Below are 72,089 nucleotides of genomic sequence, written 5' to 3'. Positions count from 1 at the left end.
TTATATCGAAAATAATCCGCGTATAAAAGAGCAAAAAAAACAATATCAATTTAAACAAAGATACCAACAATAAGTTACTTGACGAAGCTTATTTTGATTTTCTAGATGAGTTGGCTAAAATATAAGGATAACAATGTACTTAACCTTGCATTGGTGATTTACTTTTTGTAAATAAATAAAAAATTGAGACACAAGAAGTTGAGGTTATTTTTTAGTAAAGATTGAGACGTGTTAATAATAGAGAGCAATCAACTAAACAACTTGTTATAGATTTTAACTAAGATGTAAGTTTTTTAATTTTAAAATTTATTTTTTTTTGAATTTTTTAAAGTTTTTAATTTTTTAATTTTTTAATTTTTTAATCTCAATGTTTAATTTTCAATTTTAAAGTTAGTATTTACGATTTTTATGTTGTGGATATTATAAATTTTATAAAAGAATATAATATGTATTTCATTATTGAATTAACAGTCTGTTTTTATCGATAATGGCACGAATGGCGCTGTTAAAAATCATGATTTCCGATTCGATTGCACGAATAACTGTAACTTCGATTAAGAAAAATAATATTTAATAACACTACGACGGACAAATTCTCGCCTTTAAATGATAAATCTGCGTTTCAAAAATCTAGCGTCTTATTTGTACTGCGTTTTTATGACGTTATGATTTTTATTTTGTAAATACGAGTAGAATAAGTACTAAATACTTATGCAGACAGTAATAAGGCCTGAGCAAAAATCAAAACAATATTTCAAGTGAACAATCGATCCGTTAATTTTGAAATCGACACTGGAGCCGCCGTGTCGGTTATCGGAATTAAAAATACGCGGAAATTATTTCCATGTTTGACCGTTCATCCCTATCCTTTTTAAAAGAGAGAGGGAGCTTCACTTCGGCCGGCACAATGACGGACAGAGAGTATCCTTCCACCGGAGAAGATGCTCTTCCTGGAAGGAAGGCGGGGGTGTAAAATAGGCATGTGATTCCAGCAGCCTTTGCATCCTCTACTTAACGCCCGAGAAGGACATCAGCTGTGGTTTTAGTACGGTAGGCTTTGGCCCCCTAGTCGAATCACTCGTGGCTCGATCAAGGGGAACAAGCAATCCCACATAACCCTCGCTCTCTACCCGGAGAGCGAATGGTATCTCCAAGAGATTTCCACAGCGTCACAAAAAAAGATTTAAAACCATTCATAAAACAAATTTAAAATTATCATTGCAATCAAAAAATCAAATCAAATTGGAGTGCATAGTGGTAAACATAAAATTCCGCGTAAGGCAAATATTGTTAGATATATTGTTGAAGATCTAACCCCATGCCGGAGGAGTGCGAACCGCTTTTAGAACAAGAATAATTTTATCATTTACAGGATATTTCAGATATCGCAGAAATACATCAGCAATACGTTGCAATTTATACTATAGAAAACACAAGCAATTTAGGCGTGGACAAATTGCAAATTATGAAGATTTAGATCCAAATAGTTTGTGTACGTTTAATATTGAGAAAGTAAACGCGTCACTGGAAATGTACCGATTCCGTTCAGAGAAAGCGCAAGGAAGTCGTACTTGAAATAGAAAGACTGCTTTCGAAGGAGAATAAGAGAGAAAAGGAATGTGTACGTGCGTGCGTGTGTGAGAGAGAGGGAGGGGGGAGAGAGAGAGAAGTAAATATTTCTGAAAAATGTATAGTTGATCTGGACGCGAATATACCCCTCTTTCACAGGTGTTTACATTATTTTGTCGTAAGTAGTCGTCTTACAAAAATTGATTCACGGGAAATGCTGAACTGTTCGCTCGAATTTATTCGAAAGAAGTGAGAGCAATTCTCGCTGTTCAACAGCTTACATAGGGTTCGCCATAAATTCTCGAAATTTTGCTGAATTGAAATTGAATCAGTAGACCGTTTTGATATGCCGACGATAATAACGAATCATAACAATAAGAATAAACCTGCCTTCATCGGTCGCTCGCTCGGATAATAATAGACTATACAAGTATAATACAAATATATGACGAATGCGATTTTGATATATTATGAATAATATGAACTGATAAATAAACGCAAGACAAATTGATATAAGCTCGCAATAACATATAACAAATTTATTTTTAGATTAGATACTCAAACGCTTTTTAACTTAGTTCTAAAATCGTAGGATTACGAACGGAACTGAGATTAAAAGAAGGCGTATACTCCGTTTCACAAAGTATAAACCGTTTTGTTCAGACTGGTTTCAATGGTTGATGTAGAACTAGATCATTTGTGTAAAGAAGGCATTTTGGGAAAGTTAACGTTTCAAAGTGGGCGACCCTTATCATGCCGGTATTAAAAAAGGACATCAGAATTTGTGGGAATTTTAATGTTGTATTAAATCTAAATTTAATTATAGATGGACATCCGTTGCTCACCACAAATGAATAGTTTCAATAGAAGGATGTACCATCTTTTCCAAGATTAACCTTCAAAACGCGTATTTCCAACTTAAAGTTAGAGAAGAAGATTGCGGACTTTTGACGTTAAGCACACACTGAGGTTTGTTTAGATTTAAGAGACTCATGTACGGAGTTGCTAATGCGCCGGCCATGACAGAGAAATATTCAAATGATATTGCAAAATATACCGGAAATAGTAGTATTCTTAGACAACATTCGAATTGGCGGCAAGAAGACCACTGGCAGAAATAAAGTTTTAAAGCGCTTACAAAAACAATATTAAAATAAAATCAGAAAGAAATATTTTTATCGGCTCTCAATATTAAGAATATAAATATGTTTTTTAAAATTGACCAACAGAGCCAAAGCACGAAAAATTAATTATTCGGAACTGTATCGTTTGGTTTGAGATCACTAATTTCCATATATAAATTAATCTCGAAACTTACATATGGAGAAATAGGCGCAAAAAATATAGGTCCAAAAAGTCGCTGAAGCGGGAATCGAACCCGCGTCTTTCACTTTCCGGGCGACTGCTCTTACCAACTAAGCTATTCAGACCCTTTTGATCCTATATTTTTCATTTGCCTTTTAGTAGATGTTAGTAAATAACGCCGTGATTAGGCCAAGGCGTGAATAAAATCAGAAAGAAATATTTTTATCGGCTCTCAATATTAAGAATATAAATATGATGTTTTTTAAAATTGGCCAACAGAGCGAAAGCACGAAAAATTAATTATTCGGAACTGTATCTCTTGATTTGAGATTACTAAGTTCCATATATAAATTAATCTTGAAACTTACATATGGAGAAATAGGCGCGAAAAAGTGAAAGACGCGGGTTCGATTCCCGTTTCAGCGACTTTTCGGGCCTATATTTTTTGCGCTTATTTCTTCATATATAAGTTTCAAGATTAATTTATATATGGAACTTAGTGGTCTCAAACCAAGAGATACAGTTTCGAATAATTAATTTTTCGTGCTTTGGCTCTGTTGGTCGATTTTAAAGAACATTATATTTATAACATTAAAATAAATTTCAGTAAAAGTAAATTTACAAAAGAAAGAATACAGTATGACGGCTACACGATTAATAAAAATGATGTGCATAAATGTTCAGAGAAAATAGAAGCAATTCGTAAAATGAAAGACCACAAAAATTAACTGAGCTACGCTGTTTTCTGAGTTTGATTAATTATTATAGACGTTTATTAAAAATTTGAACCAAATTGTTTTTCCCTTGAATAAACTATTACAAAAAACAATGCGTTTATTTGATTTTATTGAAAATAGCGAAAAAGAATTCATAGAAGCTAAGCAGGCATTCTTACGTAAAGAATACCTACTTCACTTTGATCCTAAACTTCCTTTAGTTTTGGCTACTGACGCAAGTCCGTACAGAATAGGTGCAGTCCTCTCATACGTATTTCCAGATGCAACAGAAAAAATTTTACAGTTTGCATCGCAAACACTTTCAGCTACACAGAGTATAGTCAAATCAACAAAGAGGCCTACACTATCGTCTTCGGTATTAAAAAGTTCCATCAATTACAAGAATACTTTCATGTTATTAACGGATCACAGACTGTAAGACAAATTTTTTCACCGAAAAAAACTTACCGTTATTCAGTGCATTACAAATGCAGCACTATGCACTTGTCTTACGAAAATTTAATTTCATAATTATATATAGAAGATTTGTGGAATTTGCAAACGCGGACAGCCTATCGAGACTTAACTTGCCTAACAAAGTAGATACCTAAGATATAATAGATGTATATTTAACGGATATAGTAACGTATATTTACGTAATTTACGTAAAAATTGAAAAAAAAGGAAACTCAGAAGGATGTTATTTGCAAAAAACTGTACGATATATTAATAGAAAGCAGAGTAGGAAACGACAAACAAACCTTCTATTAGTATAAATAAGTATTGCATAGTAAACGGTGTATTGATGCGCGGACATTGGTAATAATACTCTAAAACTTGCGTACAAGCGTTACGAGAATAACATATAGGGCATTTCAAAACGACGAAAATGAAAAACCTAACAAGAAACTACTTTTGGTGGCCAGATTTGGACTAAGAAGTCAAAAATACGATGAAGAATTGTGCAAATTGCAACATATACAAGAATAATCTCAAACAAAGTTCATTACTTGAAAGAAGCCACGGAGACTTTTTAGTAAATACAAGTAGATTTTGCGAAACCGTTCTTCGGAAAAATGATTTTTATTTTAGTCGATGCAATTCCAAAATGGCTCATAATCTAGTTTGTAAATGACATGTTTACGACAAATACAACCCACACACGTACTGGATAAAATTTTCGCGATTTTTAAATATCCGAAAAAGTATCGGACAACGGAAGAACGTTCACTGAGCCAGAATTTAAAAGATTCCTAGAAAAATGTGGGATTAAATTAAAACTTACGACTCCGTAACTAACGGGCAAGCAGAAAGATATGTACAAACACTTAAACAATTATTGAAGCATATGAACAGTTGTAACGACCTAGTCGTTACTACCGCCTTGTGGGCCGGTCACACGCCACGTGAGGCTCTGGCGCCTAAGGCGCTCCTAAACGCTATACACGGGCTACCCACTCCGGAAGCGCCCCACTACTGCGCCGCCGCACTATTGGCGCTAGCCTCGCCGTGCACTTGGCGCATGGTAGAAGGCCCATCGACTAGAAAAGAGGGAGTAATGTAACGATCTAATTGTTACTACCGCCTTGCGGGCCAATCACACGCCCGCCATGTGAAGTTCTGGCACCTAAGGCGCCCCTAAACGTTATACACGGGTCACTCCTGGGGCGCTCCACTACTGCGCCGCCGCGCTATTGGCGCTACGCCTCCGTGCGTTCGGCGCATCACTGAGCGGGCGTAGAAAGCCCGTCGACCAGGTATATGAGTCGGCTGTGCGGATGAACCGGCACCAGTCCTGTTTCAACCTCTTGAACCAGGCCGCGGGTTTCTCACTGATAGGCCGAGTTTCTCGGTTTCTGGTTCTTTCCTTTTGTACCGGGCAACGGGTTTTTCGTTGTCAGGCCAAGTTTCCCGGTTTTCGGTCTCTCTCTGCAATACGCCGGACGACGGGCTTCTCGTCGTTAGACCGGGTTTCCCGATTTTCGGTGTTCCTGTGACACTCCGGGCAACGGGCTTCTCGTCGTTGGGCCGGTTTTCTCAGTTTTCGGAGTACCCTGTCTCCGTTACGCTGTATATGTCGGGTAGCTTGTAAGTTCCTTCCGGACACCGTCATAGGCTCTACGCCTCCGTTGTATTGTATCCGATCTTCGTTACGTTGTATATACCGGGTAAGTTGTCAGTCCCTTCCGGACATTGTCATGAACTATACGCTTCCGTTGTATTATATCCAGTCTCCGTATACCGAGAAGCTTATTAGTCCCTTCCAGACACCGTCATAAGCTATACGCCTCTGTTGTATTGTATCCAATCTCCGTTACATTGTACACCGGGTAGTTTGTACGTCCCTCCGGGAGAATATATATACTTCACTATTGCATTATATAGCCTCAGTCGATACCACCCTCTAAGTGACTTGTAAATCCCTTGTGGACGATCTACTTTTTATTTTCATTAAAAAAACTACTTTGTCAAGGAATAATCGAGTCTGAATCTCCCCTTCTTCCAAATTTTGGAACCGGCGCGCCAATCCGCGACGTCGGTAAAGGATTACACAGTACAGGGACTAACCTTAAGATTTTACTAGAAGAAATGTTAATGCAATACCGTACAATGCCACATACGGAAAATCACCTGCGGAACTATTTTTAGAAAGACAGATTCGAAATCGTTTACATATTGCAATTTCAGAAATAGAAAAAGAAAAAACTCTGTTTTTTTAATCACATTTTAAAGAGGGGGAAAGAGTAAGCTGCCGTAACTACGTAGGACCGTAAAATTATAGGTATAATCGGCGAGCTCAACTTTGAAATTAAGTTAGATAGTGGTCAAATCTGACGTAGACATTAATCAAATGTGTAAAATAGGGCACAACACACCCGTGGTAAAAGAGACAAGTTTTGAAGTTATGGCTCTGCTGACAAAATCATTGAGGTGCCACTACAAAAAAAAACAGCTTGGCAAATCAAACAGAGAGAAGCCCGCAAGCCCAATGTACAAGAATCCATCGTGGATCATAGGGTGCGAACTCCGAAACAAGCAGAAGGTACTTTCGTGCGTCGATCTGATCGTTTACGGTTACCGCCGGATTTACTTATTAGAAAAAATAAGGGATTCATCTATTAAATGTTAATGTTAGCAGTTTACAATTTTCCCCGGTCATACAAGCGTTTTTCTTTCTTTAACGGGAAAGGTGTTGAAAAGTGCAGAGGTTCGTATTTTTCGTGAGCAAAGCGGAAGAAATAGAGGGCCGAGCCGTTTTTCTTGCTTGTCTCTTTGGCATATAGCGCGTGCGCGCGGGCCTGCTCTGATCAAGGAACGCGACCGTGTGCTTACCGAACCTGGTCCAATTCTTTTGTTTTGTATCCGAATTTATTAGACTGAATAAATGGTCATCTGAGGGTCGATTGTGTATCTCAAAACCTAGTGAAAATGACAAAAGTGAGCATTCAGTTGATTGGCTAATTTTCACTATAGTGAAAACACGAAATATTTCACGTGAGATTATTCGACAAGAATTATTGTGTCGAATAATGTCAAAATGTGTCGTATATCCTACTGCATTATATGTTATGTAGAGTAGAGCGCGATTAAAATACGTATTAAAAGAGAGGACATTACATTATACACCAGAATTTGCTGGTATGTAAATAATTATAGTGCATAATTGAGATAAGAAAAGGTATTTTTTAAATCTATTCTTTACAGCTCTAATTGTAAATGCATGTTGTGTTTTACATAACATTGCTTATAAATGGAGAATTCCATTAAATGAAGTATATTTGGAGGAAGAAGGAGAAGTGCCGATACCATATAATGATATAAATATAATGCAAGCAGAAGAAGTACGAATTAAGAAATATTGTGCGATTGTATTTTGAATAGGATATATATATATATATTTATATATATATATATTTATATATATATTTATCACATAAATTGTATCACATAAAATTAGTACATTTCATAATCTTATAATAAATTAATAATTAAGATTATCACAGTACATTTCTTAACTTCCCAGCAAACACAGTATATAAATGTTATATACTTAAGCATGTTACATGTAACGTATATGTTAGTTGTAATTTCCCACTCATAGATGTAACATTTTTAATATTACATATATCACATTGTAGTTATATTGTCATTATATCCCAAGATAGCACTGACTTATCAATACATCAATGTGCTATTTGGTATATAATTACAATATAACTACAATGTAATATATGTTATATTAAAATGTTACATCTATGAGTGGGAAATTACAACTAACATGGATGTTACATGTAACGTGCACGTTATATTATCTGTTATATTCCGTTTTATTATAGATATGTAACAATTATATATCGGTGTTTGCTGGGTTTATAATAAAAGATTTTTAAACACTACTTTTTTATTAACGTATTGTTTTATATCAATTCTCATAACACGTCGCGTCAATTTTATTCAAGCATGTTCAAAAATGTATCCGGCCCCGACCGAAATCCGAATGTTTATTCATAAAATTTAACATAATTTCTTTTTGTTTCTCTGTAACATTCATTCTTATTCACACCGTTCAAACTGCAGAGGTTATAAAGATAAAGGTATCACTGAAACATATATGCATGCATATACGCTTTACGGAATGTTCACTATGGTTTGTGCTCCCGTGAATCTAGGGATATCGTATTTTCATCTTGCTCATAGCCAATCGCGTGTATTTCTTCACGTGAAATGAATGTGCGAAAAGTGAGAAAAATCGACACAAATAGACAATCGATCCCCTGAAATCATCAGCCTTAAAATTATTCATCTTGTTTTGCATCGAGTACACAACATCAATATTTTGAAAAAATTTTAAAGTTTATGTTGCGCCAAAATCAACTATGTATGATAAAGTTATGTTATGGAAACTAATTCTTGAGAAATAAAATAAAGACGCATGCGCTATCAACACTAATTTTATTTGCATGCTGTTTCATGACTTACTTTTTTTCTTTTTTTTGTTTTCTTTGTAAGTCTTTGGAATACATGATAACATTTTAACATGAGTATATGATCCTAAATATCAATAATATTTATAATCCAGAGTTTAAACCATTTTTTATCATTCTTTTTGTTTTGATGATATTCATTTCTGAATGTGAAAACCAATTTTCTTTAAAAGGTTTTTCACCTCTAAAACTGTTTTTTAGCACCATCAAAAATCGTTTCGTTATTAAGATCTATTACTCTATAATTATGCAAAGTTTTAGATTTTCTTAATTTTTGAATGTCTCTTGTAAGTAGATATCAGTCTTGCGCGCATGAAGATTTATAGCGACCGTTAGAGGGTTTTGCGATACATTAGAGGTATTATAAATTTAAGTTCGATTTTTAAGCAAAATAATGTTAAAAAAGATTGTATTATTTACTCTCCGCAGGTGATACATTGATCTTCGGATTGGGCTGGAGATAACTGCTGGATACATTTTTCAAGGTTGCTTAGTGTCTTATGTTAGTAAGAAAGACCCCACAGTGGCTTTATTGTCCACTGAAGCGGAATATGTAGCGATGAGTATAGCAGCAAACAAAGCATGTTGGTTTAGATATTATGGTAATAAAGGAGCTTGTGTTAAAATTATAAAAAAAACAATCAGTTTATTATTTAAGTAAACAAAAATTCAGAGTTTCACAAACGTTTAAAACATGTGAAAATAAAGTATCATTTTATCTGTAAAAAAGTATCTTTTAAAAAAAGCTAAAAAAGACGTTAAGTGTATTTTTATCTTTGTCGTAAAAAAAGTAAATGACATAAAAAAGTTACGCCAAGTGAAAGTAAAAACTTATATCAGTGAAAATTAGAATTGCAAATCCATATAGATTCGTACAATTATAGATCTCGCTTCCAAAACACCTGGTGATATAAGTTGAATCTCCTTTTGCGTCGGAAGCAAACCCATATAGATTCGTAATAATAAAAAAAGTAATATAAAACATAATACAAGAAAACAAAATTAAAATCTAACAAAAAAATTAAAAATTTATGTAAAAATAAAAAAATTAATGCCAATAAAAATGTAAAAATTTTAATTAAAAATACTTGGCGCTATTAAATTTAACACTATGCTAAAATGAATTTTTGCATAATGCTAAAATTTAGTAGCGCCAATTTTTTAAATTAAAATCTGGACCTTAAGCAAAACAGACCACAATAAGATCCCTAGAAATCAAGATCCTTAGAAAGGTGTTTGACCTGATAGAAAAAAACAGGATCTGGAAAAAGAGCTATAATATAGAGGTCTACGATCTTTATAAGAATGCAGACATAATTTGCAAGCTAAAGATAGGCAGGTTGAGATGGGCCGGGCACGTGGCTCGGATGGACAACGCTGACCCTACAAAGCGTGTCTTTATAACCAAACCTGAAGAAGAAAGAAAAACAGATCAAAGCTTATTGTTAGATGGCTGGATGGAGTCGAAAAGGACGCTAGAAGGATAGAAGTACAGATCTGAAGAACTATTGCGTGAGACAGAGACCAATGGGGACATAAACTCGACAACGCCAGGATCCGAAAAGGATTGTAGCGCGCATGATGATGATGATAATGATGATGAATAAAGTATAATGAAAATATTTGTATGTAAGTTTTTGTTTTTTTTGTTTGCTAAGATATAATGTTATGTTTCTAGACAAGGATAATTCTTTTTATGTGTTTAACATCTACTCTATATATACAGGTTATCCGAAAAATTGCCTGCCACACTTTGGGAGGTGATTCGGGACAAAAAAAGAAGAAAAAAGTGTTATATAAACACAGGTCTGGAAATAAGTTGTTTCCGAGTTATAACCACTTTTATATTATATTTAAAAAATCATAATTTGTAGTCCGCTTTGCATTCCTTTTTTTCATTTTTTCTTAAATTAAAATTTTCTATTGTTTAATTTTTATTTATTGTAACTCTGAAACTGAAACTTGTTTCCGGACCTATGTTTATATAACATTTTTTCTTTTTCGTCTCGAATCACCCTCCAAAATGTGGCAGGTTTTTCGAACATCTTGCATAAATAGATTAGCCACAACTGGTCAATTTTTTATGTCATGATTTTATGAAACGCTCCCCCCTCTCTCTCTTGCCCTCTCTTGTTTTCTCTCGTCCTTTCTCGCCCTCTCTGGAATTATTGAAGCGAGAAGGCGAGGAAGGAGGGCGAGAGGGCAAGAAAAGGCGACAAAGAGCGAGAGACGACAAAAGTGAAAGAGACGTTTCACAAAATCGTGATATAAAAACGTGACCGTTTTTGGCTAATCTGAAATAAACCTAGTAAACCAGTGAATCAAGTAAATCCAGTTAACTAAATGAATTCAGAGAATTCCCGGGGTACTGGCCGTCGCAGGTGACAAGGGGCGAAGTCCCCCTAGTTAGGAAATAATTTTTTTGTTTTTAAGAGAAATCAATCATTTAGAGGGGTGTGTTGGAAGTAAATGTCAAATTTATTTGTCATTTTTTGTATTGCGCGCTACAGGAAATAAGAGTTGTAAAAATAATTGACCAAACTAGCAAATAAATTAATAGTTTATTCAATTTCACGACTTTTTGATCATGTAATTGTGGTCTTTTTTAAGTGAAACACTAAAAATATTTTATTACAAAAATAATTATTAACATAGATACAACTCACGAATAAATACAAACCAAATTAACAACAGAATAATCTTCTTACAAATAAATTAAATTAAAGTAAAACATCATTATACAATAATTGTCAATAACATTTTTTGAAATTATAAAAGTCAATTAATTGAAAAATGCAAAACATTAAACATTATAACGCAGCAAAGGATCGTCAGATTTTAATGTATTTTAAAAAAGAATATTTACACGACCTTAATTATTTTGTTATATACCTCGTTTAGATTCTATGTATCCTTCGTAAGTTTATGTTGTTGTTAAGTGTTTTAATATATAATATATCGGCTATCTCTCTATCGCTAGAAAGAACATTTTTGTCACACTTTATAAGATTATTAAGTTTTTTTGGTAATCTATAACATTCATGCCGAATTTCTTTAAAAAGTGTAAAATATTATTATTAAAATTATTTACGTATGATTTCAAAATATAAAATGCTTTCCTTTGTAATTCAGTTGCATCTTCGTTCATATCTAGCGATAGTGCGACTAATGTCGTTTATAAGATCGATTGCTCCGCATCATATATAAAACAAACAAAGAGACATCTTAGTATACATCATAGTTCACATTTGGTTATAAGTAAACATCAATCTGAATTTGAACATGATTTTGATTGGAATAAATTTAATATTTTATATTTTACATACGGAAAAACATTTAAGGAGGAGAGAACCGAAATGTTTTATATTAAAAAATTTAACAACATAAACTCACAAAAGGATACAGAAAATCTAAACGAGGTATATAACAAAATAATTAAGGTAACGTAAATATTATTTTTTAACAAATGATAATCCTTAAGAGTCGCCAGTAATAAATAATAAAAATCTCTCCTCCAATTTTAAAGTCGACCAGACTGGCAATAATTTATTTTGAATAATTAGTTAAATTACAACGTTTCGGCTGTCATTGCAGCCCTTTTCAAGTAATCTATATAAACAGTTATATTCTTTTTTAAAATACATTATAATCTGACGATCCTTTGCTGGGTTATGATATGTTTAATGTTTTGCATTTTTCAATTAATTGACTTTTATAATTTCAAAAAATGTTATTAATAACTATTGTAAAATAAAGTTTTAACTTTAACTTAATTCATTTGTAAATATGATTATTCCGTTGTTAATTTGATTTGTGTATATTCGTGAGTTGTATCTATGTTGATAATTATTTTTGTAATAAAACATTTTTAGTGTTTCACTTAAAAAGGACCACAATCACATGGTTAAAACGTCGTGAAATTGAATAAACTATAAATTAGAGATAATAAAACAACATGAGCCTATTACGAGCTATGTGAATTGATGTCAAACATATATATTTCCGAACTTTACATCAAATCGTATAAATCTACTTTACAATAATACAATGAGACGTTTCGACGCTTACTTGCGTTTCTTCAATCATAATTAGTTAAAACATAGTGAAACATTGGTTAAGCCAGTACGATGTGATCCGTATTAAGTCAATTCTCCTCTAATATGTCCTAGGTCTCGCGATTTCTATTATTAAAATTTTTTATTACATATAATACTTCAAACAGTATAATCGAAATTCAAGTAACTTATAATATAACTCTCACCTTAACTTCCAAATTAAAAAACCATAGATTGACACTAGTCACAGAAAGATAGAACATCTTGATACTCATGTTGTAAATACAAAAGTGATACGAGTCGCGACCTGCCACTCTATATATATCTGCTGCTAATTGGTAAACATGTTTTGTAGAAATTATTTGAAAAGTTCGTTAGGAAGACTCCAATAAAGGAAAATAACTGCTATCTAATGTATCTAAATCTTCAATTTTATTTAAACCTCTGTTTTGTTGTTTTATGAAAATCATCTCTGATATTAATCGTTTATAATAATTGAATTTACGATAAAGAATTTTTATATTTTCCCAATCAATAGAGTGATTTTCACTGATAATATGTTCAGATATTACCAAAGGTTTTGTGTGTTGTGACGTGACGCTTTTGGACCGCCGTCACAAGGGCGAAAAGCCCGATCGGGTAGGACGCGGGGATCTGGAGCGCCCCTCATTTCGGGAAGGGTGCGATCCGTTTTCGTTATTTTGTTTGTTACCGTATTTTGTGCGAGAATTGCAATTGCACGCAGCATCGGCCTGTCAATGCGCGTGCAACGCGATTCATAGGTAGAGCGACAGCGACGGTCCGAGAGAGCGGCAGGAGAACTTTGTGAAGCAAGAGGAAGAGAGACGGAAGATGCCGGAATGCCGCAGTCGAGAGAAAAGGATGGAGCAAGAGTGGGAGAGAGAAAGCACGGGACCTCGCGCAGATAAGTATCGAGTGACCGCAATTCTATTTAATATCTCTCGCGCAATATTTATGCGGGTGAAAATATTCTAGATTACCCTCGAGGGCCCGGTCAGCCTACCGCCTGTTCCCCCAGAAGAAATGCCGCAGAAACAAACCCGGAGAAAAATTCCCTCGAGCAGCATTATGATACCGGCGAAAGAATTACTTCAGCTAGGGGGAGAGTCAAGGAAACCATAGGGCCCCCGCCATCGACCCTATCATCGATGGGATGCGCGAGAGATCGGCGCGGCACGTAAGGTACCAAGGAGCGCGAGGCCCGGCTCCCCACTGTTCGGTGTGCCACACGACAGAGGGTGCCTCCAGATCCGACTACACGACCAAGGGACAATTCTTCACCGCCGACTATTGTAAGCCGCCTCTCGAGTAGCCGTAGATACGTGTTGGTTGTGCCGTGGGTATTAAGACCATATAGAGTAATTACCGTGAGTACCGTGCTCTCATTATCGTATCGTTTTGTGTTGGAGAGAGCGGTCTCTCTCTCTCTCTCTCTCTCTCTCTGAGTATCGTACCGCGGGGCCAGCCGACTTCAAGTTTCGCGAGCCGAGCCCTCTCCGAAAGTGCCGCCGACAGTCAATCGTATCGAGAAGGAGAATCGTAAATTCTCATTTACCGCTGTATTCAGAGTCACGTTTTTTTGTTACATGTTCTATCATTAGATTTTCGGAATTTGCGGGCAGCCGTTCTCCGCGAGTGTGTTAAAGATTTCACTTTTTGACTCGGCGAGAGAATCGTGCGAGAGAATCGCAAAATTACCGTTATCTATTTGTTACTTTTTTTGTATACCGCGCCGTGTCTTGACGTATATTATTGTGACCTCTGTATATACCGCGTGTCCGCGACAATAAGTTAAAACAGCCTACCGTTTACCCATTTTCCGTTGTTAATTCCGTTCGTAAAATATTGTCGCAAAATTGTTAACAACATTTAATAATATTATAATGAATGAAACTTTAACAGATCTCTTCCGTCCTACCGATATTCGCCTATACATTTATATTATATTATATTCTACCATACCGTTAGCCAATGTTAATATTTGTCATCTAATTATATTGTCCAATCTATATTTATTACATGTAAAATTGTTAGTCCTAAGTGTCAAATATATATCTGTCAATTTATATTACCACGTGTATGTCTCTCGTACTACCTCTCTCTCAACCATAAACCAAAAATTCTATAGACCCGCGACTCTGTATCAAATTTTAAGAAGTTACCTTAAGTACCGTTTGCATTAGTATCGTGGCGCATTCACATGCGCCTGGCGCTCAACTTTACCGTGAGTTACCGAAAGTACCTAGGTACGAGTAATTAACTCTTTTGTTACCGATTTTTACCGTTTTAGGGTTTGAATTTAAAAAATATTTAAATTGAACGCTCCCCTGTCCAAACTTGGCGTTTCGGAGCAGGAAAAGACGTTGCAGTGTAAATATCTAATGTTATTTTTATGTTCCTTTATTCTTGTCTTCAATTGTCTTTTTGTTTGACCCACATAAGTCGCATTGCAATCGTTACAATTAATTTTATAGATAACATTATTGGTCTCCATCCTTGGTGCCGACTTATGTACCTTAATAAATTTATTTAGACGATTGAAACATTTGAAGCCTGTGGCATATTGTTTTTTTGAATGAGTGCAAGGCACTCGGTGGTTTCTGATTATATTGTAAAATTTACACACAATTTCAATTGGAACGACACAAAAATCCTAGATTATGAAAAGAATTATTATAAAAGGTTGATATCAGAAATAATATATATTAAAGAAGAAAACAACAGTATCAATCTAAAAAAGGACACCGAGCGTCTTGACGGTTCTTATTTTGATATTCTAAAAAAATTATCTACGTCATCTTAAAAATTGGGTATATATACAGCGCGCCGACATTGTGAGATACAGATATCGATTTGTTTTTTAAAAAAGTACACATTGTGATTATGTTATGTAAAAAGAAATAATTTTTTAAAAAAAGTGTTATGTTCGTGACAAAAAAGTAAGTTAATACTATTTATTAAAAATCTAAAATGTAATATTTGAGCGGATATATTAATTTGTTCACAGTGTCGTTACATAATATAACAGCATGACATACATAAATCTGACGCTCTAACTCAAGCCAACAAACATGAATTTTATACTACGTTTGTCATATGATAATCTCATAAATGTTGTATTTATAATAAGGTCGATATGACTAAATTAATTTTTTGACATATTAACATGATATTGAAAAAGACTGTCGTACAGTCGAAACGTTTATCTTATCTTTTGTATATTATGACGTAAATTAATAAAAAAATTTTTTAATTAATATCATATAAGCTCGTTAAGTTGGCCTTTTATTATATCACATAAAATACATATGTATACATATGTATACATATGTATACATATGTATATATATTTATATATACAGGGTGTCCATAAAGTCTGTCCCCACCTCTTATATTTTGAAAACGGTTAAAAATCATGAAAAATTGCAATATACGTATGAATATGAATGGTTCTGTTTAAAATTTTTAAGGGTCCCCTGGAACACCTTCGGAGAACAACCTTTGTAACATGCTTAAAAGAAATAATTCCTTGAAATAATCAAACAGGTACATTGTGCTTTTTTTTAATTTTGTGCCGTTTTTAAATTATAGAAATAGGGACAGATTTTATGGACACTCTGTATAGAGGATGTAGAAAAATTAAGTTATAAAACCATACATTTTTCTGATGAAAAAAAGGAACAATACATGAAAAGTTGTCGACCCATAGTTTTCATACTTAAAATGCTTATATTAGTCTTTTATTTTATCACACAAATTTACGGCACTTGGTTTTTTTACATCCTGTATATACATATATATGTATGTGCATGTACATGGTGAGCTAATTTAATAGTTTCATACAAAAAAAAATAATTTTTAGGATTTTCATACAAAATAATAAATAATTTTTAGGATTTCGTAAATAGGGTATAAACTAAGTACATGAGAAATTGTTTACAAGCGGCAATGTTTATTACAAGCCTAGAATACTCAAAATAAGCTATGAATTACTAGGCCAACTTAACAAGCTGATTAGTTTGGTGTTAACAATTTATTCTAAGTCATAAATATAATACAATCAAAATGGTAATTAGTAAACGTTTTGACTGTACGACAGTCTTTATTAATACAAATATTGCTTTGCTAACAAATCCATAAATCAAAAAATTTGGAAAGACGAAACTTATATCATACATGTAAAATATATAGACTTATAATATGAAAAACGCAGAGTAACCAACATTATAATTGTTGACGTGAATTATAACTGATCGTTCGAATTAATCATTAAAACACCTAAACATCAGATTTCTATATAGGTCTTTTTAAATAAACGTCTACTTTTGTAATCCATAATGTAATAATGATATGTAATGAGCTATGAAATAATTAATATGTTAATCTGGATATTTGATTTTTAAATAAATAGTGGTCAGTTACATCTATGTCGAGACGATAAAATTCTTTAAAATATTTCTTATTAAAAAACTATTATAAAACAATGTATACTTTTATAAATTTAAAATGTCAAACAGGCAAGAAGAGCCAAATCGCGGATGACGATGCGTTATCCCAACAAAACTAAATTTTTTTGGTTAGAATTAAAAACCTGTGCATAAGGCACCAAATTTTACTCGATCACGGCTAAGATTTAAAATTGAAATAATCTCTACAAGAGATTTAATTCCATACATCCCCTATCCCCCCCTAAGAAAATAAATGCGAGAGAAAAATATAGATCCGAAAGTCACTGAATCGGGAATCGAACCCGAGACCTTTCGCTTGCCGGGCGACTGCTCTTCCAACTGAGCTATTCAGATCCTTTCGATTCTATACTTTTCTCTGCTATATATATAATAATGTTGAAAAACAAACGCCTTTAAGCCAGCGTGTATAAATTTAGAATTTACCAAGGCTCTGTAATATAAATATAAATTTAAAGTGTCAAACAGACAATAAGAGCCAAATCGCGGATGACAGTGCGTTATCCCAACGAAACTAAATTTTTTCGTTAAAATTAAAAACCTGTGCACAAAGCACCAAATTTTACTTGGTCACGGCCAAGATTTAAAATTTTAATTCCATACATCCCCTGTTCCCCCCTAAGGAAATAAATGCAAGAGAAAAATATAGATCCGAAAGTCGCTGAATCGGGAATCGAACTTGAGACCTTTCGCTTGCCGGGCAACTGCTCTTCCAACTAAGCTATTCAGATTCTTTCGATTTTATACTTTTCTCTGCTATATATATATATATATATTGTTACGTCCCTGATCTTTCATCCCCTGAATATCATCCCTTGTGTCGTGGAGCTTCATCGTTAAGGGGGGTTGTTTATTGACAACCGCCCGGTGGTTGTTTTCAGGCTCCATGACAGTTTTGGTCTAGCTGTCATCTCGTACGGACGTGACTTGACCAGAGAGCAATCTTCTTTCTTTCGCGTGTACATTAGTCATTGTATTTCATCATTGTATAAAGGATCATTTCTTCATAAGAGAGTGTATTTATTTCGCGAGCCGCGAGTGAGTGAGAGTGTGTGCGAGAGACGTCTTTTGCGAGAAAGAACGTCCGGAGGACGTAACATTTTGGGGGCTCGTCCGGGATCGGATCGAAGGAATATCTCACCGCAGCGGAACGGAAACGTCGAGAATGATACATTCCCCGAGAATTACCCGTTCACAAGCTCCGTCTCGAACGACTGGCAGCGAGGAATCAGGAGAGCAAACGGGCTCGTTACCGGAAGTCGCAGGAGAACCGGCGGTAACAGAATCTACAGCTCTTCGGGTTCTCCTTCTTGAAATGCGAGAGATGCGACAGGAACAGACTCGTCGAGAGGACGAAATTGCGGCGATGCTGCGTCGTCGCGACGAAGAACTTCTAGCCTTGAAGGAGATTCATTCCCGGCCACAAAATCTACAGCTAAGTCCTTCTAATAATAGAACGTGTGGAAATTCGGGTACGCATTTTTTAAATGAGAGGGAGAACGATTTTCGCGCAATATTAGGGTACAAATTAAAACCTGATACTTATGACGGGACAGTATCACTTCGTGAATTTTTCTCGCAGTTTAACTTAATTGCTTAAGCAAATAGTTGGGATGATACGACAAAGACTGTTGCACTCGCTTCGAGTTTGAGGGGAAAAGCGCGTTCAGTATTAGAGACGGTAGAAGACGTGTCCAATTTAGAATTCAACGAATTAAAATCAAAACTTGAATTGCGTTTTGGAGAAGGACTCTTATCACAAAATTATTACGTTCAATTTACAAATCGGAAACAAAAGTTTGGGGAAGATTTGGCAACATTAGGTTCGGAACTTGAAAGATTGGTTCGCCTTGCGTATCCCGAGTGCCTACACGAAATCCGAGATAAAATCGCCTGCGCGCAATTCATTTCAGCGATATATGATAATTTTGTCAAACGAACTTTACAATTAGAAAATATAACCTCATTGAGTTTGGCAATTGAAAGGGCAAAAGCCATAAAAATAATTCAAGGGGAGGGTTACGAAAGAAAGATAGATTAGCTCCTTTTCTCGAGAGAAGTTTAGAAAAATAATTAAGTAGATTGGAGCCCGAAAATGTCGATTTTCATTTAAAAATTCGGGGGGATGTTTTAATTTTAAAAAAATAGAATAAGTTACTGCGCATTTTATTTTTCGTTACAGAGTCTTCAATTTGGAAAGAAATTTGTCTTTGACCTGAGAAGAGTTTACTGAATGGCGGAAAAATTGATCTCCCAGCTTAGTCTTCGAGGGAGAAAATCTTCATCCGTCTTTATTCTACTCTAAGAAGACTGTCTTGCCCGCGGTTTTTGATCCGTGGTTTTCCCGCGGGACTTTGGGCAAATGCCGAGACAAGGACTTGGGGAGTCCATGAGGGACGATGGGTCCACGGAAGATACCCCCCCCCCCCTTGTCTGAACCGGAGGACGAAGGGAGACTGGGACTTATCTTCAAAGAATTTTGAAAGTCGATTGGGACCAAATTGACGGAGTCGCTCGGTAACCTGCGGCAGCAGCCCAGGGTAGGGCAGGAAGACTCGTCGGTGCCCTGGAATCGACAATTGATACAGTTGTACTGTGGACTTGGATTGGCGAATATAGTCCAACGGATGTGCGACGGGATCCAGAATGGCGGATTGTTTGGTAACCTGTGGCAGGAGCCCAGGGTAGAACAAGAAAATTCGTCGGAGTCCTGAGGTCGGCATCGGAATGCAGAGTTATTGTACAGCGTTGGATAGCCCTCTGTTTTTGATTGTCGGGACGACAATCTTGAAGAAGGGGGGCAGTGTTACGTCCCTGATCTTTCATCCCCTGAATATCATCCCTTGTGTCGTGGAGCTTCATTGTTAAGGGGGGTTGTTTATTGACAACCGCCCGGTGGTTGTTTTCAGGCTCCATGACAGTTTTGGTCTAGCTGTCATCTCGTACGGACGTGACTTGACCAGAGAGCAATCTTCTTTCTTTCGCGTGTACATTAGTCATTGTATTTTATCATTGTATAAAGGATCATTTCTTCATAAGAGAGTGTATTTATTTCGCGAGCCGCGAGTGAGTGAGAGTGTGTGCGAGAGACGTCTTTTGCGAGAAAGAACGTCCGGAGGACGTAACAATATATATATATATATATATATATATATATATATATATATATATAATAATGTTGACAAACAAACGCCTTTAAACCAGCGTGTATAAATTAATGTATACTTTGTAAAAAGCAAACACAATATATGTCAATTACAATGTTAAGACGCTGTATATATACCGCTATGCTAAGATGACATAGACAATTTTTCTAAAATATCAAAATAAGAACCGTCAAGACGCTCGGTGTCTTTTTTGAAGTTGATACTGTTTTTTTCTTCTTTAATGTATATCATTTTAGATATCAACCTTTTGTAATAATTCCTTTCGTGATCCAAGATTTTTGTATTATTAATGTTGGTTACTCTGCGTTTTTTATATTATAAGTCTATATATTGTATGTGATATAATAAAAGGCCAACTTAACGAGCTTATATGATATTAATTGAAAAAATTGTTTTATTAATTTACTTCATAATATACAAAAGATAAGATAAACGTTTCGACTGCACGACAGTCTTTTTCAATATCATGCTAATATGTCAAAATTAATTTGGTCATTTCGACCTTATTATAAATACATTTATGAGACTATCGTATGACGAACGCAAAATTCATGCTTGTTGGCTTGAGTTAGAGCGTCAGATTTATGTATGTCATGCTGTTATATTATGTAACGACACTGTGAACAAATTAATATATCCGCTCAAATATTACATTTTAGTTTTTTAATAAATAGTATTAACTTACTTTTTTGTCACGAACATAACACTTTTTTTAAAAAATTATTTCTTTTTACTTAACATAATCACAATGTGTACTTTTTTAAAAAACAAATCGATATCTGTATCTCACAATGTCGGCGCGCTGTATATATACCCAATTTTTAAGATGACGTAGACAATTTTTTTAGAATATCAAAATAAGAACCGTCAAGACGCTCGGTATCCTTTTTTAGGTTGATACTATTGTTTTCTTCTTTAATATATATCATTTCTGATATCAACCTTTTATAATAATTCTTTTTATAATCTAGGATTTTTGTGTCGTTCCAATTGAAATTGTGTGTAAATTTTACAATATGATCAGAAACCACCGGGTGCCTTGCAGAATCTAATCTAATATTATTTTTATGTTCATTTACTCTTGTGCATAATTGTCTTTTCGTCTGTCCTACATATGTAACATCACAATTATTACACGATATCTTATATATGACCCCCGAATTATTTTGGAGCTTATCCCTGTCTTTTTGCGTTTTTATGACTCTGTTTAATTTCTTTAGACATCTATATCCTACTGTTATATTTGATTTCTTTAATTCTGATGCTACTAGTTCCGAGATTCTTTCAATGTATGGTATCGCTATAAATTTTTTATTTTTGTCGTTATTTATGATTTCGTTATTTATATCTTGAGTCATTTCTTTGTTTAATCTATTAACAATAAGGAACTTCAGTCTATTATTGATTTCTGAGAAAATGAGATCAAGAGGATAACTATTGCTCAATAAAATCTCTATGATTAATGTTAAATTTTTACTATGAAAAACGGGGATGTAATAATAATATTGACCGGTCTACTAAATTATATATTACACTTTTTTTGTGGCATATAGGATGATTTGAATGATATAAGAGTGTTCTACCCGAAAATGTTTTTTTCTGAAACCAATCTATATATATTATGTTATTTATAATTTTGAGTGAGATATCTAAAAAACTTATGCTAGGTTATCCTCTCTTTCTATTGTGAATTTTAATCTATCGTGACAATCATTAAATTTTTCTACTAGATATGTGACTTGATCTTCCGGCAAGCAAACCAAGATATCATCGACGTAGCGATAGTAAAACTTATATTAACATTTATAGTTTCAAGAATCCTAGTTTCTACATCTTGCATGACAATATCCGCAATAATTGGAGATAAAGGCGATCCCATAGGAGTTCCATGTATTTGTTTATAGATCGTTTCGTTGAATGTGAAGTACGTTGAAGTCAAAATGAATTTAATTACATTAACAAACTCATTTTTGTCTATTGATGTGTGGTTTTCAATGTATTGCCATCTATTATTTATGCTATCTATTGCAAGGTCCAAAGGAACATTTGTGAACAACGATATCACATCCAAAGATACGATTGTTTCATTATTATTTAATTTAAGATCAGACAATGCGCTGCACAATTCAAAACTATTATTAACATGACTTTTCCCTTTGGGTAAACTTGTCACTAAAATGTTGTGTAAATAAGCAGCTAAATGATGTAATGCTGTATTGACCGACGATACTATTACTCTGAATGGAACATTTTCCTTGTGAATTTTGGGCAAGCCATATGCTTTAGGAAGCACTGAATCACTGGAACTTAAACAATAATAGTCTTTTTTTGTGATCCATTCCATCCTATCCAACGCCCGAGGTGGACACCCGCTGGGGTTTTAGTGAGGTAGGTCTTGGGCCCCCTGGTCAAACCATTCGTGGCTCGATCAAGGGGAACAAGGAGTCCCACATAACCCTCACCCCTACCCGGGGGTGTACGGTACCATGATGGTTTCCCCAGCGACACAAAAAAAAAAAAAAAAAGGGCGGCCGCATCTGGCTACACCCTTGCATTTGACAATAGGTCGGGCGAATACGGTAATTTTTAATAATTAGTAAACCGTTAACTATCGTGAAAATTATAAAATGGTAGACGACTTGTCGATTCAGTTTAGACCGCTCCACTATCTGCACACAAGTTTAGTTACAAATTTTCTAGGACATCCTGTGTATATTATCAGGTTAGATATTCTAATTATTATTAGAATGTAAGAGTAAAACATAAAACATCTTATAAACCCCATTCATTTTTTGACTATGCAACTTTAATAGTTTTTACACTAAATATATATTTATGTAAAAAAAGTATGATTTCGTTTAAAAAAAAGTAATGACTTCGAAATTCCAATGTCTCTGCTTGGAATAAAATTATGCTTACGATAAGACGTCTTCTACTTCGAAATCTTTTATGTAAAACATTTTCCAATATCTTGTATATTTTTTAACATATTCACTTGTGGTAATTAAAATAGAACACCCTGTATGTATATAGACCAAATTATTTTTCTTATGTGCTTTGTGATAATTTAGTTGTCTTGTTGCGATTGACGCAGTGTTTGCGCAACAATAAAATCAAAATTATGTATTAGAAATGAAAGCTGCCAAGCTTTCATCGCGCTTTTATTTTATTATTAAAGTCTATTTAATTAATTTCTGGTTAATCATTGCTGATTTTCGCAACTATCCTTATTAAAAGCTAGATAATACTCCAATTAAATTAATGTAAATGTGAAGCATTTACATATATTTGTAAACTATTTCTAAATATTTAAATACAAAATAGTATGTAAAAAAATCATTAGTTCTATTCAGAAAAAAATTAATTAATTTTTTATTTCTTTATAAATTAAAGACACGAAATAATGAAATTAACAATTTTCTAAAAAACACTTACTCCAAAAAGTTGTTCTGATATCTTCGAACCAATTAAAAGTTAAAAAGCCATACAACATGCCAGTATGTAAAATAATAGCATATATGATATTAAACCACTTCAAGTCAGTCTTGAACGTGAATAGTCCTTCAAAATTTACATGTGTCTTCTTTTGATTCTGCATATCGTTTTTATCATTTGTAACCTTTGTGATGCTTGAAAATTCTTTATTTTGAAAAATATCCTTGACATTTATTTCAGGATTCGTATTCAAAATATTAACTGCCATTTCCATTTATGAAGATCTCTAAATCAGTAAATATAGGTTATCTTAATAGAATGTTGCAACTTTTCTAAAAATTGGTTTCAAATTAAACTTTATTATGCAAATTAACAGATGATATACTGAAATGCTGCATTCAATGCAATGATACGAATCTTATGTCTTTCTGAATTTACCCGTGTTCTTTCATGTTCTCTCTCTCTCTCTCTCTCTCTCTCTCTCTCTCTCTCTCTCTCCCTCCCCCATATTTTTTAAAATATTTACCTGAAGTATTTAAAATTTTAATGTAGCACACATTACATATGCTTTGTTTCGAATTATTTTAATTTAAGAACTCTTTTTGATATATTGTAATATAATTCGATAATCTAATTTAATATTATATATGAAAACAATAATTTTTAAGATTAGTGACAATCAACTATCAAAGTATGTCTACATTTATTTCAGATTTAAAATGTAAATTTTTTGAGCAAGAAATAAAACACTAAAAAATAATATTTTCGAATAGCTTACGTTTTTCGAATATATAATTATATAAGAAAAATTATCACATTAATTATGAAAACGTGATAAAAATTAAAACTATAAAAAATTAAAAAATCGATTTAAATAATAAAATTTACAAGTATCATAACTATGATTATTTCAAATTTTACAAGATAATATTCTCATTTCCTGCTTGAAAATTAAGAAGGAATTACCTTTAATAAAAGCAATGATTAATATATTTTTTCCAAAATAATAAAACAATTTAAAGATTTATTGTTACTTTTTTATATGTAACCAAAATAATTTTTTACAAAAATTATTTAATATTTAAATAATGTATTACAAAAATTATTTAATATTTAAATAATGTATTACAAAAATTATTTAAAAATTATATTTATAAATGTTGCGACTAGAGCGAATTGAAAGTAGTACGCGCGCGATTATGAGAGAGAAAGATGAAATGTAAATCATTCCCACACGGTTATCGGACAAAAAAGTAACGAGCTTTTATTTCGCACAACAAAAAATAAAATACAAAAAAATGACATAAATCGCGAAAACGCGTGTGGAGAGACGAGCAACTTCAATGCAGTTTTAAATCCCGAAGTGAGCGACTTCTCAGTAATATACACGCAGGGCGCAAAAAGCTATGCGCGAATAATTTCACGTGGCGCGAGCGACGGACGGTTTTATAATCAGCTGAATTGCTCTATCACAAAAGATAATTGTTGTTCGACCTTTGTTAGTCGCGCGCGCGTTTTTCGACTTTTCGTTTTTTAAAAATATACGACCAGCTGTTCCAGCGAGAGGACAGAACACACGCATCGATTTTCAACGCGCATTCAGTTTACAAACAGGCCCAGCGTTTGCCTCGTCTTGTCAGCTGTTTGGGTTGTCAAAAAAACGTGTAATCGTTGAAGAGTGTTGGGCAGGTTCTTAGAATTAGCCAAACAATTTGCGGAAATGACTGCGCAAGAAATACTCGATCGCTGTTTCACTCAGATAATACCTACAACCTTAAATTCCACCGGTTATGATTGCTTCAAATTTAACGAAATATACCGGGTGATTCCAATTTCACGGGTTCGCGCTCGAACAATAAATTATATTCTATCTTCATTAATAACACAAAAATTTTTTAAATATTCGCACCAAAGTATTGAAATAAAAAATCACACCAAGTAAATTTAGGAAGATATAATGTTTTAAAAAATTAAAGTTAAAAAATAAAAGAAACAAATTTAATTAAAATTAAGCAAAAAACTTAGCGCTGTAACTTTTATAATGTTTTATATAGTAGTATAATAACGCATTCAGCTAGCCTTAAAATAGCTTTTTGCAAAACAGCGCAAATATTTAAAAATTTTCTGTGTTATTAATAAAGATAAATTATAATTTATAAACAAACTAAGGTTCAATAACAGCTCTGTAATATAAATATAAATCTAAATCATAAGAAAGGCGTAAAGAACCATACGCGGATGTTTTCTACGTATATTTACAACGAAATTAAATTTTCGTTGGAAACAAAGCGTGCGCAAGGCACGTATTATTCTCGGTGTACCAACCAAGACTTTAAAAATTGAAATAATCTCTTACTTGAGATTTAATTTCAAAAACCCCCTAACCCCCTTGCGGAAATAATTAAATAAATGTAAGAGAAAAATATAGATCCGAAAGTTGCTGAATCGGGATTCGAACCCGAGACTGAAATGCTGCATTTTAAAATCTTGGTTGGTACACCTAGAATAATACGTGCCTTGCGCACGCTTTGTTTCTAACGAAAATTTAGTTTTGTTGTAAATGTACGTAGAAAACATCCGCGTATGGCTCTTTACGCCTTCCTTATGATTTAGATTTATATTTATATTACAGAGCCGTTATTGAACCTTAGGTTGTTTATACACACGCCGGCGAATAGGCGTTATAGAGTATATGTAAGCAGAGAAGGGTATAGAATCGAAGGGTCTGAATAGCTCAGATGGAAGAGCAGTCGCCCGGCAAGCAAAAAGTCTCGGGTTCAATTCCCGATTCAGCGACTTTCGGATCTATATTTTTCTCTTACATTTATTTAATTATTTCCGCTGGTGGGTTAGGGGGTTTTTGAAATTAAATCTTATTAAAGAGATTATTTCAATTTTTAAAGTCTTGGTTGGTACACCGAGAATAATACGTGCTTTGCGCACGCTTTGTTTCCAACAAAAACTTAGTTTCGTTGAAAATGTACGCAGCAACATCCGCGTATGGCTCTTTACGCCTTCCTTGATTTAGATTTATAATTTATAAATATAATTTTTAAATAATTTTTGTAAAGAATTATTTTGGTTACATATGTAATTTTTGAAAAGATTAAATATTTTTGATGGTTATAAACTTTAAAAGAATAATAATTTTGACTTACTTGGCATAATTTTTTATTTTACTATTTTTTGATGCAAATATTTTAAACTTTTTTGTGTTATTATTAAAGATATAAAATTTAATTTATAAATATAATTTTTGAAAAAAAAATTTTTAATAATTTTTGTTATAAACTATTTTTGTTAATTTTTTGACGAAAGATATACTTAGCGCTTTTTTTAACATTTGTGATGTCTTTTTTACGTATACATATAAGTTGATTATAAGAATCTAGACGCGATTTCCGCTCTTTCTTTGAGTCTTCTTCAGCGCATATAGAAAACAAAGATTAAGAAATTATACGGATAAATGAATCATGATGTCACAACGTGAAAGATTGTCTTACTTCATAATATAGTAAGGCGATATTATTATTATTATATTTAAAATTTTCACAAACACGATGTTTTTCTTCATCAGGTTTAAAAGCCCGGAAGTATTCGTTTATTATGAGTATTAATTTGCCGTTATTCATTGCTAGTGACAAAAAGTGCGATTTTGATTATATCAAGGAGTTGAAAACCAGGCTAATACATAAGCATAATGGAAATAATATATTATAGAACGTATCAACTTATCTCTTTCCTCATACACAGTCGTAGTTGATTCGGAAGGCTAAATTATTTCTTTCATCGAGACAACAGATAAGTAAGATAAGATATGGTTAAATATGATTCTTTTCTCACCAATATGCGACAATTACTTTGTGCGGTGGTAGTTTCGTCGTCGCTTGTGCTGGCTGTAGATATGTATATTGTAAAGATAGACAAATAATCTACAATAACGAACGATAATAACAAAAGACTGAAACCGGTACCCAACAGCGAGAGTTAAATACTATTGATATTATTTATATATAGAGGGGGAAAAAGAAAAAGAGGGGGAAAGAGAGGGGGAAAAAGAGGGGGAAAGAGAGAGGGAAAGAGAGGGGGAAAGAGAAATATTATTGATACTTTTTTTCTAAATAAAACAAAGAATTATAGGTAAATTTTTTTCTTGCAAAATAAATTAGAATTTAACGTATAAGACGGGCAACAAGAATTAGAATAAATATTCATTTATTGCAATATACAATTCAGATTTCTTTGAAATATATTCTCAATGTCGTGATTCTAAATAATATTCAAAAGATTTTATCCGTTATTCTTATCGTTTACTCATTGCTTATTAAAAAAATTATTAACAAATAAAGATGTATGAAAAATGAGGTTCAAAAATAAATAAATAATAAAAACTTCAATATTACATGTTTTATAGTTATAAATATTATTATGTATACACACGCGCAATTTAAAAAATTAAGCTTTTGTTACGTTCTGTGGACTTCACGATTCTTTTCTTTCTCACGACCAGAATAGAATTTATTGTTAGATAAATAGAAATGAAGGAAATGATAATCTGAATAGCGCATATGATAAAAATCGTAAACGTGCCAACACAGCCGGATATATCGTGAAGGCCCAACAAATATAAATTGTTAAAATATGAAGACAGAGCTAAAAGTGACGAAAGCGAGGAAAGCGAGAGAAAAATATATATTTATATAAATTAGTAAATAAAACGTGCAGAGCAAAAGCAAAAATTTTTGTGTACAAATTGAGAAAACACGGCGATAACGCACCGGAAGCAAATTTTTCTCAAAAAAATAAGATTAGACCACATTAAGACCCGTCGATCTTTGCCAAACAAGTAATAAATAGGCAACCCAGTCAATAAAAAAACATCATTAATAACCGCCAAACATAGCGATATACGCCGAGGAAATCTAACAACAAACACCACCGGCGATACTCAATCTATGAGACATCCCCGCTTTTTGGAAACAAACTCCGATTCAAAGATCCTTGTAATAAAATTTCCGATTCGTCGATCTTTGGAATTCACCCCGCGGTAGGAGAAAGTAAAAATATTAAAAATTGCGTTTACGGATTTTCATTTGCAGGATCTTGTTAAGAGGATAAAATGGAGAGCATGAACCAAAAAACGGGATATGAGCATGAACTTTGCCACGGAGCACTCACTACCTTTTTCTCCGGCGAAACTATTGTAATTAGTACTCTATTAGTGCTTTATTAGTGCTTTTGTGCGCAATAAGTGGTTGTCCGACGAACCAACCGACCACCAAGCCAACCGAAGTTCCATCATGCTAAAAATTAAGAATCAACGCTCACAATAAGTAGTAAGTCTATTTAATATATCCACATTTCTATACATATATTTTTATAATTCAATATAATTCTGGGACTCTAATTAGATCATTGAATTATTTTATTGTTTCGCTGTTGGATTTATTAACAAATTATTGTGAAAACCCTTCGTTATGAGTATCCCCGGAAACTTTTAAATAGGACGTTGTCTCACGCAACAATCCGAACACGTGTAACGCGAGATATACCCTTCGTGAATAACACGCCGCGATTGCGTACGGGACGTAACATCCTTTTATTTTTCTCGAGGTCTTACCCGTGCTGGCGTCGAGGATCTCACCGCTGCACCAAATTATGTTGTGCCCGTCGCCGAAGGTAGAAACGTTTAGGTAGAGGATCGTCACGCTCAAAGAGTTAGGACCTACGTACTAAGTAGACATTCGCGAGTTCAAAGTAACAACATTTTATTCTAATAATAGTATAATTTGGCAATGCGCGGACCACTGCGCGTAGCACGTTCTAAGATCGGACCCCTGTTGATCGTTGTCAATCTCCTTATATTTGCTTTAATTTAGGGCGTTGCAGCCTCAGCATGCCGTATTCTTCTTTTGATGTTTGCTTACTCGTACTTCTTGGAGTCCGGCTAGTATCGAGGTCGCTTTCGCGCTACTCGCTTTCTTCGCTTGCTCTTACCTACTTTACTTATTTTGTTCATTAGCATTTTTGTTAATATTTCCTAATTATATTATTAATCTCTTTTTTATTGTTATTATATTATTATTGTTTAAAAGAAATTTACGAGATCGAGTCACGACAGTGTGCGTGTCTATATGCGTGCATGCGTGCAAGCGCGCGCGTGTGTGTGTGTGTGTGTGTGTGTGTGTGTGGTGCGAGAGAGAGAGGGTGGAAGGGAAAGAGAGAGGGGAGAAAGTGTGTGTGTGTCTGTGTAAAAATATCTAACTATAAATTTAACGTATAAGACGGGCAACAAGAGCCAAATCGCGGATGACAATGCGTTATCCTAACGAAACTAAATAATTTTTCGTTAGAAATAAATACCGGTGCACAAGGCACCAAATTTTTACATGGACACGGCCAAGATTTTAAATATGAAATAATCTCATATTTTGAGATTTAATTTCAATACCCCTTTAACCCCCATACGGAAAATAAATAAATGAATGCAAGAGAAAAATATAGATCCGAAAATCGCTGAATCGGGAGGCGACTGCTCTTCCAGCTGAGCTATTCAGATCCTTTCGATTCTATACTTTTCTCTGTTATATATATTAATGTTGGTAAACAAACGCATTTTTTAAGCCAGCGTGTATCAAATATAAGAGTTTTAACAAGGCTCTGTAATATAAATATAAATTTAACGTAAAAGCGAAAGGCAAGCGAAAGGTCTCGGGTTTGATTCCCGATTCAGCGATTTTCGGATCTATATTTTTCTCTTGCATTCATTTATTTATTTTCCGTAGGGGGGTTAAAGGGGTATTGAAATTAAATCTCAAAATATGAGATTATTTCATATTTAAAATCTTGGCCGTGTCCAAGTAAAAATTTGGTGCCTTGTGCACCGGTATTTATTTCTAACGAAAAATTATTTAGTTTCGTTAGGATAACGCATTGTCATCCGCGATTTGGCTCTTGTTGCCCGTCTTATACGTTAAATTTATCAGGAGACGCGGTAGCGTCTCGCTAAGTTATATCTTTTATTCGTCAAATTAAAATACTATCTACAAAAAAACAAAAAAAAATATCAAAAGATATCGAAAAGATAGCGAAAATATCGAAACAATAGCGAAAATTATCCGTAGGACGCTACTGTGTATCCTTTACCGGACGTAACACGATTTTCGTAACCATGAAAACAAAAATTTGAAATATTTCATGAACGGAAACATATTTTTCAAAAGATGACCATATCAATCGAAAGCGCGATTTTTTCCGAGTAAAATGAGACCTTAACGAACTTGATAGCTCTATTGGTTGCGGAGATATGAATTTTTCAAGTTATTTTTTGGTCGAAAAGGTGTCACTTTTTTTTAAGACTACGGCGTCGTACTTGTCCGCGGTCACCCATCCCGACAAAGTGATTCTGTCCGAGGCTGCTTTACCTTATCCGCGGTCACCCATCCTAGTATAGTGACATTTTCCTCAGCTGCTTAACCTTTTAAGCAACCAAACGAAAAATAAATTCTCGCTCTCTCTCACTCTCTCTCTCTCTCTCCCCCCTCTCTCTCCCCTCTCTCTCCCCCCTTTTCTCCCTTTCTCTCTTGCTTTCCCACGTCTTTTTTCGCTCTCTCTCGCCCTCTCTCGCTTTCTCTCGCTGTCTCTCGCTCTCTCTTGCTCTCTACCGCTCTCTCGCGTTCTCTCGCTCTCTGCCGCTCTCTCTCGCGTTCTCTCGCTCTCTCCCACTCTCTCTCGCGTTCTCTCGCTCTCTCTCGTCTCTCGCTCTCTCTCGGTTTTTTTCGCTTTCTCTCGCTGTTTCTCGCTCTCTCTCGTTCTCTCCCGCTCTCTCTCGCTTTCTTTCGCTCTCTCTCGCTCTCTCCCGCTTTGTATCGCTCTCTCTCGCTCTCTCTCTTGCCCTCTCTCGCTGTCTCTCGCTCCCTCTTGCTCTCTGCCGCTCTCTCTCGCGTTCTCTCGGCCTCTCTCGCTCTCTCTCGCTCCCTCTCGTCTTCTCTCACTCTCTCTCGGTTTTTTTCGCTTTCTCTCGCTGTTTCTCGCTCTCTCTCGTTCTCTCCCGCTCTCTCTCGCTTTCTTTCGCTTTCTCTCGCTCTCTCCCGCTTTGTATCGCTCTCTCTCGCTCTCTCTCGCCCTCTCTCGCTGTCTCTCGCTCCCTCTTGCTCTCTGCCGCTCTCTCTCGCGTTCTCTCGCTCTCTCTCGTCTTCTCTCGCTCTCTCTCGGTTTTTTTCGCTCTCTCTCGCTTTCTCACGCTGTTTCTCGCCTTCTCTCGTTCTCTCCCGTTCTCTCGCTCTCTCTCGCCCTCTCTCGCCCTCTCTCGCTCTCTCTCGCTCTCTCTTGCTCTTTCCCGCTCTCTCCCGCACTCTCTCGCGTTCTCCCGCTCTCTCTCGCTTTCTCTCGCTGTTTCTCGCCTTCTCTCGTCCTCTCCCGCTCTCTCTCGTTCTCTCTCGCTCTCTCTCGCTCTCTTTCGCTCTCTCTCGCTTTCTCCCGCTCTCTATCGCTTTTTCTCGCTCTCTATCGCCTTCTCTCGCTTTCTCTCGCTCTCTCTCGCTCTCTCTCGTCTTCTCTCGCTCTTTCTCGGTTTTTTTCGCTTACTCTCGCTCTCTCTCGCTTTCTTTCGCTCTCTCTCGCGTTCTTTCGCTCTCTCCCGCTTTCGCTCGCGTTCTCTCGCTTTCTCCCGCTCTCTCTCGCGTTCTCTCGCTCTCTCCCGCTCTCTCTCGCGTTCTCTCGCTCTCTCCCGCTCTCTCTCGCGTTTTCTCGCTCTCTCCCGCTCTCTCTCGCGTTCTCTTGCTCTCTCTGTCTTCTCTCGCTCTTTCTCGGTTTTTCTCGCTCTTTCTCGCTTTCTCTCGCTGTTTCTCGCCTTCTTTTGTTCTCTCCCGCTCTCTCTCGTTCTCTTTCGCTCTCTCTCGTTTTTTTCCGCTCTCTCTCGCTCTCTCCCGCTTTCTATCGCTCTCTATCGCTCTCTCTCGCTCTCTCCCGCTTTCTATCGCTCTCTATCGCTCTCTCTCGCTCTCTCTCGCTCTCTCTTGCTCTCTCCCGCTTTCTCTCGCTCTCTCTTGCTCCCTCTTGCTCCCTCTTGCTCTCTCCCGCTCTCTCTCTTGGGTCCTCTTGCTCTCTCTCGTCTTCTCTCATTATAAATATAAAAAAATATACATTTATTTAATGCATTTTGTTTAATGATCTTTGCAAAAATATGTGAAATCCCACAAAAAAAGACATCACAGATGTAAAAAAAAAGCGCTAAGTTATATCTTTCGTCAGCAAAAATAGTTCTTTATAATAATAAAAAATATAATCTTCTCAAAAATTATGTTTATAGCCAAAATAATTCTTTGCAAAAATTAATCATTATCAAAAATATTTTCTCAAAAATTATATTTATAAATTATATTTTATTTTTGTTAATAATACTAGAAAAAAATTAAAATATTAGCATCAAAAAGTAGTGAAATCAAAAAATTGCGCTAAATAATTATATTGATAATACGAGAAAAAAGGTTAAAATATTAGCATCAAAAAGTAGTCAAATCAAAAAGTTGCACTAAGTAAGTGACAACATAATATATAATATTTAGATAAATTTCTTATAATGATACAAATGTATAATTATTGCTTTATTTTAAAACGTTTATAATATATACAATAACAAAATAAATTCAGTAAAATATATATATATATATATATATTTATTCATCTTTATATTTAAATAACATGAATAATTATGTAATTAATTTAAACTGGAATGTATATACATTGTAAAGTTATTATATATTTTTATAAAATATTTAGATAAATAGATATATATAAAAAATAAATTATTTATCTCTAAATAATTATTTAATTCAAATATATTTAAACGTATATTCAAAAAAGGTAATATAAGGCACAAAGAATTAAATTTAGGAAATTAAAAAAATTTAAAGTTAAATAAAAATTTTTAATTTAAATTAAAAAATAAAAGTAAAAATAAAAGTAAAAAAAATGTAATGTACAAAAAATACTTAGCGCTGTTTTTGTATTGTTATTTTAACACATTAGTAAATAAAATAAAATATAAATCAAAGTATAGACTAATTTTTTTACTGCAATACGCTTCAATAGAAATCTATAAACATATTACGTGGCTCGATATTCGAATGACATGTGGCTAGCTGAACATATCGATATACATGTATGAAATATATGTATATAATGTAACATGCAATAATTGTCATATTAAACAGATTCAACGATTGGGCAATGTGAATGGGCTAAGTGAAAATTATAAAAATGAATTTACTATACATTAATATATGCTAAAGACGTATACATATACATATATATGTTATTAATATATGTATACCAGGGTTGGGAAGTAACGAGTTACTTGTAACGAAGTTACAGTTACAGTTACTTTTTTTCGGTAACTATAACTTAACTTCGTTACTTTTTTCCATCTGTAACTGTAACTGTAACTTAGTTACATTTTTTTAGTAACTAGTAACTATTTTAATAGTTACTTTATTAGTTACTTTTTTTGGAAACATGCGCTAAAAGTATTGTTTAAGTATGGTAGCCGTTATATTATTAAATTAAATTTTGATAACAGTAGCATATGGATCTTCATATGATTTAATCTTTTACCTAAAATTTTCATTTTGTGTACATAAAATAATATAACACATAATTAAGATCGACCAATCACAGTCAAATATTTAAAAAAACTCTTAAAGATAATAATTGATCGATTTGCTTGCGACTTTGCGATTACCATTTAGTAACTTACTATAACTATTTTTACTGTTGTATATAAAGATCATTCATACATTGATGTTAATTGCAAAGTCGCAAGCAAATCGATCAATATTACATTCAAGAATTTTTTTAAATACTTGACTGTAATTGTGCATAAAATGTAAGCTCCTTATATTTAAAACAATGTATAATTATTTTTAAAAAGTAACTGAAAAGTAACGACTCGTTACTTTTAGAGTAACTGTAACTGTAACGAGTTATTTTTTAAAATCGGTAACTTGTAACTGTAACTAGTTATTTTTTCAATGAAATAACTGTAACTGTAACTAGTTACTTTTACAAAGTAACTTTCCCAACCCTGATGTATACATATATTAATTAATGTATATGGAGCATTTCAAAGTGTTTAATTGATCAATCAAAATATAAATGAATAAAAATTTCTTTATTCTAATACATGTTTTAAAGCATTTGCAATGTTTTCCTGATCGCAATCAAAGTTTCGAGATAGATGTTTAAAGCGCATTATTTTCATTATGAATTTTTTTATAAAAAAGATTCAAATATAATTTCATGATTCTTTAATTTCGACTTATTTTGACTTCATCATTTCACTCTCCAAAGATAGGATGCGACTTCTGTGTGTGATATATTCTGTATATACACATTTCGTTACTAATCATCATTTTTAAGGACGTTTCGTAGTCAAAGGGCTATAATACAAAAACAGCGCTAAGTATTTTTTGTACATTACATTTTTTTTACTTTTATTTTTACTTTTATTTTTTAATTTAAATTAAAAATTTTTATTTAACTTTAAATTTTTTTAATTTCCTAAATTTAATTCTTTGTGCCTTATATTACCTTTTTTGAATATACGTTTAAATATATTTGAATTAAATAATTATTTAGAGATAAATAATTTATTTTTTATATATATCTATTTATCTAAATATTTTATAAAAATATATAATAACTTTACAATGTATATACATTCCAGTTTGAATTAATTACATAATTATTCATGTTATTTAAATATAAAGATGAATAAATATAAGAGTTTAAATTTAACGTATAAGACGGGCAACAAGAGCCAAATCGCGGATGACAATGCGTTGTTCTAACGAAACTAAATAATTTTTCGTTAGAATTAAATACCGGTGCACAAGGCACCAAATTTTAACTTGGACACGGCCAAGATTTTAATTATGAAATAATCTCATATTTTGAGATTTAATTTCAATACCCCTTTAACCCCCCTACGGAAAATAAATAAATGAATGCAAGAGAAAAATATAGATCCGAAAATCGCTGAATCGGGAATCGAACCCGAGACCTTTCGCTTGCCGGGCGACTGCTCTTCCAGCTGAGCTATATGGAAAAATATAGATCCGAAAATCGCTGAATCGGGAATCGAACCCGAGACCTTTCGCTTGCCGGGCGACTGCTCTTCCAGCTGAGCTATATGGAAGAGCAGTCGCCCGGCAAGCGAAAGGTCTCGGGTTCGATTCCCGATTCAGCGATTTTCGGATCTATATTTTTCTCTTGCATTCATTTATTTATTTTCCGTAGGGGGGTTAAAGGGGTATTGAAATTAAATCTCAAAATATGAGATTATTTCATAATTAAAATCTTGGCCGTGTCCAAGTTAAAATTTGGTGCCTTGTGCACCGGTATTTAATTCTAACGAAAAATTATTTAGTTTCGTTAGAACAACGCATTGTCATCCGCGATTTGGCTCTTGTTGCCCGTCTTATACGTTAAATTTATATTTATATTACAGAGCCTTGTTAAAACTCTTATATAAGAGTTTAACTAGGCTCTGTAATATATAAATATAAATTTAACATATATAAGATAGGCAAATAAGAGCCAAATCGCGGATGACAGTGCGTTATTCTAAACGAAACTAAAATTTTTTCGTTAGAATTCAATACCTGTGCACAAGGCACCAAATTTTTACTTGGACACGGCCAAGTTATAAAATTGGAATAATCTCTACAAGAGATTTTTAATTCCATGTATCCCCTATTCCCCCTAAAGAAATAAAGTGCGAGAGAAAAATATAGATCCGAAAGTCGCAGAATCGGGAATCGAACCCGAGACCTTTCGCTTGCCGGGCGACTGCTCTTCCAACTGAGCTATTCAGATCCTTTCGATTCTATACTTTTCTCTGTTATATATATTAATGTTGGTAAATAAACGCCTTTAAGCCAGCGTGTATAAATTAAGAGTTTAACTAGGCTCTGTAATATATAAATATAAATTTAACATATATAAGATAGGCAAATAAGAGCCAAATCGCGGATGACAGTGCGTTATTCTAAACGAAACTAAAATTTTTTTGTTAGAATTAAATACCTGTGCACAAGGCACCAAATTTTTACTTGGACACGGCCAAGATATAAAATTGGAATAATCTCTACAAGAGATTTTTAATTCCATGTATCCCCTATTCCCCCTAAAGAAATAAAGTGCGAGAGAAAAATATAGATCCGAAAGTCGCAGAATCGGGAATCGAACCCGAGACCTTTCGCTTGCCGGGCGACTGCTCTTCCAACTGAGCTATTCAGATCCTTTCGATTCTATACTTTTCTCTGTTATATATATTAATGTTGGTAAATAAACGCCTTTAAGCCAGCGTGTATAAATTAAGAGTTTAACTAGGCTCTGTAATATATAAATATAAATTTAACATATATAAGATAGGCAAATAAGAGCCAAATCGCGGATGACAGTGCGTTATTCTAAACGAAACTAAAATTTTTTCGTTAGAATTAAATACCTGTGCACAAGGCACCAAATTTTTACTTGGACACGGCCAAGATATAAAATTGGAAAAATCTCTACAAGAGATTTTTAATTCCATGTATCCCCTATTCCCCCTAAAGAAATAAAGTGCGAGAGAAAAATATAGATCCGAAAGTCGCAGAATCGGGAATCGAACCCGAGACCTTTCGCTTGCCGGGCGACTGCTCTTCCAACTGAGCTATTCAGATCCTTTCGATTCTATACTTTTCTCTGTTATATATATTAATGTTGGTAAATAAACGCCTTTAAGCCAGCGTGTATAAATTAAGAGTTTAACTAGGCTCTGTAATATATAAATATAAATTTAACATATATAAGATAGGCAAATAAGAGCCAAATCGCGGATGACAGTGCGTTATTCTAAACGAAACTAAAATTTTTTCGTTAGAATTAAATACCTGTGCACAAGGCACCAAATTTTTACTTGGACACGGCCAAGATATAAAATTGGAATAATCTCTACAAGAGATTTTTAATTCCATGTATCCCCTATTCCCCCTAAAGAAATAAAGTGCGAGAGAAAAATATAGATCCGAAAGTCGCAGAATCGGGAATCGAACCCGAGACCTTTCGCTTGCCGGGCGACTGCTCTTCCAACTGAGCTATTCAGATCCTTTCGATTCTATACTTTTCTCTGTTATATATATTAATGTTGGTAAATAAACGCCTTTAAGCCAGCGTGTATAAATTAAGAGTTTAACTAGGCTCTGTAATATATAAATATAAATTTAACATATATAAGATAGGCAAATAAGAGCCAAATCGCGGATGACAGTGCGTTATTCTAAACGAAACTAAAATTTTTTCGTTAGAATTAAATACCTGTGCACAAGGCACCAAATTTTTACTTGGACACGGCCAAGATATAAAATTGGAATAATCTCTACAAGAGATTTTTAATTCCATGTATCCCCTATTCCCCCTAAAGAAATAAAGTGCGAGAGAAAAATATAGATCCGAAAGTCGCAGAATCGGGAATCGAACCCGAGACCTTTCGCTTGCCGGGCGACTGCTCTTCCAACTGAGCTATTCAGATCCTTTCGATTCTATACTTTTCTCTGTTATATATATTAATGTTGGTAAATAAACGCCTTTAAGCCAGCGTGTATAAATTAAGAGTTTAACTAGGCTCTGTAATATATAAATATAAATTTAACATATATAAGATAGGCAAATAAGAGCCAAATCGCGGATGACAGTGCGTTATTCTAAACGAAACTAAAATTTTTTCGTTAGAATTAAATACCTGTGCACAAGGCACCAAATTTCTTTAGGGGGAATAGGGGATACATGGAATTAAAAATCTCTTGTAGAGATTATTCCAATTTTATATCTTGGCCGTGTCCAAGTAAAAATTTGATGCCTTGTGCACAGGTATTTAATTCTAACGAAAAAATTTAGTTTCGTTTAGAATAACGCACTGTCATCCGCGATTTGGCTCTTATTTGCCTATCTTATATATGTTAAATTTATATTTATATATTACAGAGCCTAGTTAAACTCTTAATTTATACACGCTGGCTTAAAGGCGTTTATTTACCAACATTAATATATATAACAGAGAAAAGTATAGAATCGAAAGGATCTGAATAGCTCAGTTGGAAGAGCAGTCGCCCGGCAAGCGAAAGGTCTCGGGTTCGATTCCCGATTCTGCGACTTTCGGATCTATATTTTTCTCTCGCACTTTATTTCTTTAGGGGGAATAGGGGATACATGGAATTAAAAATCTCTTGTAGAGATTATTCCAATTTTATATCTTGGCCGTGTCCAAGTAAAAATTTGGTGCCTTGTGCACAGGTATTTAATTCTAACGAAAAAATTTTAGTTTCGTTTAGAATAACGCACTGTCATCCGCGATTTGGCTCTTATTTGCCTATCTTATATATGTTAAATTTATATTTATATATTACAGAGCCTAGTTAAACTCTTAATTTATACACGCTGGCTTAAAGGCGTTTATTTACCAACATTAATATATATAACAGAGAAAAGTATAGAATCGAAAGGATCTGAATAGCTCAGTTGGAAGAGCAGTCGCCCGGCAAGCGAAAGGTCTCGGGTTCGATTCCCGATTCTGCGACTTTCGGATCTATATTTTTCTCTCGCACTTTATTTCTTTAGGGGGAATAGGGGATACATGGAATTAAAAATCTCTTGTAGAGATTATTCCAATTTTATATCTTGGCCGTGTCCAAGTAAAAATTTGGTGCCTTGTGCACAGGTATTTAATTCTAACGAAAAAATTTTAGTTTCGTTTAGAATAACGCACTGTCATCCGCGATTTGGCTCTTATTGCCTATCTTATATATGTTAAATTTATATTTATATATTACAGAGCCTAGTTAAACTCTTAATTTATACACGCTGCTTAAAAGGCGTTTATTTACCAACATTAATATATATAACAGAGAAAAGTATAGAATCGAAAGGATCTGAATAGCTCAGTTGGAAGAGCAGTCGCCCGGCAAGCGAAAGGTCTCGGGTTCGATTCCCGATTCTGCGACTTTCGGATCTATATTTTTCTCTCGCACTTTATTTCTTTAGGGGGAATAGGGGATACATGGAATTAAAAATTCTTGTAGAGATTATTCCAATTTTATATCTTGGCCGTGTCCAAGTAAAAATTTGGTACCTTGTGCACAGGTATTTAATTCTAACGAAAAAATTTTAGTTTCGTTTAGAATAACGCACTGTCATCCGCGATTTGGCTCTTATTTGCCTATCTTATATATGTTAAATTTATATGAATAAATATATATATATATATATTTTACTGAATTTATTTTGTTATTGTATATATTATAAACGTTTTAAAATAAAGCAATAATTATACATTTGTATCATTATAGGAAATTTATCTAAATATTATATATTATGTTGTCACTTACTTAGTGCAACTTTTTGATTTGACTACTTTTTGATGCTAATATTTTAACCTTTTTTCTCGTATTATCAATATAATTATGTAGCGCAATTTTTTGATTTTACTACTTTTTGATGCTAATATTTTAATTTTTTTCTAGTATTATTAACAAAAATAAAATATAATTTATAAATATAATTTTTGAGAAAATATTTTTGATAATGATTAATTTTTGCAAAGAATTATTTTGGCTATAAATATAATTTTTGAGTAGATTATATTTTTTATTATTATAAAGAACTATTTTTGCTGACGAAAGATATAACTTAGCGCTTTTTTTTTACATCTGTGATGTCTTTTTTTGTGGGATATTTATATTACAGAGCCTTGTTAAAACTCTTAATATCTAACTAGTTTCATTTTGCAGCGCATAAATAAAGTCGTACGGCAAGCGGTAAATCGGGAGCGGAAGAGAATGAAAAACCGTGAACCCGAACCCACATAATACGTCCCCGCGCCGGGATATATAACTAGCGCAGCAGGATACGCTCCCGTGCCAGAATATGTGCCGCAAAATACGTGCCGGCACCGGGATATGTGCCTGACGCAGTAGGATATGCTTCCGCGCTAGAATATGTGCCCTCTGCTGCAAGATACGTATCTGCACCAGGATATATGTCCGGGCTTACAGGATACGTACCTGCACCAGAATATATGCCCGGGCTATTTTCAGGATACGCGCCCGCGCCACCATACATATATATATGTAATGGGGTGTCCACCTTTATCGTTGCTCTCGCAGAATGTATCTTGCAAATAAACATACTCTTTAAATATTTAAAAGGGTATATGCCTATTTGCAAGAATCACTCTTCAAGAACTACTCTCGAAAGCAATTTGCAAGAGAATACGCACTTTATAATATTTAGTATTCCCTAAAGGCATGTTACTTGAATCTCGTTCCCTTTGTATCGAATCCCTTTCTAAAGAATGCATATTAGTTGAATCTTGATAATATGCCCTTTTTAAAAAAAAGAATAATATATTTTATATACAATATATATACATTGGTCAAAAAAGTTATCGCAACACGCAATTAATATCAAAATTTCGCAAACTCTACGGAGTAAAATAAATTTTTTTCGCAAATCTTATCCAAATTTTCGTTTAAATTTGCAAATGTAGAATCGTACCATAAAAAAACTTATCTTTTAAAAAAAAAGATAAACAAGATGCCAAGTCCATTAATATAAAATAAAAAGAAATAAAAAGATTGTAGTTAAAAAAACTGGGCGCGCTGCTAAGTTTCAAAATTACAATGCACCTTAAAGTAACATTAATTAATTTAAACACAAAACATATTTTAACTGCAATGAGTTTAAAAATAACAATTTAATTTTAATATCATTAGAATATTATTTAGCACCTTAAAGTAACATTAATTAATTTAAACACAAAACATATTTTAACTGCAATGAATTTAAAAATAACAATTTAATTTTAATATCATTAGAATATTATTTAGCAGCGCGCCCAGTTTTTTTAACTACAATTTTTTTATTTCTTTTTATTTTATATTAATGGACTTGGCATCTTGTTTATCTTTTTTTTAAAAGATAAGTTTTTTTATGGTACGATTCTACATTTGCAAATTTAAATTTTTACTGATTCATTATACGACTATATATATGTCTGCAATTTTAATTTTCCACTGGTACAAGTTTCTACTTTCACTTGTCGCAATTTTTTTTTTATTTCATTACTTTTGTTACGATTGTACATGGCTTATAATCAATAATTTTTCATACAATTCTATTGTACATGGGTTTGCAATGTAGGATTCTACATAAGTTTGCAATGGATAATTTTTAATACAATTCTACATGGGTTTGCAATGGTTAATTTTTCATAGGATTCCACATAGGTTTGCAATGGGTACGATTCTACATGGGTTTGCAATGGTTAATTTTGCCTAGGATTCTACATGGGTTTGCAATGATTAATTTTTCATAGGATTCTACATGGGTTTGCAATAGGATAGGATTCTACATGGGTTTGCAATAAATAATTTTTGTTAATGGCGTGCCCTTAACTGGTCGCCTTTTTTTACCTTTTTTTAAAGGTGAGTTTTTAGAGATTATTAGCGATACCCGACGCGCACTAACGATGGTTGCGCGACAAATTGATAATGAAGATTTCCCTCACAGAATCAGTAATCAAAAAATTAAAAAGACGTGGTTTAAGATCGCGACTTCAACATTTTTTTTCCAAATGTATGAATCATAAAGTATGCATTTTTTCATACATTAGAAGAGGAAAATGTCGAAGTTGCGATCTTAAACCACGTTCACATAAACGTCTTCTAATTGTGTAATCACTGATCCTGTGAGAGAGATCTTCATTAGCAATTTGTCGTGCAATCATCGTTGGTGCGCATCTGGTATCGCTGATGCTGGTGATAATTGTACAAAAATGCATAGATAACTTTGATATGCCGTAACTCTGCCCAAAAAAATCGTACAAACTTTGCTTTTTTTAATTTGTACGAAAAAGTTCATATTTTACAAAAATTTGCAAATAATAAGATTTGCGAAAAAAATTTATTTTACTTTGTAGAGTTCGTCAAATTTTGCAATTTTTTGAAAAAAAAACACCTTACTTTTTGAAAGAGTGGAAAGAGGAGAAGAGGATGAAATCAAAATCAAACGAAAGTTTCTTAAAGTAGAGACTTCACCCTTTAAAACAAAAAAAATTTTTAATACGATAATTTTTTGCGGAGATACGCTTATTTGAATTTACGCAAAATTTTAATATTAATTGCGTGTTGCGATAATTTTTTTGACCAATGTAATCCTTTTCTTTTTTTCGTTCTTTTTGTCCTTTTCAATAGATTTATCTAAACATTTCTTCTCCGATGAAGCCTTGGTTTCAGTATTTTGTATACGTTTTATACAGTCAAATTTGTAATGTCCAGCTTTATGACAATTCCAACAAAAAGGTTTCTTTGGTTTAGATTTATTTGGGTTAAAATTCCTTTTTTTGTTTATATGAGAACATCGCAGTTTGTGGATTTGTTTTATTCCAATTAGTGTCCTGTAACAGTTTAGTTTTAACTAAATCACTAGTGATATCCGCATCTGAATGTTTAAGTGCCATGCACATAGGTTGATATGTGTCAGGGAGACCTAGTAACATAATAGCTCCTAGAAATTCATCAACCGGTTTATCTACAACACGAAGTTTTTCAGCGAGCGACATAACTTCATTGACATAGGTTTCTATTGAAGTAAAATTTTCCAATCTTACGGAACATAGACTACGAAGAAGTCCCACACGTCGATTGAGTCCCTTATCTTCAAATGCATTTTCAAGTGCATTCCATGCCTGCTTAGCAGTTTCACACGTTATAAGGTATGAAAAGCAGCATTGATCAACCATGAGATTAATCTTCGAGAGAGTTTTCTCATCTCTTCGTAATTTTTCTTCGGCTGTCGTTCTATTTCCTTCGACGTATCCACTGATAGCACTTCACAAATTGTCATGCCGCAAATAATTCTTCATTTGAAATTTCCAGTTAATATAATTTTCTCGTCCTTTGAGCTTCGCAAAAGCGGCCGAAAAGCCGGTTCTGTCGCTATGCTTTCGACGGATACGTACAAAAAAACAACAGACCACAGAAAAATAGATAAATTGTATATTTTTTTTTCGACTTAAATTATATTCCCGGTATCTACCGAGACTGAGCCCATAACCTGTTGCAGGTATATCATGCAGAATGTGGAATGAATGGATAAACGACACTTTGTTCAGAGACAAGATATATAATCTGAGATAAACGAACGAGCAGACATACAAGACAAAGACTTATGTTAGTACCAAATAATACAATAAAAAAAGGGAGCAGCACCCAACACAGCATTAACAAGAAGCACTATCCATGAATTAATTGAGTTATAAAATGATAAATTCTAACACTGTTGATGAAGGAAGTTGAACGAATTGCAAAAGAGAAACACAAATCTCATCAAATTTCTATAATATCAGGTATATGTTGTTGACTCATTCTAATTAAATATTTAGAAGTTTTATTATAAATAAATGAACAAAATTAAACATTTTGTTTTCCGCACAAACTGAGCGTTTTTATACTTTAGGTTTGCAGAAAATTAATTACAAAATTGACATGTGATTCAAATGCATTTATCTCGTCATAAGGATATTGTAAGTGACAAATAAATACTTGCAAAATATTAATGTATATGTATATGACTAATATATACATATATATTAGTCATGTATACATAAATATTAGTCATTTATTAGTCATATACATACACATTGATGTTTTGCAAGTATTTATTTATCAACAAGTTTATCAACAAGTTTATATTTTATTTTAAAACAACAATCTTATAACCAGAAAATATTAACATATTCTATAATTCTAAAATCTACAACAAACATTAATGCAATAGATAGATATATATGATTGTTATTTTAAAATAAAATATTATTTTTTAGGAACTGTCTCATAAATCTTGCCAATTTGTAGTGAAACAATAATAATGAAAAATGAGCAAAATAGAGTGATATTTTGTGATTAGCACTATTTTATTTTCATCATCAGATTCTTTTGATACAAGAAATAGCTATATAATTCATATAGTTTTTTACATCACACAACTCTTACCTCGGTAGAAATCGATATTATAACAAGGAAATAATGTACTTCCTGTGCATGTACAATATTTTATGGAGTAGAATTGTAGTATAGTACTCGAATTGACATAAAATACAATAACTTTAATCAATAGTACATCTCATAAAATATGTGAATCACGAAAATAAGAATGGATACATATCATTTGATTACAAGCACTAGGAAATTAATCGTTATAAAGTTGTGACTCTTTGGCACAATGTATTAACTAAACAAAACTAGTTATATTTGTACGTAAGAAATAATATAAATAAAAATAAAAACACGAAAGTGTACAGGCCACAATTCTCACATACAGATGTATGGCAGTTGGGACTGATAGGTTTGCAGAAAATTAATTACAATCTCGTCATAAAGATTATCTGATCTTTGGCACAATGTATTAATTAAACAAAACTAGTTATATAAATTTAACATATATAAGACAGGCAATAAGAGCCAAATCGCGGATGACAGTGCGTTATCCTAAACGAAACAATTTTTTCGTTTAGAATTAAATACCTTGTGCACAAGGCACCAAATTTTACTTGGACACGGCCAAGATATAAAATTGGAATAATCTCTACAAGAGATTTTTAATTCCATGTATCCCCTATTCCCCCTAAAGAAATAAATGCGAGAGAAAAATATAGATCCGAAAGTCGCAGAATCGGGAATCGAACCCGAGACCTTTCGCTTGCCGGGCGACTGCTCTTCCAACTGAGCTATTCAGATCCTTTTTAAAACTAGTTATATTTGATGGTGAGAAATAATAGAATAAAAATGAAAACACAAATGTGTACAGGCCACATCTTTATATACATATGTACATATACATTATATACATAAGTACATTTTATTATCTTAAAACCTGCACCAACATTTGTCCAAAGAAGTATATATGAGTTTTGTCTAATGATATAAATAAACTTCAAAAATTTAATCATTTTTATAAAGAATGCGTTCTCTCTAGATATATCTTTATACATAATAATGTCGTAAAATCGTATATAAGTGTATAAATACAAATATAAATACATATTCATATTTACATTTGTGTAATCCCTTAAAAAAGGTTAAAAAAAGGCGCCCAGTTAACGGCATGCTAGTAACAAAAAATTACCCATTGCAAACCCTAAGACTAATTGTAAAATCCTAAGACTTTTAAAAATATTTTTAATAAAAATGGTTGTACAAGATAGTTATTTTTATCTATAGTAAGCAAAGAGGACCGTCGTATTTTGATTTGAAATATGACAGAAGTGGTGACGGGTTCTTCGCTCATTTATTTAGATGTTTATCATATACAATGAATGATATAATCTCTAAAAACTTACCTTTAAAAAAAAGGTAAAAAAAGGCGCCCAGTTAACGGCGCTCAGTTAACGGCGCCCAATTAACGGCCAGTAACAAAAAATTACTCATTTCAAACCTATGTAGAATCCTATGAAAAATTAATCATGGCCAACGCATGTAGAATTCTATGAAAAATTAATCATTGCAAACCCATGTAGAATTCTATGCAAAATAAACCATTGTAAACTTATGTAAAGAATTGTATAAAAAATTATCCATTGTAAACTCATGTAGAATTTTACTACAAAAGTAATGATATAAAAAATATTGTGCCAAGTGAAAGTAGAAACTTGTACCAGATGAAAATTAAAATTGCAATATATATTAAAATATATTTTAATTGCAATAAGTTTTAAAGTAACAAATAATTTAATTTTAATATTATTAGAATATTATTTAGCAGTGCGCCAAGTTTTTTAACAAAAATTTTATTTTTTTATTTTATATTAATTATAAATTTGCATAAGTTTTTAAATTTTAATTTTTTGTAAAAATTTTTATTTATTTGCGCAATTTTAAATTTTTACTAGTTCATTGTACGACTCTATATATGTTTGCAATTTTAATGTTCCACTGGTACGAAACTAAGTTTTCGTTGGAAATAAATCGTGCACATGGCACGTATTATTCTCGGTGTATTACCAAGACTTAAAATTTTTAAGTTTTGGTAAATCTTCGATTTTATACATTTCTCTGCTTATACTCTAAATGATGCCTATTCGCCGGCGTGTATACTACCAAAACTTAAAAATTTTAAGTCTTGGTAGTATATGGTACACGCCGGCGAATAGGCATCATTTAGAGTATAAGCAGAGAAAGGTATAAAATCGAAGGGTCTGAATAGCTCAGTTGGAAGAGCAGTCGCCCGGCAAGCGAAAGATCTCGGGTTCGATTCCCGATTCAGCGACTTTTGGATCTAGATTTTTCTCTCGCAATTATTTATTTATTTCCATAGGGGGGTTAGGGGATATTTGAAATTAAATCTCAAGTATGAGATTTTTTCAAAAATTTTAAGTTTTAGTAGTACAATACACCGAGAATAATACGTGCCTTGTGCACGGTTTATTTCCAACGAAAACTTAGTTTCGTTGAAAATGTACGCAGCAACATCCGCGTATGGCTCTTTACGAGTACACCTTTCTTGAGATTTTAGATTTGCAATGATTAATTTTTCATAGAATTCTACATGAGTTTTGCATAGGTAATTTTTTGTTACTGGCATGCCGTTAACTGGGCGCCTTTCTTACCTTTTTTCAGAAAAACATCAAACAAAATTTTTCCAAAGTCTAAAACCAAAAACACTTAAAAGTTATACAAAACTATTTTTTTTTTTTTTGGTATTGTTAAAATATTTACTTTGTTGTTTGTCAGAATAAATTCTTTTAATTGTTTCGAATAATGTCCTGTCGATGAATCTAGCAGTAACAGACTTTTTTCTCTTTCGTATTTCGTCTTTATTTTATTTCTTAAGAACTAATTTCCGCAACATAACTTTATTATATTTCTATTGTACATATATAGTTGAATTTGGCGTAATACATAAGCTTTAAAATATATATAATTTATAAATTTTCTCAAAATATAAAAAAATATTGAGTGGGAAAGAGTAGTTTAAAAAATTGTATCATTTTTTAAAAATCCAAATACGCCATTGTAAAGTACATTTGAAGCCAAACTTTTGTGTAACATTGAAATCTTTTATATTTCTATTTGTCTCGACGATATTTGCTTCGGAATGTAAAAACAGATTTTCTGACGATTGGTTGCACCCGTAAACCCATTTTTAGCAGTAACAAAAATGGTTTCGTTATTGCGACTTTTTATTAGAATTTTTAGTTATATTTATTTATTTATTATAATGTTTATTGCACACTGGAGAAGACTGAGTACAGGTTGAAACGTTTGTAATTGGTTTTTTAAATTAAAGTTTTTCCAAGATTTATAATAATTTTTTATTTGCTCGTTACACATGGCCTCGTAATAGTTAATAAGTTATCATTGTGATAACTTATTATATTTATACATATATAGTTGAATTTAACGTAATACATAAGCTTTAAAATATATATAATTTAAAAATTTTCTCAAAATATAACAAAATATTGAGTGGGCAAAGGGTAGTTTAAAAAATTGTATCATTTTTTAAAAATCCAAATACGCCATTGTAAAGTACATTTGAAGCTAAACTTTTGTGTAACATTGAAATCTTTTATATTTTTATTTGTCTCGACGATATTCGCTTCGGAATGTAAAAACAGATTTTCTGACGATTGGTTGCACCCCTAAACTCATTTTTAGCACTAACAAAAATGGTTTTGTTATTAGACTTATTACCCTAAAATTGTGCTGAGTTTCAGATTTTTTAAATTTTCAATTTACCGAACGTTCCTTGTCAGCCAAATATAAACTTGTATCAATTTTGCAAATTATTATTTGATTTGATATATAGAATCACTTTTGTATTTTGAAAGATGCAAATTTAAAAACGATTTAAACCTGACATTGAAAGGATTAAAAAGACGAAAAATTTGGCCCGGGTCGAGACATTAAAATGACATCAATTTTTAATACAAGATCTAAATCGTTTTGACTATATAGATGATAACATCATACATAAAAATACATAGATGATTCTGTGATAAACTTTTCAGATCAGATCTGCAAAATTAGAATCTGCAAAAGTAATACAAAATATATGGCTGAGTAGCTTTTTTAAATATTTAAAATAATAAAACTTTATTTATATACTTTAATTTTTATTTGGCGCAGTTTTTTGATGTCATAATTATTTTGTAGAATTTTTTATATAATTGAATTTTGTAGAACAATTTTTTGTGGGACAATTTCTTAGTAATTAAAAAATAACATTGTTTTTTTATATAATATCTTTACTTGGTGCTTTTTTACCTTTTTTTAAAAAAGGTAAGTTTTTTTATGGAAGTATAGTCTTACATTTATTTAAATACATTTTCTTGCAATACAATATAAGCTGCTTTGCAGCATTAAAATATTTGTGTTGCATTATATCTATTTTGACCTATTTAAATTAAAAATTCTAATAATATCCGTTGAACTTTGATTGATTTAAATCTTACATTTATTTAAATACATTTTCTTGCAATACAATAGAAGCTGCTTCGTAGCATTAAAATATTTGTGTCGCATTATATCTATTTTGACCTATTTAAATTCAAAATTCTAATAATATCCGTTGAACTTTGATTTATTTAAATCTTACATTTATTTAAATACATTTTCTTGCAATACAATAGAAGCTGCTTCGTAGCATTAAAATATTTGTGTCGCATTATATCTATTTTGACCTATTTAAATTCAAAATTCTCATAATATCCGTTAAACTTTGATACCGCATGCAATGTGTTAATTCAAATTGAATGAATAATCTATTTTATTTTGCATATTCTACTTTGATAAATACAAAAGTCAAGGTTTTTAAGCTTATTAATATTCAATATGATGCATATAAATACTAATGAATGTGTATGTGTAAAGTGTATATATAAAGGATAATAAACTATAAATATTAATAACCTCAGAAATAAATATTTTTATCGGCTCTCAATATAAAGAATATAAATATGATGTTTTCTAAATCGGCTAACAGAGCCAAAGCAAGAAAAATTAATTATTCGGAACTGTATCTCTTGGTTTGAGATCACATAGTTCCATATATAAATTAATCTCGAAATTTACATATGGAGAAATAGGTGCGAAAAATATAGGCCCGAAAAGTTGCTGAAGCGGGAATCGAACCCGCTTCTTTCACTTTTTCGCGCCTATTTCTCCATATGTAAGTTTCAAGATTAATTTATATATGAAACTTTGTGATCTCAAACCAAGAGATACAGTTCCGAGTAATTAATTTTTCTTGCTTTGGCTCTGTTAGCCGATTTAGAAAACATCATATTTATATTTTTTATATTGAGAGCCGATAAAAATATTTATTTCTGTGGTTATTAATATTTATAGTTTATTAGCCTTTATATATACACTTTACACATATACATTCATTAGTATTTATACCTTAAACATACACTATTTTGAAAATTTTATTAGTTAATTTGTATTATATTAATGAAAAATGTTATACATAGTGTCCAATAATTCGCGACCCACCTTTCATGGGCAGATAAAGCATGTTAAACTGAATAGAAAAGTCCTGTATCATTTTGCGATATTCGCAATAATTATCGAGTTATTTATTAAAATATCGAAGCGAATAAAGCGGAAAGAAGCATTATCTGATCGAGAGGCGGCGTCATGCAGCGAATGGCGAGCAATGTAGCGGCGCCGAAAAGTAAGATGATACGTTTGAGACTCAGCGACATATAACAAATAAGCCGTCCGGCATGCCCACCGAGTCCGGTCTACCGCTTTCTATCTGTTTATTCGCTTACAAGGGGAGGTCACGGTTAACTCTTCACCTATTTTGATTTTCTTTGGTGTGGTGAATCTACATCGAAAAAAATTGAGTGTTCGAGCTTTTTGTCCAATGCGCCTTCTAAAAAAAAATTTTTTTTCCTTGCATTTGGAGAAATTGCCAGGTTTGTTATCAGGCTTAAAGAAAGATACGCTTTCGATCGATGCCGCTAGTCCAGTGGCAGAACACAGAAATAGTAATCCTGGGTTTAGGACTTTGGGCTGTCATAATTTTTTTTTATTTTTTTTATTTTTTATATTTTTTTATTATTGTATATATATTTATATAACATGTATTATTTATCATAATAAATAATACATGTTATAAAATAATAAAAAAATATTTAAAAAAATAAAAAATTATGGCAGCCCAAAGTCCTAAACACGGGATCCCGGGATTACTATTTTTGTGCTTTACCGCTGGACTAGCGGCAGAGATCGAAAGTGTATCTTTCTTTAAGGGGATGCCGGAGCGTTGGCCGAACTCCGACGGGTTAGCGCCCTCATTTGAGTGGAACTAAAATTGTCGATAATTACCGACAATTTTAATTCCGCTATTATCGATAATAATCCATATATGTCAAAAAGCCATTTTAGTGTGTTCAACATATTAAAATTAGACAACATAATATATTTTTACTGTCGAATCATCTCGCACACGCATCTAAGCGTGTCAATGACAATAAAACATACATATATAAATGTTGTCTCTTTATAACATAGTTGAACACAATTTCTATATTGCTCTTTTATATATTTTGATGATATATGCATATTTTCATGTATTTTTCAAAGGAAATATACAATCTACCATATATATATATGGTAAACGTCCGGCAATGGTCAATTATGTCCAAGAAATAGTGGTCTTATGAATAAAATATAAAAATTGCAGGGTTCAACCCAGAAAAAAATTTTTATATATAAATATATCTAACTAATTATATAATTATACATAATTATAAGTGAAATGAGTTCATTTTATATATAATTGAATTTATTTATATATAAATTATGAAGTTCATGTATAATCTCATGTCAAGTTATATATGAAACATTATATATATTTATATATGTGAATACTTATTTATTATTATATATATATATATATATATATAAATTTATATAATTATATGTTTATAAAAAACTTTTTTATCTAATTATATATAGACATATTTCATATATAATTTTGCAATTATATGTATAATTTTATATATTTCTATATAATTTTATATTGTTATATATAAAAATTGTTTCTAGGGAAAATAAGATATTTTATGGTGACCTTGACTTTGACGTAGGGATCAAATTTAGAGGTCATTTCAAGATCAACTTTTATTAAACAAAACCCTCTATTTTTATTAGATATTCTTGTAGCTTATCTCGAGAATTTTCCAAAACACTAATAAAATATTTTTTGATGTACTTATTGAGTTATAAAGGTTTGAAGTAAACAATTCTTTTATAAAATTGACAATATCTTGTAAAACATTCAATTTTCGTTATACATTTATACTTTTTATGCACGGAATAATGAGACCAATCAATAGGTGCAAAGAAAACACAGTTGCAAAAAACGTATGTAATTTTCAAGAAACAACTGCCCAGCAAACAACATTATAATTGCTATATAACACGTAATTAACGCGCATGTAACATGTAACATACACGTTAGTTGTAATTTCACACTTATGGATTCTATTATTTATTGTAATTATATCCTAGATAGAATAGTGACTTAGCAAAAGATTATCTTTCGGCATCCTACAATATCGATGCTACCTGGGATGTAATTACAATATATAAATAACATAAGTACTATTACAAATGTTACATCTATGAATGAGAAATTACCGTATATGTTACATGTAACATGCACGTTATATAGTATTATATACATGTAACATAGCAGTTATATTTTGTGTTTGCTGGGTGCATTTTCTTTACACCAAATTAGTCTCATTATTCTGTGCATAAAAATAAAAAGTATGATAACGTAAAACTGAATATTTTACAAAGATATAATTTTATGTCAAACAATTGCTTTGAATCTTTATAATTCAAAAGGTACTTCATGAAAAATTGTTTTATTATAATGCTTTGGAAAGCTGTCGAGATAAGCTACAAAAATATCTAATAAAAAATAAAGGATGTCAATGTAAAAAATTAAGTTGACCTATAAATGATCTCAAAATTTGACACCTAGGTAAAAGTCAACATTTTTAGTATTTTTTCATAAGACCACTATTTTCTGATATAATTGGCCATTGCCAGACTTTTGAATCACCATGTACATATTATATATATGTTTATGCATGGATATTTGCATCTATATACATGTATATATGTATATATTTCTTACATATATAAATGCATGCATACATATATACAAATACATATACACATACATGTATACACATACGTGTATGGTATAAGCATACGTGTATGGTACGTATATTGATATTACCTGTAATTTTCTATAAATTACAATGTATGCAGTACGCACAATTCGCTTTTCTCCCCTTATCAATAATTGAGAAAATAGCAAATATATTCAAACAACCAGCTGTATATTTTTATATAATATAACAGAATATTATATAATATACAAAACATTTTTATGCATATATAGAATGGAATGGGCCCCTCCATCGCCCATTCCCGTGAGAACGCAACCATAATATATGTATTTTTTTCGTCTCTCCGATTTTTGCAAATGAGACATTTGTATTAGACACTTTTTTGCAACAATCCCAGCAAACACCGATATATAATTGTTACATTGCTATAATAAAACGGAATATAACACGCAATATAACGCAAATGTACTACGTTATATACACGTTAGGAGTAATTTCCTACTCATATAAATTACAGATATATAACGTTAATGTAACACATAAATTACATGTTATATAACTTTAAAAAGAATTATAAAATAATTCTATAACTGCAATATAAATTACAGAATTGTTATAAAGCTATTATGTATGTGTTATAAAGCTGTTATATTTATGTAATAAGACTTTTAAGTTTACTTGTTACTAAATTGTTACATATTTAATTGAGAATAAAAATTTTAATTATTACATATTTATTACAAACGCGAATACTACAAATATCAAATTCTTTAATTAATTTCAAGCAAAATTAAATAAAATTTTATTTAATTTTGCTTGAAATTAATTAAAGAATTTGATATTTGTAGTATTCGCGTTTGTAATAAATATGTAATAATTAAAATTTTTATTCTCAATTAAATATTTAATTGTTGTAACAAATATGCAATTATTACAATTTTTATTTTTATTATAAGGTGTTAATAATATACATAAGTTTCTATATAAAGAACTCTTTTTTATTTATAAAATTTATATTTTTTATGACATATGACGTTTTATATTTATAAAACGAAATTTATATTTTTCATTACATAAGATGGGCACAACGGATAGCGGGAAAGGACGGTCGGAAGCGAGACGATAGATAGGCACTACACTCGACACACGCGTATCGTTAACAAAAAATATATTTCAACTATTAACAAAATTTACAATTGTTTTACCGCACAGAAATTACCAAAAAGATAGCCGAGTCGAATGTATAAGAAATGAATGCAATAAACGAGAGAAAAGCCGGGTCGAAAATAAATTACTGACTGTTCCGCAAGCAACGGTAATTAGACGAGAAAACCGAAAAAGACAAGCGATCTTTTTCGGAAAGTAGAAGCACACTCTATTCGCGACGAGCAATCGGAAAGAGCGCCGCGGTCACGAGAGAGGAGGTTTATATAGTCCCGGATTTCGAGAACCTTCGCGAACATTTTCCCTTGTTCGATCGAGATGTTAAGGGCGAAAGTACGTTTACGATAATTATTTACCTTTTAGCAAGTCATATTTTGTTGTTATTGGCACTTGATTTTCTCTCCTCTCGCGCGACCGCGGTGTTTACGATTAAAGTGAAAGTTAACGCAAGCGCTTCTTTTTTCGCAGGCGCGAGGTATATGTATACTTGTGCGGCCGAGCGCGATTTAAATAATATTAAAGTCTGCCTGTTACAATTTAAGGTTTTATATACGTAATGCTAGTTATGTGCATGCTGCATGCTTATATTGCATGAATTTGAATGTAATACATTAATGCCCTTTCTTTCAGTTTTCTTTATCCGTTCGATTTCGAACATTCCGCCCGCCTTGCAGTACACCTGCAATATAAGAACCGTAGCGCAAAAGTAAGGGCGCGCGCCTATTCACGCGCTAGCGAGTGACTGGCACGTGGAGCGCACGTGCTCCGACGGAATTTGTCAATAGAATGCTGAGCCGATCAGCAGTTTGTGTCGGGCGTCAGTATAAACGCGTGTCGGTTAAGCGTCGCGAAAATTTGGAACAATCTTTAGTGTTCTACCTGTAACAAAGTATGGTGATAACATGAGTGCAACGATATGACGGTGATGTGCAAATGAATGTGAATATCTAATAGCGGAAAGTGTGAAGTTTTAAAATAGGTTAATCGCTTACGACGTGTGATTTCGATTCGAGTGAAACTTCGGCGCCGTCGGTCAAAAATACTAACTTGCTTACGGGTCGCGTCAAATTGGTATTTGCGGTACGTAGTTCGACCACGCGCACGTGGCCGTCGGATCCCGGGTGCAAGCGCGTGATGCGCGCGAGCGGCCACCTCGTTGGTGGAGTATGCTCGCTTCGAATCAAACACAGCCGACCGATGCAAGCCTCCTGGTTGACTCGGGACCATTTTGGCCGATGGGCCAGCGTATGTAAGTACTCGCTGGACCACCGGGACCAAAAATGGTCCCTCATCTGTTGCAGGAGCTGCCAGCGGGATAATCGGGCCGAAGGTTCTCTCTCGAGCGACGGTTCCGGTACGGCGGAGAGAGCGGAACCGATTAGGAAGTGTCCCGGGGTGAGAGCCGCTACGTCCTCAGGATCATCGGACAGGGGCTGCAACGGTCGAGAATTGAGGCAAGCCTCAATCTGTGAGAGCAGCGTCGCCATCTCCTCATAGGTGAGCCGGGCATCACCTATTACTCGTCGCAGATGGTGTTTCATGGACTTCACAGCGGCTTCCCACAAACCGCCGAAGTTAGGTGCCGCCGGTGGATTAAAATGCCACCGGATTTTCTCCTGTGCGGCGAAGGCGGCGATGCGGCGTCCGTCGGCACTGGCAGCGGAGAAGAGAGCGCCTAGCTGCCTGTCAGCACCCACGAAATTGGTTCCGCAGTCGCTGTACAATGAGATGCAGACCCCACGCCTGGAGATCAGCCGGCGCAAGGCAGCGATGAAGGCGTCGGCGGAGTAATCCGAGGCTACGTCGAGGTAAACGGCTCTAGAGGCTAAACAGATAAAAACGACAATAAAACCTTTCGTTGCCTTGTGTCCGCGACCCTTAGAGGTTCTCATCCAAACCGGTCCGGCGTAGTCGATGCCGGTGTGGAGGAACGGCCTGCTTGGTTTGACCCTTGGCTCCGGGAGGTCGCCCATGAGAGACTGTGGGATGGCGGCTCGCCATCTTATGCACCTGACGCATCGGCTGATGCGTCTCTTCACCAGCGAGCGACCTCGAGGAACCCAATATTCCTGACGTAAAGAGCACAAGGTCAGCTGCGTCCCGCCGTGTAGAGTCCGCTGGTGGTGGTCATCGATGACGAGGTTAGTGAAGGTAGACTCGCTGGGCAGTATTAGCGGATGAGTGGCATCATACGGCAGGTCAGCGTTGCTGAGGCGCCCGCCGACGCGTAGGAGTCCCTCGCTGTCCAGAAATGGATTTAGTTTCAGCAGGGCGCTTCGCGACGGCAGCGGCGTTCCATTTCGCAACCGTCTAATCTCTTCTTTTAACTTTCCAGCCTGGATCAATCTAACCCAGGAGAGGCGGGCTTCCGTCAGGTCGTCGGCGCTGATTTCGTTAGACTGGCTTTGAGGGTGACGAAGCTGGCGGTGGATCAGCCACCAGCGACGGCACCATGCAGTGATCCGCAGCAGTCTGGTCAGAGAAGAATAGCGCAGCAGCAATTCTGACTCGGGTTCCAGCTCGGCAACGGCGGCGGCGTGGGCCCGGACTCGTCTCTCTGGGAGGTCCTCCGTTGGAATCTCCTCTCCATTGTTTATCCACGGGCTGCTCTCCGTTGCTAACCATTCCGGACCTTGCCACCAGAGCGGGTGGTCAACCAGCTCACCAGGATATAGTCCCCGAGAAGCGCAGTCCGCTGGATTTTCTCGTCCTGGTACGTGATGCCAGTGGGCATCAGGGATCAGCGTTTGTATCTCGCTGACCCTGTTGGCCACATAGGTGGCCCATGTCGATGGATGTCCTCGAATCTAGCCGAGCGTGACTGTGGAATCCGACCACATGTGAAGAGGTGCTCTTTCAGCTCCGATGATCGGCAAGGTGTGGGCGACGAGACGAGCCAGAAGAGTCGCTGCAGATAGCTCCAGTCGAGGTAATGATACCTGCTTCAATGGCGCGACCTTGGTTTTGGCAGCTAAGAGAGTCACCTTAGTAATGTCCTTTGTTTTGCTCTTCAGGTAGATCACTGCGGAGTAGGCACGCTCGGAGGCATCGGCGAATCCGTGGATTTCCAACATTGATTCAGTCACACCTCCTAGCCATCGAGGTACGATTACTTTTTCCAGAGCCGGCAGCTCGCTCTGGAATCGTAACCATCTTCTCGCTTCGTCGCAAGGTAGCGGAGCGTCCTAATCCAGATCTAGCAACCAGGTAGACTGGATGAAGATTTTTGCCAATATCGTTGTTGGTGCCAGCCAGCCAAGAGGGTCGAACATCTTCGCTGTCAACGAAAGTACCGACCGTTTGCTGAAGGTCGATAGTGTGATCGCTTTGGTAGCGAAGGCGAAGAGATCGTCACGTGGTTGCCATCTTAGACCGAGCGTAGAGTGACTCTCGCCGGGCAGCCACCATCTAGACTCTTGTCGAAGCCGGTCGTCGGGCTCCACTTGGTTCAGTAACAGCGAATGGTTTGCCGACCATTTCTTAAGCGAGAAGCCGCCCGCCCTGCAGATCTCCATCAGCTGTTGGATCATGACCTCGGCTTCCTCCGTGGTCTCCGTGCCTGCCAGGATGTCGTCCATGTAAACGTCGCTCAGCAGGATGAGAGCTCCCTTCGGGTAGCGATGTCCCTCATCCTCGGCAAGTTGGCGCAAAGTACGGATCGCCAGATAAGGAGCACAGGAAAGCCCGTAAGTAACGGTACTTAGCCAGTACTCCTTGACTTCGTCGTTGCTGCTCTCTCTCCATAATATCCTTTGCAGACATTGGTCGTCGGGGTGCACAAGGATCTGTCTGTACATCTTCTCGATGTCAGTCGCGAAGACGTAGCGATGGCGTCGCCAACTCAGTAGGATGTCGGCCAGAGAAGGTAGTAGATTCGGTCCCGTTGCTAGATATCTGTTGAGGGAGTCTCCGTTTGGCAAGGAGCTCGAGCCGTTGAAGACTACCCTCAGTTTTGTGGAGGTGCTGTCAGGACGCAGGACCCCGTGATGCGGTAGATAGCAAGCTCCAGGACGCGTGGTAGTCGAAGGCGGAGCAGGCATCATGTGGCGCAGGTCTAAGTACTGTTGCATGAATTTGACATACATACCTCTGAACTCGCTCTCTCGATCAAATTTCCTCTCTGTATGTTGCAGAGCTCGGCGGGCGGCGCGGATTGTTCCAGAAAGATCCGGCAGAGATTCCGTCGTGGGCAGGCGCACGACGTACCGGCCATCGGCGTTGCGTGTGTGGTACTGACGATAGTGCTCTTCGCACTCCCGCTCGACCTTGGTGAAGAGCTGAGACGGCTGTCGAACCTCTTCCTGCTCCCAAAAGCGACGTACCAAACAGGTGAGGTCTTCCTCCACTTGGCAATGGTGGGAGGACATACGTTGGCAGCGTGTATTCTCGCTGATGGCTCCTGAGAGTATCCAGCCTAGCGAAGTTTGCTGTGCCACCGGTTCCTGAGGACCTCCCTTTTTCAGACCCTGGCGGATGATTAATCCGTAGACGTCGGCGCCCAGTAGAAGGTTTACTGGATCAGCGGAATGGAATTCTGGATCGGCGAGCTTCAGGTCCCTGACATGTGTCCAGGATTGCAGGCTTCGGCGGCATCCTCCGGAGAATAGAGTCAGCTTCGGCAAAATCAAGGCGGAGACGGAGTTGGACGTCTCACCGTTGAGCGCTCGAAAGGTGAGCTTGACCTTGCCCTTGGCGATTCCCGTCCTTTGCTCGCCGAGTCCATAGACGCTGACGGCGGCAGACGTGCGAGGCAGTCGCAGTCGTTGAACCAACCGCTCCGAAACTATGGTCGTCTCTGAGCCCTGGTCGATCAGAGCTCGGGCGGAATGCCATGATCCGTGACGATCGAGGACGCGAACTCGAGCAGTGGCGAGCAGCACAGTGACAGAGGCGAAGGGCTGTCCTTGAGCCACGTGTGATGTCGTAGCGGTCTCGGCGTCGCGGAAGGCGTCGTGCAGAGAAGAAGTAAATAATAACTGAATATTAACTTAATATTTAGTTATTATTTAACAAAAATATAAATTATGTAATAATAATGACGATTTGGCGGAAGGTACAACTTAACATGTTTAGCGACGCTCCTGAGATATAGCGTTGCCCGGAGTAACGACGACTCCGCCGTCGAGCCTCGACGGTAGTGGGGAGATCCACCCCGTCGCTCGCGAAATCGGCTCGAAAAGAGCAACTAATTCCGAGCACTGCTGTAGAGTAATGTGTCCTAAAAAGAATAATCCTAAAAAAATCATAAAAATGAAAAGGTCAGGCCATGTTCAAAAGAAGGTACTCAAAAATTTAAACGATCTAATAATAATTTATCACGAAAAGTAACTGATATGTTATTCAAGGTGCCAGTTCAAAGTGAACATACGTAAAGTGTATATTATCTAAATTTAGTAATAATATATTACCATGAAAAGTAACTGTGATATTTTATTCAAGGTGCAAGTTCACATTGAATATACATACATATAAGTAAAACTGATTACAATTTGATTCTAGAAAATAAGTGCGATATGTTATTCTTAGTGCACAAAATATAATAGTCGTTTATAGAGATTTGATTTGAAATTCATACTAGCCCGTACAATAAAAAATAATTGCTCGTAATTCCAGAGTACCAATTTGTTAATGACTCAGAAAAATAACATGGCGGCCTGCTCTCAAAAAACTTTCGATGGGTAGAATAAATAATTGAAATAAGAGTTGTGAAAATTGTATAAATTAAAAACCTCCAATCTTTCTTTAGTAAAATTTCGAATTTTCGTATCAACTTCCGATTTGTGTTATACCGTATTTTCAGGGAGTAAGTTATTCATCAGAAAATATATATATATATATATATATATATATATTTATCTAACTCATTTATTTTTTAATCAATATATAATTTAATTAATTATTAAATTTAATAAACATTTAAATTATACTCAGAAATAAATATTTTTATCGGCTCTCAATATAAATAATATAAGTATGCTGTCTTCTAAGCTGGGCAATAGAGCCAAGGAAACGAAACGAAAAATTAATTAAACGGAACTGTATCTCAATTTGAGATCCCAAAGTTCCACATATAAATTAATTTCGAAACTTACATATGGAGAAATAAGCGAGAAAAATATAGGTCCGAAAAGTCGCTGAAGCGGGAATCGAACCCGCGTCTTTCACTTTCCGGGCGACTGCTCTTACCAACTAAGCTATTCAGACCTTTTCGATCCTATATTTTTCATTTGCCTTTTTAGTAGATGTTAGTAAATACCGCCGTGATTAGCCCAAGGCGTGAATAAACTCAGAAATAAATATTTTTATTGGCTCTCAATATAAATAATATAAGTATGCTGTCTTCTAAGCTGGGCAATAGAGCCAAGGAAACGAAACGAAAAATTAATTAAACGGAACTGTATCTCAAACGGCAAATGAACGGCTACTAAAAAGGCAAATGAAAAATATAGGATCGAAAGGGTCTGAATAGCTTAGTTGGTAAGAGCAGTCGCCCGGAAAGTGAAAGACGCGGGTTCGATTCCCGCTTCAGCGACTTTTTGGACCTATATTTTTCTCGCTTATTTCTCCATATGTAAGTTTCGAAATTAATTTATATGTGGAACTTTGGGATCTCAAATTGAGATACAGTTCCGTTTAATTAATTTCTCGTTTCGTTTCCTTGGCTCTATTGCCCAGCTTAGAAGACAGCATACTTATATTATTTAAATTATATATTGATTAAAAAATAAATATTATATACATTTATATTTATAAATAATTAATAATTAACAAATATTTTCTTAAATATTATAATAATTATTAATATATAATATATTAAAATATATTAATACTCTATTTCTCTATATATAAATATTTTATTATTTTAATAAATAATTAATTATTAATTAAATAAATGATTTATAATAAATTTATAATATATGTGATATATGATATTAATTAAAAAATTTTTTTATTTTTTTATACAAAAGATAAGATAAACGTTTCGACTGTACGACAGTCTTTTTCAATATCATGTTAATATGTCAAAAAATTAATTTAGTCATATCGACCTTATTATAAATACAACATTTATGAGATTATTATATGACGAACGCAGTACAAAATTCATGTTTGTTGGCTTGAGTTAGAGCGTCAGATTTATGTATGTCATGCTGTTATATTATGTAACGACACTGTGAACAAATTAATATATCCGCTCAAATATTACATTTTAGATTTTTAATAAATAGTATTAACTTACTTTTTGTCACGAACATAACACTTTTTTTTTTTAAATTATTTCTTTTTACATAACATAATCACAATGTGTACTTTTTTAAAAAACAAATCGATATCTGTATCTCACAATGTCGGCGCGCTGTATATATACCCAATTTTTAAGATGACGTAGACAATTTTTTTAGAATATCAAAATAAGAACCGTCAAGACGCTCGGTGTCCTTTTTTAGGTTGATACTGTTGTTTTCTTCTTTAATATATATCATTTCTGATATCAACCTTTTATAATAATTCTTTTCATAATCTAGAATTTTTGTGTAGTTCCAATTGAAATTGTGTGTAAATTTTATAATATGATGAGAAACCACCGAGTGCCTTGCAGAATCTAATCTAATATTATTTTTATGTTCATTTACTCTTGTACCTAATTGTCTTTTCGTCTGTCCTACATATGTAGCATCACAATTATTACACGATATCTTATATATGACCCCCGAATTATTTTGGAGCTTATCCCTGTCTTTTTGCGTTTTTATGACTCTGTTTAATTTCTTTAGACATCTGTATCCTACTGTTATATTTGATTTCTTTAATTCTGATGCTACTAGTTCCGAGATTCTTTCAATATATGGTATCGCTATGAATTTTTTATTTCTGTCGTTATTTATGATTTCGTTATTTATATCTTGAGTCATTTCTTTGTTTAATCTATTAACAATAAGGAACTTCAGTCTATTATTGATTTCTGAGAAAATGAGATCAAGAGGATAACTATTGCTCAATAAAATCTCTATGATTAATGTTAAATTTTTACTATGAAAACGGGGATGTGATAATAATATTGACCGGTCTACTAAATTATATATTACACTTTTTTTGTGGCATATAGGATGATTTGAATGATATGAGAGTGTTCTACCCGAAAATGTTTTTTTCTGAAACCAATGTATATATATTATGTTATTTATAATTTTGAGTGAGATATCTAAAAAACTTATGCTACGGTTATCCTCTCTTTCTATTGTGAATTTTAATCTATCGTGACAATCATTAAATTTTTCTACTAGATATGTGACTTGATCTTCCGGCAAGCAAACCAAGATATCATCGACATAGCGATAGTAAAACTTTATATTAACATTTATAGTTTCAAGAATCCTAGTTTCTACATCTTGCATGACAATATCCGCAATAATTGGAGATAAAGGTGATTCCATAGGAGTTCCATGTATTTGTTTATAGATCGTTTTGTTGAATGTGAAGTACGTTGAAGTCAAAATGAATTTAATTACATTAACAAACTCATTTTTGTCTATTGATGTGTGGTTTTCAATGTAATGCCATCTATTATTTATGCTGTCTATTGCAAGGTCCAAAGGAACATTTGTGAACAACGATATCACATCCAAAGATACGATTGTTTCATTATTATTTAATTTAAGATCAGACAATGCGTTGCACAATTCAAAACTATTATTAACATGACTTTTCCCTTTGGGTAAACTTGTCACTAAAATGTTGTGTAAATATGCAGCTAAATGATGTAGTGCTGTATTGACCGACGATACTATTACTCTGAATGGAACATTTTCCTTGTGAATTTTGGGCAAGCCATATGCTTTAGGAAGCACTGAATCACTGGAACTTAAACAATAATAGTCTTTTTTTGTGATCCATTCATTTTTTAACCATTGTTTTAAATTTTTATTAAGGTCTTTTTCTATTTTTATTATTGGATTGTTTTTGATTGTCATATAATTATCTTTGTCATTTAATAATTCTTCAACTTTGTCTATATAAAATTCTTTGGTCATCGCCACGGTCGTGTTTCCCTTGTCTGCTCTTGTGAAAATGATGCTGGAATTTTGTTTACAAAATGTCATGGTTTTTTTATACATAAAAGTAAGTTTGTCATTTATTATGTCTTTCCTAGTATTGTTGTTTAAAAAAACAAAGAACTGTGGAATAGCTATGTTTCTTATTGTCGTGAGATTAGTTATGTTATTCGAATTGCTTTCTATGTCTTTAATAAATTCATGGACAGCTGTTTTTTTATCAGTATTAATTGGAAGGCTAAAATCACTACCTAATTGCAATAAATTTGTGACATCAATTGGAATATCTACATCAGTCAAATTAATAAACCATTTATCATTGGTTTGTTCTAATGGATTAATAGTTCTGTTTATAAAATTTGTTGCGTTAATGTGGTTATTAATATATTTATTATTTTGAGAGTTTACACTATTTTTCTCTAAACAAGAAAATTGTGTGTAAATTTTATAATGTGATGAGAAACCACCGAGTGCCTTGCAGAATCTAATCTAATATTATTTTTATGTTCATTTACTCTTGTACCTAATTGTCTTTTCGTCTGTCCTACATATGTAGCATCACAATTATTACACGATTATCTTATATATGACCCCCGAATTATTTTGGAGCTTATCCCTGTCTTTTTGCGTTTTTATGACTCTGTTTAATTTCTTTAGAAATTTATAATAGTTATTAAATATATTCTAATTAATAAAATATTTATATATTTTATATAAATATTAACCTTATATTATTATAACATTTTATTATAACATATTATACATTTATTATTTTATACCATACCTAGATATACCATATTATCTAATTACTAAAATAATTTCTTTTTTAATTACAGTTTACAGAGGAAGACGCGCCGGAATTCGCGTCCAGGAGGAGCGCTTTATGCGCTTCCTCCTTAAACTGTCCTCGCCCCTATTATTATTGGGGCAACAGGCCGAGGAGGGGCGGACGAGAAGGCGGACGAGGACGGGGACGGCGAAACGCCGAATAGTATATAATAATAAATAGTATATAATAATATATATGATACATTATATACATAAATAAATATACATATATATACATTCTTCATTTTATTTAAATAAATCCCTATAGATAAAACTTTATAACCCTAACATATTATGAATTGTTAAATAAATCGCAAAACATCATTCATACTATAATTATTTGGTGAATAACATTATTGATAATAATAAGAGAAATAATAGAAAATGGTATTGTGATTGTGATTGAAACAAACATTCTTTCTAAACAGAGTTCGATTATAGTATAAGTTTCTTGATTTAAAATGTGCTATATTTAAATCATTTAATTATTTTTTTCGTTCAAGTACATTTAACAGCAAAAACTGCATATACGTAGGTATGTATTTATCTCTACTGCCATTACTTGAAACAAATACATTATTCGATATTACCAAAATGGAACTCTGGAATTACGAGTAATTATTTTTCATTGTACAGACTAGGTTTAAATTTTTGAAGACCTTCTTTTGAACATGGCTTGACCTTTTCATTTTTATGATTTTTTGGAGATAGGGTGAGAGAGGACGAATGAGGGTAAGAGAAGACGAGATAGGCGAAAGAGGGTGAAAGAGGACGAAATTGGGTGAAAGAGGGCAAAAGAGGACGAAAGAGGACGAAAGAGGGTGAAAGAGGACGAAAGAGGGTGAAAGAGAATGAGAGAGAATGAAAAAGAGTGAAAGAGGACGAAAGAGGGTGAGAGAGGGCGAAACAGGGTGAGAAAGAATAAAAGAGGGTTAGAGAGGACGAAAGAGAGTGAAAGAGGACAAAAGAGGGTGAGAGGGAATGAAAGAGGGTGAAAGAAGACGAAACAGGGTGAAAGAGGATGAGAGAGAATGAAAGAGGGTGAGAGAGAATGAAAGAGGGTGAAAAAGGACGAAAGAGGGTGAAAGAGGACGAAAGAGGACGAAAGAGGGTGAAAGAGGGTGAGAGAGGACGAAAGAGGGTGAGGTAGGACGAAAGAGGGTGAAAGAGGACGAGAGAGGGTAAAAGAGGACAAAAGAGGGTGAAAGAGGACGAAAGAGAGTAAAAGAGGACGAAAGGGGGTGAGAGGGAATGAAAGAGGGTGAGAGGGAATGAAAGAGGGTGAAAGAGGACGAAAGAGGGTGAAAGAGGCGAAAGATGGTGAAAGAGGACGAAAGAGGATGAAAGAGGGCGAAAGAGGGTGAAAGAGGACGAAAGAGGGTGAAAGAGGACGAAAGAGGGTGAGAGAGGACGAAAGAGAGTGAGAGAGGACGAAAGAGGGTGAAAGAGGCGAAAAAGGAGTGGGAGTGGGGGTGGGGGGGTGGGGCGGGATGTGGGAGGGAAAGGGGTGGGTGGAAGTTGAGGGAGGTGTGAGTGAAAGGTGAGAAGAGATTTATATATATATTGTTGCGTCCTCGGGACGCCTCTCGCTCAGTCACTCACACACAGTCACTCTCACTCGCGCGCGAAATAAAGGCACTCGCATAATAGGGAAATGAACTTTAATATGAGGAACCGATACACGAAACCAATGAAATATAACAAATAGTGCATTCGTAATGCAAAGAAGCTCCGGTCTCGGAAAACGTCCGCACGATGCGACCGCTAGACCAAAACTGTCATGTCTCCCGAAAACAGAAGAAGACCCTTAGTTGTTTAACAACAACTCCCTTGACGACGATCTCCCGGAAGCGTAAAGAGTTGATCCCGCGAAAAGTATCACCCGATACAAAGATGTAGATCCAGGGGCGTAACACGGGGGCGCAACAATATATATATATAATCCTGATAACGTCAGCGAACGCGGACAGAGAAGAAGAAGAAGAAGAAGAAGAAGAAGAAGAAGAAGAAGAAGACGTTACTTCATTTTTCATGAAAAACGTCACTTTTTGACCGCTTGTATCTCCAGAACGGCTTGACCGATTTTATTCTTTCTTGGCTCAAATTACTCGTGGCGATGCCGCCTTTCAGGTTATATTACGTGCAATTCAAAATTTTTTATATTTTAGTAGTTCTACACCCCCAAGAAATGGACTTTGATGGTGCAGGATAAGGAGACTTGTAGTGTCTTTTAAGGTCGTTTAGGGTTTGAACATGGCCGGAGACACTACCGCGTCTCCTGATAAATCAACAATATGTGCTCGATTGGAAGCCGAACAGATATTTAAGTGGTGTGTAATAGCAAAAAAATCGTACCTTAATGCAGCAAGAAAAGTGTTTTCATATTTGAAAAACGTTGCTGAAGCTGCGTTATTGCGATTCAATGAATGTAAGACTTTGAAATATCCAAAAAGCGATCAACTTAGAGCTCTTTGTGGCTTATCCAAACATACTTCGTCTTCCGAAGCGTACTTTTATGAAACTGCTTACGAGCAAAGGACAAAGTTTGACCAACCACTTATAATGAGACAATCCTCTCCTCACGGAGTAATAAATGTTTTGCCGTTAATAGGTAACAATGGTAAAAAGTTAAAAATGTGGCATTGTGATGAGAACAAATGCCACATAAATGATACTTCCATGGAAAAATTTGTAAAATTTTTGGAACTGTTTGAAGAAGGTACTTTAGATAATGAATGTTAAATTCATGGCGCAGCTAAAAAATTGTTCCGTTTCACGTACGAGTAGCAGATTAGGACATCCTCTGGAATGCTATACAAATCCAAATCTTTGCAAGTCATACATTGCAATGATAAACACTTTATCACCTCATTTTCCTTTCGTGAGGAATATTCGAAGAAATGTTTACAAATTGATCGACAATTATAATAAGTTTTGTCAACTGTTTTCATCTTTGAGATTCATCAATATGGATAAATTAGTTGAAATTTCCAATGATTATAAGAATAAAGCAAGATTTTATCCAAAAAATGTAACTGATGTTTGTTTGGACGAGGAAAAGATTTTCTCGCAAAATTACGAAGCATTTAAAGTCATGAAAAAGCGATTGTTGGATTTACCACGTATCCCTTGCATCTCTTGCGAAAAATTATGCTTGAGAAGAGACGTTTCTAAGCTCGAGAAGCTGAGGAAAACAATAGACGGATCTTTTTGGAAAGATTTGATAGCAAACGTAACAGAACACAGTAATAATACTGAATTTGTTTGTAAGCTTTGTTTGGGTAAATTTCAAAAAGGTGTGTTGCCTTCTACTTGCATTTTGAATAATCTTGCGGTAAAACCATTACCAGATGTTTTGTCAGATTTCAATGATTACGAAAAAATGTTAATCAAGAGAATTAGCAGCTTTCAAGTAGTGCAATTGATGGGCAATGCTTCGAACAAACATATACCGCATAGACAAATGATCCGCAAAGTAAAAGGCAGAACATTTCATTTGCCTCTACCTTTACAAGAAACATTGGATAAGGTATGTCCTCCGGAAGATCCTATAAATTTGAATCACGAGTTGCAAATTCTCGTTCGAGGTATACCCAAAAAATCTAAAGTGGTTTGGGAAAATTTGGTAGATATTAATAAAGTGTATAAGGCTGTACAATGTTGAAAGAAAATAATTCTCATTACTCAAAAATTCGTCTTCCGGCGTCATCTGATGATCTATTAAAGGATAAGTTGCAGGAAACAGAATATCGGATTGTCGATGACGAAAGCGACAATGACGAAATAAATAGGGTGGTTGAGAAATTACCAGCATTGAATTTGTACACTGTACAGGAAAACAAAAATAATAATGATCAAATCGTTTTAAAACGTAGGGCTTTCCTCACACAAATCACTGAACATTCGGATATTAACGATCAGTATACAATATACCCAATACACGCGAAAAGAATCGATAACGAATCTGCATTGAAGCTTTATCAAATGATGAAAATTGAAGATTTTCCAATGGATAATCGTTATAAATATCTGGATGTCATGTGTTTCCCTGATTTATATCCTGATGGTGTCAATGGACAACGAGAAGATAGAAACTTTGCATTGCCGGAATATTTATTTATTAGAACACGATTGATGTTGAAACATAGTAGATTCAGGTTATCTGTTTTTCCTTCTCAATAATGCTAACTACCGACAGTTGAAAAGTGGTATCTATTATACGATGATGGTTACTAACCCACGAGAGAGATACACTGCTGGTGGATACTTGAACGAATTGAAAGGTTACGAATTAGAATCGAATTTAATGAGTATTTTCGCAAAATTGAGAAATACGGATCAATTTTGGCGACAACCGTCCAATAATGTAAAATGCATGACTTTGCATTACGGTCCAGCGACGTGGTTTTTGACTTTGAGTCCTAGGGAATGGAAATGGTCCGATTTGGGTAAATATTTACAAGATATGAATCCCGATAAAGAGAAGTTAGGCATCAGCGAACTAGTCGCATACGATCCTGTAAGTACTTCTAGATTCATGTGCATAAAATTCAAAGCCATGATTGATTTTATTTGTTCGTCCGATAATCCAATAGGAAAGGTTATTTATTACTTCTGGCGACTGGAATATCAAAGTAGAGGTATTCATCACATGCATTGTATGATTTGGATAAAAGATGCTCCAGTAATAGGAAAATCGCCGGATGAAGAAGTTGCTACGTTTATTCGAAAATACGTAACGTGTGAAATTCCAGAAAATGTTTCGCCAACGTTGTACGATACGGTAATAAGTGATCAAAATCATAAACATAACTCGTATTGCATGCGTACGAAAAAAAACGAAAACTAATATATACAGAAAGTGTCGGTTCGATTTTCCTCGGCCAGTTACTAAGAATTTCGTTTTAAGAGACGTTATCACTTCGATAGTCGGTAGAAAAAATTTACGCAGTAAGAACAGATTGTACGATCTTCCTCGCAAGGAGTCGGAAAGGTTTATAAACGATTATAATCCGGTTATCAAATTAGCCTGGGAGGGAAATATGGACATACAATTTATTAGAGAAAAATCAGAGTTTTTAAACTCATATTTAACAAAATACACGACAAAGTCGGAAAAATGCAATACAGACTTTGAAGTGATAGATTCGAATAAGTCCTTGGCATCGAAACTGTGGAATTTTGCAATGCGTTCATTAAATAACAGAGAATGCGGTGCTTTAGAAGCTGCGGATACACTATTAGGGAAACCCTTGTACGGTATGGATAATGATACCATGGTCAAATGGATCGATGTTAATGAGGTGAGAAATAGAAAAGTTAAAACATTTAATAAAATTAAAGCTCTCGATGAAAATTCTACGAATATTTACTGTTCGTCACTCATCGACGATTACTATCCAAATAGACCTCAGGAATTAGAATCATTGAATTTGTACGATTTTGCCAGATTCTAGGAAATTACGAAACAGATGCCAAATAATGACGAAGTCAAGTGTTACAAACTGGCATCGGGTTTATTTTTAAAAAAACGAAAAAAGGGTTATTTAATTAACCATTATCGATTTAATATAAAAACTGAGCCCGAAAAATACTTTTACTCGCTGCTTCTTCTGTTCAAAGAGATTTGAGTGAACTCAAAGGTACATTCGAGACTTACACGGATGCCTTTAAGAATTCAGAGTCTGTTTTAACGAAGGTAATGAAATATCACGAAAGGCTCGAAGAAATACAGAAAGCTTTTGAGAACGTTGCTGAATTAATCGAGAAGCGCGAAAATGATCTGAAAACAGCAGACAGAGACAAATCCGATGACGATGAACTGGATTGTAATCCGATAGAAGCTGACGACGCGATGAAAGATATGGAAGATTTTGGTAAGATTGACGACCCGATTGATTTATCGCAAAAGATGTCGCAATTGAACAAAGACCAGAAAAGAGTCTTTGATGGAGTATGCCAAGTTTTACAAGATAAGAATCAGATTCTGCGACTGTACGTAAGTGGCGAGGGTGGTACAGGGAAAAGTTTTCTAATTGAAACGATTAAACATTGGATCAGAATAAATTTGGAAAAAACGACTGCTATATCTGCTCCCACGGGTATCGCAGCATTCAATTCAATATGGATGGCTTGACAATCCATAGAATGTTTCAACTACCCGTTAGTCATGAATCTACACCAAAATATACGCAATTGTCAGCCATGGTCTTGAAAACTTTGAGAGACAAATTAAAGAATGTCGAATTATTTATAATCGATGAAGTATTCATGATTTCAAATGTGACACTTATGTTTATCAATCTACGATTATGTGAAATCTTTGATACGACAGATACAGATGATGGTTTCTTTGGCAGAAAACACATTCTCCTGTTTGGGGACTTGTTGCAGCTTCCTCCTGTAAAAGGACAATTTTCGTTTGTTAAAATGTCTCGATCAGAGATTCAGAAGTATTTAGGTACCATGGGTGGATGTGATTTGTGGAGATTGTTCGAGTACGACGAACTTTTGATTAATATGCGACAAAGATGCGACAATACAAATCGTGATATACTTTCTAGAATACGAATAGAGAGGTTTAGTAACGGATTCTGACATCAATGTTCTTCAGTCTAGTAGAAAAATCAATTTTAAAGAAAATAGTTGCGACAAAAGATTGAATGAACTTTGCACTTATATGAATCAATTACCGATTGATACAATTTGTTTATTGCCCACGTGTTATTTGTGCAAGGTTTTGAACATAGCAATGCTCGATAAAATCGACAGCGATGAAATTCTACTGATAGCAGAAGATGATGTCGACTATGCTCCAGCAATGAAAAAAAAGGTGCATAAAATTTTGGAAGGCAAAGATGATAAAGTGTCTGAAACAGCTGGCATTGAAAGAGTAATAACGATTAAAATTGGCGCTAAAGTGATGATTCGACGAAACATTGACGTAACTTTGGGACTTGTCAATGGAACGATAGGCAATGTAGTTGCAGTTAATTGCTCTGCTGACGGCAATCGTATTAATTCCATCAAAATAGTTATTCGGATAACAAAGAAATCGCAATAACGAAAGTAGATATTAAATTTGAAGTATTCCACAAATTAGTGGTACATCGGAAACAATTTCTATTGACTCTCAGTTATGGAATAATTATACACAAAAGTCAAGGAATTACATGTAACAATGCAATGATGGATTTAGGAACGACTGTATTCAGAGATGGTCAAGCCTATGTAGGTTTGTCACGAGTAAGTAAATTGGAAGGCCTACATTTGATAAATTTCAATCCAGCATCAGTTAAAGCAAACTCGAGAGCCATTGTAGAATATAATCGACTGAGATCTATATTTGCGGTAGGGGGAGAGTGCGCCGAAGCGCTTTTGGGTGTTGGGGTGAGGGTAAGAGGGATCTAGCGTAGACAGCATTTTGGTTCAAGTAAGAGGATATAACCGGTTGTAATATGGGAGGGGTGGCTTTGGGTGGAGTTTTGGTGACGGGGGGCGGGGAAGTTGGACTTTAAGGGGGAGTGGGCGAGCGAAAAAGTAGAAAGAGATGAGGGGAGAAAAGAGAGAGGAGGAAGTAGATCGGAGGGGTTGGTGTGGGGGGGATAAGGTTTAGGGAATGGGTGTGTGTAAGGGGAGGTCGGAAGGGTGTGGTGGTGGTAAGGGGGGGTGTTGTATTGTGTAGGGGGGTTAGGGTGGGGATGGGGGGGAGGGAGAGGAGGGATAGCGGGGAGGTTTGCATGAAAGAGTTGAAGTGGGGGGGCGTTGTAGGTTGAGGACAGATTGAAAGGGACAAAGGGGGAGGGAGGGAGGAATATAGTGTTGAATAAGCAGTGGAAGGTTGGGGGGAGTAGAGAGGCGTGTATATAATGGGGTGGGGAAGAGGGATAGATTAGAGGCATGTGGGGTAAGGGTAATAGAGAGAGGGAGGAGTCGAGGGGAGGGCGAATGAGGAACTTAGAAATATTGTGGGGGAGAACTGATAGGACGAAGTGAGATTATGACGGGGTTATAGGTGTGGGGTGGTTGGCTGGGTGGTGGGGTTAATCCGATGGCGGAGTAAGTGTAAAGT

General features: G+C 34.3%; 2 protein-coding genes and 2 long non-coding RNA genes across 4 annotated transcripts; 1 reads left to right on the top strand and 3 right to left on the bottom strand.

The window, feature by feature from the left end:
• Window positions 1-23,204: 23,204 nt before the first annotated feature.
• Window positions 23,205-27,681, bottom strand: LOC114929707 (uncharacterized). Its single transcript, XR_014924958.1, has 3 exons — window positions 27,563-27,681; window positions 23,720-24,005; window positions 23,205-23,303 (listed from the first exon to the last, which is right to left on the bottom strand). It is a non-coding gene; the product is annotated as an uncharacterized LOC114929707 (long non-coding RNA).
• A 1,143-nt stretch (window positions 27,682-28,824) lies between these two features.
• LOC146722763 (uncharacterized) lies at window positions 28,825-44,333 on the top strand. The gene is made up of 3 exons (XR_014924960.1): window positions 28,825-29,055; window positions 43,880-44,162; window positions 44,273-44,333. It is a non-coding gene; the product is annotated as an uncharacterized LOC146722763 (long non-coding RNA).
• Window positions 44,334-55,117: 10,784 nt separating this feature from the next.
• LOC114942788 (uncharacterized) lies at window positions 55,118-57,211 on the bottom strand. The gene is made up of 2 exons (XM_029318226.2): window positions 57,077-57,211; window positions 55,118-56,944 (listed from the first exon to the last, which is right to left on the bottom strand). The coding sequence occupies exons 1-2, from the start codon at window positions 57,209-57,211 to the stop codon at window positions 55,118-55,120; spliced, it is 1,962 nt and encodes a 653-aa protein (XP_029174059.2).
• A 111-nt stretch (window positions 57,212-57,322) lies between these two features.
• Window positions 57,323-57,715, bottom strand: LOC146722762 (uncharacterized). The gene has a single exon (XM_085483889.1). It carries the CDS (start codon window positions 57,713-57,715, stop codon window positions 57,323-57,325), a length of 393 nt encoding a protein of 130 aa, XP_085340015.1.
• Window positions 57,716-72,089: the final 14,374 nt, after the last annotated feature.

Source organism: Nylanderia fulva, unplaced genomic scaffold (assembly GCF_048542155.1).
Source record: "Nylanderia fulva isolate GAGA-0341 unplaced genomic scaffold, ASM4854215v1 Scaffold276, whole genome shotgun sequence".
In the NCBI taxonomy this organism is placed as follows: Eukaryota; Metazoa; Arthropoda; class Insecta; order Hymenoptera; family Formicidae; genus Nylanderia; species Nylanderia fulva.
The sequence above is the reverse complement of the archived record's forward strand: the minus strand, read 5'-3'. Positions and strand labels throughout refer to the sequence as shown.

Excerpts from the sequence above, each read along its gene's own strand:
- LOC114942788 (XM_029318226.2), bottom strand. The coding sequence starts at position 57,211 with ATGTTGGAAATCCACGGATTCGCCGATGCCTCCGAGCGTGCCTACTCC. Across the intron at positions 56,945-57,076 it reads AGGTCGCGCCATTGAAGCAG|ATTCGAGGACATCCATCGAC; the intron begins GTATCATTACCT and ends ACGCTCGGCTAG.
- LOC146722762 (XM_085483889.1), bottom strand. The coding sequence starts at position 57,715 with ATGGACGACATCCTGGCAGGCACGGAGACCACGGAGGAAGCCGAGGTC.